We start from the raw sequence: 72,089 nt of genomic DNA, 5'->3' as shown, positions 1-72,089 counted from the left end.
ATAGCTGAGTAATGGAGTAAAATTCCACATTCACTTAACCATCCTTGGACAAGCACTACCTGCCTACTATGTACATGTCATCACGTCAGACATTTTGAGGAAAGAGATGATGGGGGAAAATGACATGGACTTTAATATGTGATAGCAGTAAAGGCTGATGTTTTAATTTATTAAGCCCAAATAATACGTGTTATTATGTTTTATGTTAATAAAAGGACAGTGCATCTAGAATAAGCTATGAGATAACAATTCGCTTTTCCCTTAAAATCCTGTGTAATAGAATTATAGCAAAAGTTGAAGCCCAAGGTGATTTCCTGAAGCCCCAGGGAATCCAAACTTGTTCCAGATGATGAAAGAATAGAATATTATACCAAATACATGGAGATATTTATAAACGTTTCCAAACTAATGTAGCTCCGACATATAATAATTATCAATAGAATGTTATTTGGCCAGATAACCGGTTCCACTACAGTACTTGAATCTGAATATTTTCAGTAGAAATTTGTTTCAGTTCTAAGGAGAACTCCAAAATTCAGGATATGATAGCTATCTGAGTTTACTATAGTAGAGCTCAGCTAAGCAGAGTTCTGTTCATCCCCTTATCCTCAGAGCCGGAAATTAGTCTCTGTAACTCTTCTTCCTTATCCAGATTGATTGGGGAGACAGCAACACAGAATTTTCATCCCTTTAACCGATATTGACTGTATAGGTTCTTCCTTTTGCCTTCACTGAATCCCACATGACTTCTCATAGGGGATGCAGTCTACTTTCTCCCATTTTAATTGTGTGCTAGGATACCATTGCCACTACTGTACCAATGGCCAAATTAGTAGAGATGTAGACAAGATGAAAGCCAATTTCTGTCTCAGGCAACAGCTGTCTGAACACAAGCAGACAATGGTTCTATGTGGTTTCTCTGCCATCCTCTCATGGTCTAAGGTGGCTATTAAAGTTTTTGCTACCATATTTATATTCCAGCCAGCAGGAAGGGTCTGCCTTTAATATGAATGGCATGATTCAAAAATTACATACATCACTTCCATTCACATCTCATTGACCATAATATTATATGGCCAACATCTAGCTGCAAGGGATGCTGAAAATGTGCTCTTTAGTTGGGTGGACATATGCCCAACTAAATCCTCCTCTATCTTAGAAGACAGCTGACCCTTTACCTTGGAAGTTTCTTTCACCTTGAAGAATAGTTGGCTTAATGCATTTTACCTCAGTGACCAGGAGCTAAATGTATAGAGAAACAGAATCAATCACATCAGGTGCCCTCATTCTCAATTAATGAAAATTACATTTATCTATGACTGTAGTAATTGTAGTAGCTTGCTGTGCTTAAAGTTATTATTCTCTTTGGATTATTCCATTCCTGACTTTTGGGTTTTTTCTTTTTTCTTTTTTTTTTGGAAGCAGCAATAGGCCACAGAGTACTTTGTGGGTTGACTTCTTGGTTCCATCTTCTTTGGTCACTTAGAGCCCTAAATCTTGACTATAAAGTTCCAAGGTACTTCTCATTGAATTGGTGCTGTCTATGCAGACCTAACCATGATATAATGATGTAACACACTCAGAGATTCTCAATGGGCCGTGACTTAGATGACAACTCTTAAAGTGGTTCATTTTGGCTAAGTTAAAATTTTCCTCTGGTAAGAAAAATTCTCCAGTGCCAAAAGAAGCTAAAGATCAGTGTGCAAAAAAGGGACACCTCTGTTTGTTTTCTTCCCACAGATGCCTCTCAACTCTGAAATAAAGCAGCTCTATGTGTGGTTAATTCTGAGTTCACCAGTTCCTTTCTTATCTGTTGTTTATCCAGTACTTCCACCCAGCTGCTCTAGTTTCCCCCTTTACTCAATAGAGAAATATAGAAGGCCCAGGGGGCCTCCATTACTTTCTTAGTTACCCTTCCATTCAATAACACTGCTATCCTTCAAGGCTGTTTATCACTCTCCATTTCCTTCTGGCCAAATAAAATCATGTATTAAAGTTACACTTCCTTAGACTTGAGGACAAGTTTACCTGTCTCCTAAATTTTACTGAGAAAGACAAGTTGGCACAGCCATACTCTACTCATGGGCAGCTTTTAATCCCAAACATCTCCATCTGCTTGCATATTCTCTGCAGCTTTCAGAGGTCATGGCACTTGCTTGGGTCATTTAGACTTGGCATGATCTGCACTTGGCGTGGACTGTTATGCTGAGTTGAACTAATACTTCTTTCAACCCACTCTCTTGTCAGTAGCCCCAGTGAGAATTTGCAGGAGAGTCTGGAATTTGAATTTTATGGCATCTTCTCATGTCACCTATCTCCCTAAATCCCTGCCTTTGTTTCCATCATCATTTTCTAATTCCCTTTCAATAATCCACTTTGAATCTGCCATTAATTTACTGAAATTCTCCAATCCATTTTGCATTTACTGTTGGCCTGTGTATCTTCTTGGAGCTAACATGTTTAGTGTTAAATACATTAGTCTGTCTTAATTCATTCTCCAAAATATCTCCTACAAATGATAAAGAAAGCCCTCTAGTTATAACATTGTGGGATTTGGGGAAGTAAGTTCACCCCAGTTTTCACAACACGATATTTAGATGATACAAAGGCAGGAAGACAAAGCTACCAAGTCATCCCCAGAAAATGTCAAGACACATATTTTTTAACATTTGCATTCTTGTTTACATAAACTTATAAGCTCCATTCAAAAGGCGCTGACTCCAGTTATGTAAAACAAAACAGGAAACTTTTCTTGGTCTGAGAGTGGATATTCACACATTCCAGGCTTGCTTGCTGCCCAGAGTGATTTCAAGGGCTTCTCCCTAGAAAAGAAGGAAGTTTCCCTCCTTTAATTCCTGCCCTCTAATCATAACCACTAATGAAAAGAGTTATCATTTAGTGGTAAGACTGGAGTTGGCGCCAAAATATTCCTTCTTCTATTGTGAGCTCACATGGGAATCCTCTGTTTTATAATTGATATTTTCTCAACACTTTTCCTCCCCCTTGTAGCAAGGAAACACTGGTCTTTGGTTCAGCTTGGGGCACCCTAATCTGGGTGGTAGAAACTGTCCCTGGGTCCACCTTGCAGCCTTTTAACCAACAGAAAGTTTCTTGTCAGCGAAGAAGAGAGTTTGGATTCTGGGCAGATTAAACATAGGTTTTAATTATCCGCCCCCAAATGCTGCCTTCCATTGACCTCTGTAATTAAAGCTTGACTTTCTCACAATTTGGCATCATTCCCCCCTCCCTTACACCCCCAGGTGGATGGATCAGAGAGCTGATTGTAAAAATGAATTCATTAGAATATTTCACAGAACAAGTGCTTAGCCAAAGCCAGAGCTACGGGGAGAAAAGAAAGAGTATCCTTTGGGAGCAGCACCTCTCACCCCAGGACAGTCCTGGTGTCACTGTACAGATAGACAACCACCTGCTCATTCAGCTCTGTGGGTGGGGAAACCTGAGGAACATGACTCAAAATATTATCGAACCAAGAATGGTCATGTTGTTGTTGTTTAGTTGCTAAATCATGTCCAACTCTTTGCAACTCCATGGACTAGAGCCCACCAGGCTCCTCTGTTCATGGGATTTCCCAGGCAAGAATACTGGAGTAGATTGTCATTCCCTTCTCCAGGGGATCTTCCTGACCCAGGGATCAAACCCATGTCTCCTGCATCAAGAATCTCCCAGTGGATTCTTTACCAATGAGCCATCTGTGAAACCCAAGAATGGTCACACTGCCCTTGACTTCCTTCGGCTCTCTGACAAGCATTTACCAAAGGCACTCTCTACCATTTCTACATTGCTGTTAGTGTTTCTAATCAGGTCTAGAAAAACACAACAAGTAAACTCAGGACTGACTATTATATTGACGTGAAATTTAGTCAAAAGAGTCTCTCCAGGGCTCACGGACTTCTGAACTCAACCTTTGAAATGGCTTCTTTCCATCCCCACAAAGTGGTGGTCTATTTGGAACCTACATAAATAAAGTCAAAGGAAGTAGGGCTGGAAGGGACCCAGGCAGGGACAAAGCAGTGAAACGGAGCTGCTGCCAACACATTTTGTGATGTTCAGGGAGTGGTTTGTTTGTTTGTTGTTTTAATCTTTGGGCCAAAGGATACTCCTCTTACTTGGAACTGAAGTCAGCAGAGGGGAAGTGCAGACCCTAGTGAACATGAAGTACAGGAAAGTCAGTCCCAAGAAGCTTGGGTCATTCCCCTGCTACGCCGGCAAAACGTCAACCGTGCTGAGAGCACGGGTAAGAGACTTCCTGTTCCACTGGGAGGTCGCACTCCAAAGACAGCTGTCTTGGCAGGGCTCACCGCCAAGGCAGAATTACCAGGAATTGCTGGGAAAAAAATAGATTCATTTCCTTTTAAAAACTACAAAAGCTCCAGCTCTGCCCACATATGCAGAAGTTGGAGAGAAAAGACCTATTGAAAGAACTTTTGTTTGTTTTTGACTTGTCCAGACAGTGACTATGGTTCGTCCTAGTGGTTAGATTGTGTGTGGTCTGGAGATGCACCAATAACTGTTTGCAAAGGACAGGAAGGTGACTGTCATCCCAGGTAGATCGGTGCCTGGCAGTTGTCCTTGGCATTCTTGCCAAAGTGTCGAGAATGGTGTCCCTCCCTACGTATAACACCACCCAGCTCCCACTTGTTGAAATAAGCAAATTGAGAATGTGTTTCCTCTAAGTTTATCATGTGTATAGTGTTTCATTTATTCATTCGTTCATTTGCATTTGTTGAGTACTTGCATATACAGTAAACGAAATAGGTTTAAAAAATCCTTGTTCTCACGAATGTTTATTAAATTAATTCTGATGACAGTCCCATGAGGCAGGTACTGGTATGAAACCTTCTTTACATTTGATTTGCTCAAAGTCACAGAGCTGGTGACCCCAGGCATCCTGACTCTAAAAACCCACCTCTTGACTCTTAAGAACCTAGCTCTACACTCCCTGGTGGGACCGATGGGTGTGATTTCAGATTCAGAACAGTAGCAGTTCAGGCAAATACTGTAATTTCTCTTCTGGAGCCAAAGTCTTTCATTCTACAAGATAGTGTAAATAACAAATATGTTTGGGAGAGTGAGTGTGGTGGTTGGATTTCACAATAATAAGATGTTGAAGAGGATCAGATTTTGCCACCCCAAAATATGCCACTTTTCGCATAAGTTAGTTAGTTAGTTCAGTCACTCAGTCGTGTCCGACTCTTTGCGACCCCATGAATCGCAGCACGCCAGGCCTCCCTGTCCATCACCAACTCCCGGAGTTTACTCAAACTCATGTCCATCGAGTTGGTGATGCCATCCAGCCATCTCATCCTCTGTTGTCCCCTTCTCCTCCTGCCCCCAATCCCTCCCAGCATCAGGGTCTTTTCCAATGAGTCAACTCTTCGCATGAGGTGGCCAAAGTATTGGAGTTTCAGCTTCAGCATCAGTCCTTCCAATGAACACTCAGGACTGATCTCCTTTAGGATGGATGGTTGGATCTCCTTGCAGTCCAAGGGACTCTCAAGAGTCTTCTCCAACACCACAGTTCAAAAGCATCAATTTTTCAGCACTCAGCTTTCTTCACAGTCCAACTCTCACATCCATACAAGACTACTGGAAAAACCATAGCCTTGACTAGACGGACCTTTGTTGGCAAGGTAATGTCTCTGCTTTTTAATATGCTATCTAGGTTGGTTGCATAAGGATTACTTTGAGTCAAAGGCAATTGAGAAATAGCAGGTGTAGGCAAAGCTCTCTGCCTTCTCTCTTTCTGTCTAAAAGTAGCATGTAAACTTTCCTTTGTAAAAGTAACATAAATTTGTAACAGTGTCTTGCTTTTTCATACCAGGAAGAAGATGACTTTTAATCACTCGAAAAAAAACTCTTAGTAATAGAAAGCCACCAACGTGAGTTAGTATAACACATCTTACCAAATAACTCTTAATTTTTCATTAATTTCCCCCCATATATTGACCAGATCACAATTTATGGCCCAGGGAAGCCCAAAACCCTTCACCTTTCTCTCATCACTTTTCCAGTTAATCTCTTTGTTAAAATGTTCCACAAGTCTCAAATACAGTTGCTTCCTTGGGTCTTCACTTCTTTTCTATGAAGTCCTCTTTATTCACTGTAATAAACCTTTTCTCCATTTACCTGTCTTTTTTTATTTTCTCAGTTTAATTTGTATTACCCCACGCACTAAGCTAAAAGAGATGAGGAAAAAGGTTTCCCTTCCCCTACAATGTAGATGACTAAAAGCCACCTCTTTCCTTCTAATGTGTTCCGATAGGCAATGGAAGGTGAGACGAAGAGCTGAGAAAGCGGGGCACTGAAGGGAGTTGGGGAGGACAGCATCAAGATCCACGTGAAGACCAGGGAATCTCAGATCAACATCACTTAGCTCAACATCTTGCCATGGACCAATGCCACGAGGGCCAACCAAACAGTTCAAAATCTGGACTTTTATCAGCCACTTTTATGAGATCAATTTGATTACGTCACCCAAATAGCTCAAGACAAAAAGAAAGAACAGCCAACAGGCTCAAATTAAACCGTTCAGCAAGAAATGAATTCATTCTTACTTTGCCAACCGGCTTCTCAAGCAGAGGGCTTGCAAAGCAGATAGGAGTTATGCTGCTGTACATCGAAGGTTTCCATTGCTGTTCCTATGAGAAAGGAAACAGAAAGAGAGAGGTTTCAGGGACTTGGCTGGCTCTCCTACTGCATGAAGCCATTCTCCTGCTTTTCACAACAGTGCCTCAAGCACTTAACCATAATGGTTGTCACTTGAAATAACTGAGTCGGCGTTTTTACACCGGCATCTTGAGCTTGCAGTCAGGGCAAACTCATTTAACCTTGTGCAGGGGGACATTACAAAACCTTTCATGACATTCTGAAGGAATATTGACAGAAGTGCAGAATATTTTCAGCCTAATCTGCTAAGGTATCTTGCAAAACACAGATTAGACTACGTGAATCTTTTTGTTGTTGTTGTTTAAAAAAAAAATAACACTACAAGTATCTCATCTTATTGCATAAAAACACTGACCACAGCTCATCTTCTGGTTTTCAAACTTCTGATTCTAAAGGAGTACAGTCCAAAATCCTCTACCTGCCTTTTAGAACACTCCAAAATGTGGCTCTTTTTCCCTTTTTTGCTTTAGTTCCAACTCTCCCCTATAATTTAACCTAAACCTCAAGCCACCTTTGGCCAAATGTGTTTTTTTTCAGTAGATTCCAGTCTATGTCTTTGTTTATACTGCCCCTAGTTTCTAAAAGATCCTTTCTTCACTATCTGTCTATGACTTCCCACCTGTCCTAAAAAGCACAGCTCAGATTCCCTAAGAAACATTTCGCTATATTCCTCCACTCTGGCTAGAATCAAAATATAACTTCTCCCAATCACAGGATTCATATATTATTATTAGGGTACTTGTCACTATCTGCTGGGAAGTGGCTTACTGAAGACAGGACTCCTGTCTTTGTTATCTTTGTATCCTTTACAATCTAACGCAGGTCTCATGCATAGCTCTGGTCTGAATGTTTGTGTCCCCCCAGAATTCATATGTTGAAATCCTAAAGCCCCTAGGGGCTTCCCTGTTGGTTCAGGGGTTGGGACCTCATCTTCCAATGCAGGGTGTTAGTTTGATCCCTGGTCAGTGAGCTGAGGTCCCGTATGCCTTGCAGCCAATAAAATCAAAACATAAAAAGCAGAGATGTTATTGCAACAAATTCAGTGGAGACTTTAAGGATGGTTCACATAAAAAAAAAAAAAAAAACCCTAAAAAAATCCTAAGCCCCAAATGGTGATGCGATTAGGAGGTGGGGGCTTTAGACAGTGATTTGGGAAATGATTGGGATTAATGTTTTTGTAAATGACATCCCAGGGTGCTGGCTGGCCTCTTTCCCATGTGAGGATACAAGGATAAGTCTGTGCCCTGGAAGAAGACCCTCACTGAACTGTGCTGACACTCTGATCTTAGACCTGGAGTCACCAGAAATCTAAGAAATAAATGTCTGCTGCTTATAAGCTGCCAATCTGTGGCATTTTGTTAGAGCAGCCTGAATGGACTAAGACACAGATATAGGTGCTTTCCATGACAGTACTCTTGCCTTTTGTCAGCTGAATCTTTTCTTTATGTACAAACACCCGAGCTGATCCAGTTCTCTCCGGCCCGCAGCTCTCATACTCGCTAAGCACATTTTTCAGTCTCATTAGAGAAAATATCAAGATACTTGTTATTGAAAAAAAAATCTTAACCATAGGTACCAACAACCCCATAAAATAAAAATGACCTTTAAAACTGAATCAAGCAAGTATTGACCCATCCCCGCCTCCTGCTGTCCATTAATTGGCCATGTCTCTTGAGTGAAAGAAAGGTTTTTTTCAGTGGTCTTAGCAAAGGAATGGAGTACGACCCTCTGGAATCTCTACCCCTGCTGTTACTAATTCTCTTACTCTGGGCAAATTACTCGTTCTTTCAACCAGGGTGGCCCTGCCTATAAATGTGGTTCGCGTTATTTACACATATCTCGCAGGGCATTTTGAGACGAATTGTGGAGCTATCTGTGGCCCAGGAAGGCAAAGCTTGATTCCTAGGGAAGAGGTCCCTGCAGTCTACCCCCAGGAGAAGCCATTCAAACCTCTGACTTTCTTCCTGTGGTCTAGAAACAGGGGTGATGATCAAATTCCAAGGCATATGGGTTTCTGTTCATTAGGAGTGAAGCCGAGACCCACAACTCATTTCACAGGTCATGTTCCAGCCATCAAAGTTTAATTACTACCAAACCCATTGGCCCAGGTCCCAACCACGTTAGGGCATGCATGAAAGTTCTAAAGGATCCAGCTACTAAATCCCACCTTTCAGAGATAAAAAGACATTCATTGTGTGGCACCAGAGAAAAAGCTGAAATACATCAACTGAGACTGTGACTTTTTTTTTCCTTAATGAAAATAACAGTTCAGTGTTGATGATCAGGACACATGACTCAGTTTCAAGGAAGTCAATCTGCAGACGTAGTAGATGAATTTGAGGAACTCTGCCCTTCCCTCTAAGGCTGGTCCAGTTGCTATGGCAACAGGTAACTAGTTTTCTTAGGTGGATGTGCAGCTTGATTTTCTTTGGACTAAAGAGTCCCTTGATATGATTGCACTGGGTATATTTAAGACTGAAACAACCTAAGCGTCCCAAAGCACCGATCTCTTACCTAGAAATTATTTGTGGGGTGGGAAAATATGTGATGATTCTGGGCCATATATAAAAGGATATTTCTGAAATAATGGGTTCACATACAAAACAGAGCAGTCAGGGGCATGTTGTTATGACTAAATAGTTGTCATTCAGTCTCTAAGTCATGTCTGACTCTGAGACTCCATGGACTGCAGCACACTGGGCTTCCCTATCCTTCACTATCTCCCGAAGCTTGCTCAAACTTTCATTGAGTTTCACTGAGTTTCATCAACTTTCATTGATGCCACCCAACCATCTCATCCTCTTGACATCCAACCTATGTCACCTCCTTCTCCTCCTGCCCCCCTAAATAGTATTTCCCTTTCCCTCTCTCCTTTGGTCATTTTAGGTTTTCCAACACAGGGTTGGTTGTTGCTATTATTTGGGTAGTTGAGTGGTTGGGTGGCTGGTATTGGGAGCTGTTCCCCATCTACCCTACTGTTTGGTCTATGTGGGGACAGGGACTCTGAGGATGGCCTTAAAGTGGAATAAGAGAAACTTTGGGAAAAGTCAAAGCCTCAGGCAAATCTGGCCATCCTCTCCAGCTCTCTGCAAGATAAGGGTGAAACTGCCCCTTTATCTTCTTCCCAAAATAACTTCAGAGCATTCCTGAGAAGCTACAGAACTGCTGAGAGCTCTCTGCAATGACAGGTACCTGGGGTTACCTAAAAGGAGACCAAAGAAGTGGTTAAGACCATGAACTGTAATTACAACCTTCAGTGTTTACCCTGGAGTCTGGAATATAAGGGCAATTCCTGGTGCCGAAGGACAGAAATAATCCAGAATTTTGAGGAGGAAGGAAACAGGGATCACCTGGCAGCTCAGCTCATTGATCGAGCAGTGGGATCAGTGCAGGTGGCATCTGCCCAAGAGGGCGTCACTGGGCAGCTCAAACAACCCTAATAACTCTGAAGAAAAGAATGTGTCTTTGCTCAGAAATCTCAATTTTTTTAAATTAATTTTTATTGGAGAGTAGTTGCTTTACAGGGGCTTTCCCAGTGGCTTAGATGGTAAGAATCTGCCTTCTATGGGGGAGACCTCGGTTCGACCCCTGGGTAGGGAAGATCTCCTGGAGAAGGGAATGGCAACCCACTCCAGTATTCTTGCCTGGAGAATTCCAAGGGCAAAGGAGCCTGGTGGGCTACAGTCCATGGGGTCTTAAAGAGTCAGACACAAATGAGTGACTAACACACACACACACACACATACACAGTGGCTTTAAAATATTGTGTTAGCTTCTACGGTACAGCAAAGTGAATCAGATATATGTGTACATGTTGTGTTAGTCCCACAGTTGTGTCTGACTCTTTGCAATCCCATGGACTGTAGCCCTCTAGGCTCCTTTGTCCGTGGAATTCTCCTGGCAAAAATACTGGAGTGGGTAGCCATTCTCTTCTCCAGGAGATCTTCCTGACCCAGGGATCAAACCTGGGTCTCCCACATTGCAGGCAGATTCTTTATCATCTGAGCCACCAGGGAAGCCCGATATGTATACATATACCCACTCTTCTTTGGATTTGTATCCCATAGAAAACACGGACGTGGATGTCAATCAACTGCCTGTACCTCCTCCCCACACCTCAGGGCTGTAAACAATGTGTTCTGTTTTGAGATACAAGCAGGTTCTACTTCCAAGACAGCCACCCTTCTATCCATCCTCAACTTGTCACCCATTCTTTATCCAGATTAAAGATGACCGCACCTTCCATCTACAGAGAGTTCCCAAAGGACTGAGGACAATTTTACCCCAAAGGATCATGAGACACTTCTATATTTCACCTTTGGAGGAAATATCAAGTTACTTTTCCCTGTAATTAACACCTATGAAAACACACTCTTTTCTTATTTTTGGTCTTTTGAATCATTCCTTCAGAATATTTTTCCAGGAGTAGGGTTCCTATGCCAAAGATATGGACATTTTTATGGCTCTTGTGATTTACTATCTATACTGCTTTTCAAAAGGATTGGGCTGGTTCACACAGCTACCATATGTCATATGTGTATCACATATGTGTATGTATTGCACATATGTATACACACTTTTTTCAACACAGCAAACTTATGAGCAGTACTTTCAAAAGCTGCTTCTAGGACTCAGGACATTGAGGGGATTGTAATATTTCAAACATTCAGTGGGAACCAGGGAAGGGAAAGTTCCTAAACGGGATGTGATACAGATACATAGAGAGGAGCGGCCAGGCCCCATTGCTCTGGCCCCTCTACCCTCTGTCCCCCCAACCTAAGAGTTGGGACCAATCAACAGGAATCTGGGTTCACCCCACCCAGGCCAGCCGGAGTTCCTTCTTAGCAAAGGTCAAGCACTCAGACACAGAGGTGAGGTGGCCTTGGGAAGGGAGGAGAGCTGGGTGGAGGGCCATTAAATGTTGACTCACTCAGGCTTGACCAGACTTCCTCCCTTTTTCCACACTCCAGTACAATTTTGGTGAACTTAAGTAAACTGCACCCGCTGCTAAGTGTTCCCACTTCCTTTGGGTTATTATCACAGACCCACACCAGCTCCGGTATATGAAAATCCCCTCCCTCAAAACTTGTGAGCAGAGAGAGGCTCATGGGGAAGAACAGACTCGCAGGCATTCCAGTTTTTAAGTTTCTGGGCAGAATCCTGAGAGAACCTGACCTGCTTAAATATTCTTCAGTGGTTCCCTCAATACCCATTTCCCTTAAATGCTCCACTGAATCTCTGCATGTCAATTTCTAATTCTTAGATATTTTACATGTTGATTTTTAAATGTCCCTTGTGCTTTTGCCTTCCTTTCCTATGTTTTATGCATCTTCAGTACCACCTGTACTTAACCACAAGGCTGCCATTACAAAACACATTAAAACAAGTGCCTTCAAAATGCTCAACAACATTAATGAGACTTTTGAAAGAAAATGGCACATCCCCATCACCACAGTCTCCTCTCTCTGAGTTTCCTGCCAGCCTTTATCCAAATGAATGTATATTTAGCTATAACATCACTTTGCTTTACTCTGAACATCACATTACGTATATTCTGTGTTGTTATGTAGTTTTAGGGCTTACAATATTTAGTGATTACATCATGTTCCATCAACAGGATGGAGTATAATGTCATTTACTATCCTGATACATGTTTTATTTCTATTTTTTCGCTCTAATTTTTTTTGAAGTTTTCAAAACAGTTCTATTGATACAATTCACATGCCATTTGCTTCACCCATTTAAGGTGCACAATTCAATGTTTCTAAAAAAAAAAAAGAACACCTCACAAGGCTGTGCAGCCATTATTGCTGTTCAGTCACTCAGCCACGTCTGACTCTTTGCAAACCCCAAGGCCTGCAGCACACCAGGCTTCCCTGTCCATCACCGTCTCCTGGAGTTTGTTCAAACTCAAGTCCATGGAGACAGTGATGCCATCCAACCGTCTCATCCTTTGTCATCCCCTTCTCCTCCCGCCTTCAGTCTTTCCCAGCATCAGGGTCATTTCCATTGAGTCAGCTCTTTGCATCAAGTGGCCAAAGTATTGGAGCTTCAGCTTCAGCATCAGCCCTTCCAATGAATATTCAGGGTTGATTCCCTTTAGGATTGACTGGTTTGATCTCCTTGCAGTCCAAGGGACTCTCAAGAGTTTTCTCTAGCACCATAGTTCAAAAGCATCAGTTCTTCAGTGCTCAGCCTTCTTTATGGTCCAACTCTCATGTACATACATGACTACTGGAAAAACTACAGCTTTAACTATACGGACCTTTGTTAGCAAAGTAATGTTTCTGCTTTTTAATATGTTGTCTAGGTTTGTGCAGCCATTACCACAATGTAATTTTAAAGTATCTGTGTCCCCTGCCAAAAGAAACCCTTTACCTGTTAGTAACTCTGCACCATTCCCCCGTCCCCTCCCCCTAGTCCTAGGCAACCACTAGTCAACTTTCTATTTGTATTTTTGCCCATTCTAAACATGTTATATAAATGAAATCACACAATATGCTGTCTTCTGTGAGTTTCATCTAGTGTAATGTTCTCAAAGATTATCCATGTTGTAGGATATATCATCACGTCATCATTTTTTGTTGTCCAAAAAAATTCCTTTGAATGGATATACCACATTTTATTGATCTATTTATTCATATGAGTTGTTTTTACTTTGGGGCTATTATGAATGAGGCATTTACGAACATTCATGTACAAATTTTCATTTCTCTTGGTTATACACCTAGGTATGGAAATGTCAGATCATAAGACATTTCTATATTTCACATTTTGAGGAACTATCAAACTATTTTCCCCTGCAATTAATACCTATGAAAATACACTTTTTTTTTTTTTGGTTTTTTAAATCATTTCTTTAGAATATTTTTCCAGGAGTAGGGTACCTGTGCCAAAATTATGGACATTTTTATGGCCCTTGCTATTTACTATCTATACTGCTTTTTGAAAGGATTAGACTTGTAATTATAAGAAAAACACAATATCTAAATAAGTTTACACAACTACCATATATTATATGTGTATCATGTATATATACACACACTTTTTTCAACACAGCAAACTTTTGAGGAAGATGCCACAATTAATCTCATATTTATAGATGAAGATACCAAGGGTCATAGAGATTGGAAACTCAAGTGTTAGATGACCAACCAAAGCAAAGCAATGCCTCTTTTATGGGCTTCACTGGCTTCAAGTGTCTGAATCCAACATGTCACTGGTTTCAATGAGTAATTGCTGACTACGTGTCTCTCCTGTAATTTCTTCAGCTTGTGTCACAATGAAACAAACATGGGGATGGAGTCAGAGGCATGGGATCCAATTCCAGCCCCATAACATGCTAGCATGGAGATCTAGAGTAGGTTGCTGAATCACTAAGCATCAGTTTCCACAAACATACAACATGATGATACCTATGTCATAGGCTTATCTGGAGGATTTAAATTAAAATTCAAGTCATCAAAGAAACTTGCATAATAATGCTCAGCTCATTTTTCATGTTAATGACAAATGGCTTATTGTTATTCTTCCTTGGTGCCCTCTTCAAAGTGAAATATTAGGTATCTTCAATTCTCTATTATAATTTAATACATTTTCTCCTCTACTGTCAATCAGAAAACTATCCTCTGAGTTACTGTAACTTAGATCTGTACTAAATTTATGACTTTTATATAAAATATTGATTACATAAGCAATATCAAGGTTTATAAAAATGTTTCAATAAAATTTATAGCAATTATAGATTTTAAAAAATTATAAAAGGCACAAGTAAGTTATTTAGAAATGTATCAATTATGTTTAAATGGTATATTTACTTTTAAATTAAAAATATTCATAACTTTTAAATTATAATTAAAAATTTTTTAATTTTAAGTAAAACACAAAGTCTAAAATAGAAATATTTTAAATATTAAAAAATAATCAATCATGAGTTAATAAAATAAGCATTGGCTCATAAACATAAATGCTTATTTTTAAAAGTAGAAGTCTGGCTCTAAGGACCTTGTAAACAAGGTAATAACGATAAAGCAAAAATAGCTGTGGTTCCTCATTCTGAAGTCTTGGATTTCAGAATAGCTTTGACACTCGCTTGGTATATGACCTCTTTGCAGTTCCACATTTCTTTATCAATAAAAAGTATAGTATATAATTTGCTTTTTTTTTAAAAAAAATATCCAATAAGGCAGTGCTTCTGAAAACAATCAACAACACATAACAAATGTACAGCTTTTTTGATACATCAAAACCCAGGTGTGATAGTTACACCACATAATTTGTCCATTCACTTGTATGATAAGAACACTTAATTATCTAGGAGTTCAGAAAAAATAGGAAGGAAAATAAAAGTGCAAAGTCATCATCTATCCAAACGTGAGAAAATATCACATCAAAGAAGAAACAGTTCTCTCCCTTGTATTGACCTTCCATGTATCACTGGAGGTCGATATCATATGCAAAATTATTCGGGAAGTACAGGCTCATAAAATAATCATATGGAACTTTTACAGAAGGGAGGGAAGGATGCTGTAACTTGCATCTTTGCAGATGGGATCTGCTTGGTGACCAGTGGCAAATTTAGAGGAAAGTACCCATAGGTAAGCGGCAAGTTATAAGCTTATTTCAAAATCATACATTGCAATCCTAACTCCCAGCACCTCAGCATATGACTGTATTTAGAGGTAGGGTGTTTAAAGAGGTGATTAAGTTAAAATGAGATCATCAGCATGGGCCCCAATCCAAATAACTGCAGCCCTTATAAGAAGAGGCAATGTATACACAGATGCACATGGAAGGTCATATGAAGACACAAGGAGAACACGGCCATCTGTGAGCCAAGGAGGGAAGTCTCAAACCAACTCTGGAGACACCTTCATCTCAGAATTTTAGTCTCACAGAACCGTGAGAAAATAAATTTCTGTTGTTTCAGTCACTCAATTTGGAAACTCTAGAAAATGAATAGAAGGCTTCCCAGCAAAAATAAACAAAACAACAAACACATTCAATATCAGGAGAAAGGACTTTTAGCAGAGAAGCTTTTGGGGACTCTGAGGCAGTTAGGTGGATCTAGTGGTAAAGAACCCATCTGCCAATGCAGGAGACATAAGAGATGTGAATACTGGGTGTGAAATCACTGGGTCAGGAAGATCCCCTGGAGGAGGGAATGGCTACCCACTCCAGTATTCTTGCCTGGGAAATCCCTTGGACAGAGGAGCCTGGTGGGCTACAGTCCTTAGGGTCACAAAGAGTCAGACATGACTGAAGCGACTTAACCACAGGCAGTGGGTGTAGGAAAGGTTTCCAAAGGAATTGGGTGTTGCCTTGACTGGTAACAAGACAGATGCAGATGTCTGCATGGACAGGATTTTCTACATCAGTACTGAGCAGGCCCTGGGGATGCCCAGGTGACTACGACGCTGTCTTACTCTCAGGGAGCTCTCCCAGTCTAGCGGGAGAGAGAGGTGAACAAATAATATTCAAAGGAGGGTGCACATTCAGGACATAGATATACAGAAGATGCAGTAGGAGCAAAGGAGGAGCAGCTAGCCCAGCCGGGAGACGGGTTCCTGTGACCAGAAGGTTCCTGGAGGAAGATGGTACAGGGGCTGAGGACAGGAGGACAAAGTTAGGTAGTCAGAGAAGTGGTATGGGGCAGGGTGGATGCGGGGTGGTGGGTTGCTGGGGATAGAGAAAGAGACTTATGGTGTCAAAAGAGGAGAAAATGTCATGAGTGCAAGAGGTATGCAATATAAAGAAGTGTTGAGTTTTTATGTCTGACTCTCTGGGACCCCATGGATGATAGCCCACTATAGCCTCCTCTGTCCATGGAATTTTCCAGGCAAGGATACTGGAATGGAAAACCCTACCCAAGGGTTTTTATAAGAATCACAGATAATTTGGGGTTGTTAGATCTTAAAGAGTGAGATAGAGGTAGAGCGAGATGACTCTGGAGAAGTAGGTAAGAGGCCCACGATTCTTTTACAACAATATGTGAATGGATTTGCTGGGCAGCAGACAGGAGCATGCATTTGAGACAAGGAGAGATTAGGAGCTTGGCAAATATTTGGGCCACCCTGGTCACAAACCAGAAGAGACAGAGGTATAGAGAGTGAGGGAGTGGAGACAAGGGGCACAGACGATAGACTCCAGGAGAAGGAAAGGATGTGATGAGGGTACAGCTGAGGGGGAGTTTGTTTGCCTCAGGGTCCGCCCTGGGCACCAAAAGGTGCAAAGAGCACTCCCCACGGTGAAGCCCTGATTTTAAATGTCTTCTTCATTGATGTAAAATTTGTACTACATTTTGGCCTTACCCTGCCTTCTTGCCTCAGTTCGAACTTTTTGCTGCCACCAAATATTTTTGCTTTCTCCCACGCACACACCCTGCTGCACAGAGTGTCAGCCATTCTGCTAAGTATGACATACATATGTGCACAAGCTCCTAAGCATTAATTGTACAATTTCAGGAAGGCAGCAGGTAAGTTCAATGCTCTTAAACTGACATCGTACAATACAGATATAAATTATAAAATTCTTACTAATAATTTGATTTAATATTTAATATTTGGCAGACCACAAATGGAGCCATAGCTATGGGCATAATTCTCCCAAAGAGCAAATAGGTGGTACAATTTCAAGTGCAGAGGTTAGGAAGCCCATCTTCAGATTATTTGCACTTGAAATTTCTTTTCTAGAGAAAAGATATTCATTCTGTAATTAACAGCAAAAATTTTAATGTGTGAAATTCCCTGGGAGAGATGGCATGTTGGATTTAATTCACAGTAAGAGAGAATGGGAATACATGTAAATCCATGGCTGATTCATGTCAATGTATGACAAAAACCACTATAATATTGTAAAGTAATTAGCCTCCAACTAATAAAAATAAATGAAAAAAAAAAAAAAAAAAAAAGAGAGAGAGAGAGAATGGAGCTTCCCTGGTGGCTCAGAGGTAAAGAATTCGCCTGCCAATGCAGGAGACTCAAGAGATGAGGGCTCGATACCTGGGTCAGGAAGATCCCCTGAAAATTCCAGGCAAGTTTTCTTGCCTGGAAAAATTCCATGATCAGAGGAGCCTGGCCAGCACCACACAGAGGTGGTTGTTATTGTTTGGTTGTTAAATCGTGTCCGACTCTTTTGCGACCCCATGGACTGTAAACCACCAGGCTCCTTTGTCCACGGGATTCTCCAGCAAGAATACAGGAGTGGGTTGCCAGTTCCTCCTCCAGAAGATCTTCCCGACCCAGGGATCGAACCCACATCTCCTGCATTGGCAGGTAGAGTCTTTACCACCTAGCCACCAGGGAAGCCCCACACAAAGATTAGTTTCTCTCAAACAAACCAAAGAAATGGAATTTACAGTGATAGTGGAGAGGACACACACCAGGGACATTTAATCTGAAATTTTATTATGAAAGGTAAAACTGTAAAACAGATATATTATAGGGCATTGTATATGGCAACAGTTCATTTTCCTTCACTGCCGTGTTTATCATTCTGTGACTATATCACATTTCTTTTTCTGTTTCTACTAGCCAGAGCTGGTTCCTGTTGCTTGCAAATAAGAACTTCATGAGCCATGAGGAAAAATCCGGAGAGGAATGTTATAGGTTAAGAGTAGCAGGGAGAGAGGCCCCGATGCCATTATGTAACCACCTTGTATTGATTACTTTCTAATCAGATATTGTAACTAAGTGTTCACACACATATACACTCCCCTAGATGGAGTTAAATAGTCAGAGATAACCCCAGTTAATCATTCTCACTCAACAGTGATATGCCAGGCATTGAATTAGGCAAAATCCTATGAAGTATGATTAGTATCTTTGCAAACTGGGAAACGGACATTTAATAAACTGAAATAAATGACTTAAGATCACCTATGTAATGACAAAGCAAGAATTTGAACCCAACACTGTCTGCCTCCAAAATCTATGCCGCTCATCAACATACCATACTGATAATTTCTCTTTCTGAAGCTAAGAAAAGAGCTGATTAATTTATGAAGGACATGTAAAGCAGATCCTGTTAACTCTAAATGATATCAAGTAGCACCAGCAATCTTTCAGGATTCCTTATTTTCCCCAGTGTCTGTGTAGAATATCCAAGGCAAGGTGGTAGATGTGATTCAGAGAGGATGAACATTCCATGGAGTGGTGAGCCTGACAAACTGCTTGCCAATATTCTTCAGTTACTGGAAGACACTGATGCTACAGTCCAGCTCTGCTAGTCTTAGGTAATAATGGTAATTCATATTCATAAAATATTTTACAGTCTTCCTAAAGCATTATAGAACACTGCTGGGTCATAAACAGTAATCTATTTCTTCACCACCTACACTGGTCTTTCTTTGAAAGATGCCATTTTTTTTTTTTTTTTCAGAATGAGTACAGAGTAGAGAAGGAATATAATTGTTTCTGTTATGCTTCTTCTTTTTTTTTTTTACAGATAAATACTAAATCTGACTCAGTTCAAAACTGATTTAACCTGCAAGAATTTTACAGATTATGAGACTGATGTGTTTGGTTTGTTGGTTGGTTGCTGTTGTTCTGTTGGTGGTAGTTTCTGTTGTTTGATTGGCACAAAGTGTTATTGGTTTAGGCACATTTATTAACATAAAGAGGATTCCCTGCTTCGGTGGAATTTCTCTTAAGTTTCTATCTGAAACACAGATGACATTAAAAGAAACAACTGAAATTGAATAGATTTGGCATGTGTGCTATGCTTAGTTGCTCAGTCGTCTGACTCTTTTCCACCCCATAGACTATAGCTCGCCAGGCTCCTCTGTCCATGGGGATTCGGCAGGCAAAAATGCTGGTGTCGGTTGCCATGCCTTCGTCTAGGAGATCTTCCCAACCCAGGTCTCCTGCACTGCAGGCGGATTCTTTACCAGCTGAGCTACCCGAGAAACCCACTAAGGGCATTTCTGGGCTTCCTTGGTGGCTCTGCATTGTGCCTGTGATACAGAAAACACAGGTTCGATCCCTGAGTCAGGAAGATCCCCTGGAGGAGGGCAGGGCAACCAAATCCAGTATTTTTGCCTGGAGAATCCCAGGGACAGAGAAACCTGGTGGACTGCAGTCCATAGGGTTGCAAAGAGCCAGACACTACTAAAGGGAGTAAGAATGCACACAAGCACGCACGCAGGCAGGCACAAGGGCATTTCTATACACCATGCAACTGCAGCTACGGAATCATGGCTAAAGGCAATACTGGAATCCATTTAGAAATTGGTAGTAACAATCAACCCCTAGGAAAAAACTCTTAGCCGAATAGACAAGGGCAGAGTAGGGCTATAAGAACAGTTGAAGTATTTTCTCTTGGCTGCTTATTTAATTACATTGTTTCCTAAACCAATTTTATTTTTGAACACTCCTCTCTAAAAATTATCATCCACTAGATAGTTACAGTATCATCTGCTGCCTGCTGCTTATAATTGACAAGTGATTGCAGGTACAAATCATGTCATTAATCAGCCTTGAAGAGAAGTGAAAACTGTGCCCTCCATCCAAACACAAAGCTAGTTTTTGGTGTTGGTACTATCTACTTTTGCAGTGTGGGCTGATGTGAGCACATAAACATCAGCTGCTACTCCTGGGGGAGCAGAGGGGCACTTCAGCTTACAGAATGTGGGTAGCTGACTCCTTCATACATTATGCCAGGTGAGCCTGAATACCTTCATGGACTTCATCCCCAGTCATATTTGTGGGCAGGGAAACACCTTCCCATTGTTGGGGAAAGGGAGCTTCCTTTGGAAAAGGGCAGACACAACAAATGCAAGGCCCACCTGTGCAACAACAGGAAAACAGAAAACCCAGTAGTCATACTCAAGTAACACTTTCCTTCTGATCCTCAATATTCCAAAAGAATAGTTTATTCTTCCTGAGTGTCTCTTCCATCTAATTTATAATCATAAATAAAATTACTTTTGCATTATAAAAGTGTACTTGATGGTTAAAGACAGATTGAAGTATTAGACAAACTCTTAATGGAGAAAAATCCATTTAGGTTTTGAATTGCTTTAAAAAAAAAAAAAAAATCTAAGAAACACAGAAGATGAGCCATCACTGCAGGTTTGGAACCTGGTATTCAGGTGCTTTATTTGCCAAACTGGTGTTTAGTTTGACTGAGTCACTCTCCTAATTCTTTATTTCCCAATGTATGATGCTAATGTATTTACTTAAAGTTTTAGGGAACGTTAAACATACAAATTGAACATGGCAATACAGCCACTATATTCTTAACCTTCTCTTTTTAATTTTAGGATTTACCTTTTAGTATCAGTGTATGTATACAAATAGCAAAAGAAAAGAGAGACAGAGGTTGATCTACCTTAATTTATTGTTACAGTTGGTCTATTCCTGGACTCACCTTGACCTTGCATGATAAGAACTAAGGAATTTCTGTACCTAATCACCAAATAGATGAGAGAGTAAGGGAAAGCATGACGGAATTCATAGAGGAAGAAAGAGTTGTTTCACTAATGTTTGCCCAGGAGAGTCCTCCTGCTCTTTAGCTGAATTTGAACTCTATTCTCTATGAAATCTATTTGTTTTGGCTGAAATTTGGAATTTATCTAAAGTCAGTGTTAGTCTTAACATTATCTAGGAATTCAGCTTAATATTAAACCTTGCAATGGATTAAGTGGATTTATTTGCTTGGTTACTTTTTAAAAGATTCCATCCACACATTTGAAATGTAGCTCTGAATTGTGTTAATTTAATGAAAATCATGGAGGAGATGCAGGTATTTATTTGCTTTTTGTAATCTAATGTCAGGCCAGCGCAGGTGTCCTGATTTTGAGGGTCGAAGAATTCTCATACAATCTGAAAATGAACTTGATTTGAAAATAGCCTACACTCAAAGCAGCTATAAACTGCAGCCATGCCCATTTGCTTCAGCCTCCTGAAGAGTGTGTGTGTGTGCAAATAAAAATGAAAATGACTAGAAAGAACCTACAGTGATCAAGACATAGTACTGGCAAAAGAATGGGGAAAAAAATCAATGGAACAGAATACAGAACCCAGAAACAGACCGGCATAACTATATTCAACTCATATTTGACAAAGGAGCCAAGGGGCAACACAATGGAGCAAAGATAGTCTTTTCAACAAATGGTGTTGTAACAACTAGACACCCACAGGGAAAACAAAAAGTGAATCTAGACACAGACCTAACACCTTTCACAAAAATAAACTCAAATGGACCTAAATGTGAAAAGCAACACTACAACATTCCTAGGATACAACATAGGAGAACAACTAGATGACCTTGGGTATGTATGTCAATAACTTTTTTAGATATAGCATCAGAGGTACTACCTATGAGAGAAATAATTGATAAGCTGGACTTCTTTAAAATGAAAAACTTTTGTGTTGCAAAGGGCAGTGTCAATGGACTGAGGAGACAAGCCACAGATTGGGAAAATACATGTGCAAAGAACATACTTGATAAAGAATTGTTATCCAAAATATACAAAAAATTCTGAAAACTCAACAATAAGAAAACAAAAAATGGGCCAAAGATCTTAACAGACACCTCACCAAAGAAGATATACAGAATACAGATGGCAAATAAGCATATGAAAAGATGCTTCACATCATACATTATCAGAGAAATGCAAATTAAAATGAGATACCACACACATATTAGAACGACCAAAATCCAGAACACTGACTTCAAATGTTGGTGGGGGTGTGAAGCAACAGGGGAATGGAAAGTGGTACAACACCTTTGGAAGACAGTTTGGCAATTCTTAACAAAACTAAATATACCCTGACCATACAATCCAGCAGTCACGTTTCCTGGTATGTACCCAAGGGAGTTAAAAAACTTATGTTCACACAAAAACCCTGTACACAGATGTTAATAGCAGATTTATGCATAACTGCCAAAACTTGAAAGCAACCAAAATGTTCTTCAGTAGGTGAATGGATAGACAAATTGTGGTACTAAACAATGGAATACCATTCAGTGCTAAAAAGAAATGAGCTTATAAAACCATGAAAAGACCTGAAGAAAATTTAAATGCATATTACTATTGAAAGAAGCCAATCTGCAAAAGCTACATGCTGTATGATTCCAACTCTGTGACATTCCAGAAAAGGCTAAGTGGTTTCCAACCACTGATCTTTTTATTGCCTCCATAGCTTTACCTTTTCCAGAATGTCATAGAGTTGGAATCATACAGTATGTAGCTTTCTCAGATTGGTTTCTTTAGATGTTCATTGCCAGATAAATGGAGAAAGAGGTTGTGGTACATATATACAATGGAATATTCGGTTCAGTTCAGTTCAGTCGCTCAGTCATGTCCGACTCTTTGTGAGCCCATGAATCGTAGCACGCCAGGCCTCCCTGTCCATCACCAACTCCTGGAGTCTACTCAAACTCATGTCCATCGAGTCGGTGATGCCATCCAGCCATCTCATCCTCTGTCGTCCCCTTCTCCTCCTGCCCCCAATCTCTCCCAGCATCAGAGTCTTTTCCAATGAGTCAACTCTTCATATGAGGTGGCCAAAGTATTGGAGTTTCAGCTTCAGCATCAGTCCTTCCAATGAACACCCAGGACTGATCTCCAATGGAATATTACTCAGCCACAAAAAGGAACACACTTGACTCAGTTTTAATGAGGTGGATGAACCTAGAGCCTATTATACAGAGTGAAGTAAGTCAGAAAAAGCAAAACAAATATCATGTATTAATGCATATATATGGAATCTAGGGAGCTTCCCAGGTGGTGCTAGTGGTAAAGAACCAGCCTGCCAATGCAGGAGACATAAGAGACCTGGGTTCAATCCCTGGATCAGGAAGATCCCCTGGAAGAGGGCATGGCAACCCACTCTTGCCTGGAGAATCCCACGGATAGAGGAGCCCAGTGGGCTACAGTCCACAGGGTAGTAAAGAGTCAGACACGACCGAAGAGACTTAGCATGCTCGCATGCATGGAATCTAGAAAAATTGTACGGATGAACCTATTTGCAGGGCAGCAATGGAGATGCAGGCATAGAGAACAGACTTGTGAACACGGGAGTGAGGAGGGAGATGGTGAGACAAATGGAGAGAGTAGCACTGAAACATATACACTTCTGCTGCTGCTGCTGCTGCTAAGTCACTTCAGTCGTGTCCGACTCTGTGCGACCCCGAAGACGGCAGCCCACCAGGCTCCCCCGTCCCCGGGATTCTCCAGGCAAGAATACTACTATATGTAAAACAGACAGCTAGTGGCAATTTTTTTCTGTGTGACCTGGGGAACTCAAACCGGGGCTCTGTGACAACCTAGAGGGGTGGAAAGGGGTAGGAGGTGGGAGGGAGGTTCAAGGGGGAGGGGACATATGTATATCTATGGCCGATGCATATGGCAGAAACCAATAATACTGTAAAGCAATTATCCTTCAACTAAAAATAAATTTTAAAAAATCAGTGGTTTCCAGGAAGTAGAGGAAGGAATGAATAAGCAAACCACAGAGGACTTTTAGGGTAGTGAAACTACTTCGGGGTGATACTATACGTTGATGGATATATGTCATCATGTTATTATACACCAAGAATGAGCCCTAAGGTAAACTGTGGACTTTGGGTGATTGTGATGTATCAATATAAGTTCATCAATTGCCTGTTCATACAGTTGCTCTCTGCAAACATTTCCCATGAGGAGCAGGGTGAATTTATGATAACTGGACTTGTTGAGACTATGCACAACTCGTCCTGCCAAGCCCGAGAGCTCAAGGTCAGTGACTGAGCTGGTATGACGGAATTTCCTTCATAATAAGATAAAAAACCAGAATCTGTTGTCTTCAGAAGATAGTAAGCACTTGCTTTTCATGTTTAATGGGGCCTTGGAGGTCAGGCCGAAATAGACATCTCTACTCAGAAAGATGGATTCTGCTGAAGCAATTCTACATTAATAAGAGATTAAAAACAACAACAATAACAACAACAAATTCCAACTCAATGAGGGTAAAGGAAATGAGTGCTGAGAGATCTGGTTTAGATCCAAATTTTTCCAACAAGCCAGAGAGTCTTGATCCAATTACTCAAGTGGGTCAGTGACTACATGTTGACATCCTTCTGTGATGTTTTCCTTTAATTTCCTCAAAAAATTTTGCTTGAAGTGTTTTTTTGCAAAAACATTTATGTAATTATCATTACTTAGTTCTAGCCCTAAATTTCAAATCTTGTTAAACCAAACAACTTGACCCAAAAAGTCAATTCTGTGTTCTCCAAGGACCTTTTTAAAATTTATCTTTATTGGAGTATAGCTGCTTTACAATGTTGTATTCATTTTTATTGCACAACACAATGAATCAGCCATATATAAACATATATCCCCTCCCTTTTGGACTTTCTTTCCAACTCAGGTCTTAGAGTGCAATAAGTAGAATTCCCTGTACCTATGTTCTCATTAGTTATCTACTCTATACATAAGGGCTTCCCAGGTGGTGTTAGTGGTAAAGAACCTGCCGGCTGATACAGAAGATGCAAGAGACTCAGGTTCGATCCCTGGGCCGGGAAGATTCCCTGAAGGAGGGCATGGAAACCCACTCCAGTATTCTTGCCTGAAGAATCCTATGGACAGAGGAGCCTGGAAGGCCACAGTCAATAAGGCTGCAAAAAGTCCGACTGAAGCAATTTAGCATGCTGGCTGTACATAGTGTCAATAGTATATTTGTGTCAGTCCCAATCTTCCAGTTCCTCCCACCACCACTCCTTTCTTCTCCAAGGGCTTTTATGTTAAACATTAGTGATCCTTCCACAGTATGGGTCACTGGCTGTGTGCTTCCTATAACTGCTTTTCTCTTCCTCCTGAATGGGAATCCCTCCTAATCTCCCCTGAGGTCATGTTGGAAAAAGACATGGTCCTATTAGAGAAAGGAGCAAGGTCTGAGCAAACATAAAGAGAGTACATTGCCTTGTTCTCTTTTTTCTTGCAGCAGCAAACTGAAGTTTTGAGGTGCTGGTGTCAAAGGATGCTGGAAACATTGTTAGCCTGGGTTCCTGAGTAGCTCTATGGAGCAGAGCTTTCTGCTATCCAGTGTTCCATATGTTGTGTTGAGTTAAGCTAAATCGTGGGCTTATTTGTCATCACAGCATAATATAGCCTATGCTGATTAGTATACTGGTAAACATGTTCAGACATATTCTTACTCAATAAGAGGGGGAAATCCTCCCTTATTAATCCAGAAATGTATACACACCTCATCTATGTTTTCCAGGGAACTCTTGTATAGTTTCTGACTTATGACTATGATCTCTCTTATTTTCTGTGCAAGTAACACAGATAAATGATGAAATGGGCTTCCCTGGTGGCTCAGATGGTAAAGAATCTGCATGTAATGCAGGAGACCCAGGTTTGATCACTGGGTTGGGAAGATCCCCTGGAGAAGGGAATGGCAACCCACTCCAGTACTCTTTCCTGGAGAATTCCATGGACAGAGGAGCCTGGCGGGCTACAGTCCATGGGATTTCAAAGAGTTGGACATGACTGATCAACTAACACTAGAAGTGGGAATGCTCTCTTCTAACACCACTCCCACCAACCTCCCTCATCTTTCTCACAACCAGTGCCAGCTACTTATCCCCAAGTAACCAAGTAAATGATGGAATTCATTAATTTATTCAGCCAGTTATTTTTGAGAAAGGTACTTTCTGGATGTTCCAAATATAAAACTGAAAAAAAAAAGATACAGACCATCCCTGTTCTCACAGAGCTTAGACCCCATGGATCTTAGATTACAGGAGAGGAATAAAAAATAAAGAAGTAAGATCACCAGCCCAGGCTGGATGCATGAGACAAGTGCTCGGGCCTGGTGCACTGGGAAGACCCAGAGGAATCGGGTGGAGAGGGAGGTGGGAGGGGGGATCGGGATGGGGAATACATGTAAATCCATGGCTGATTCATGTCAATGTATGACAAAAACCACTACAATATTGTGAAGTAATTAGCCTCCAACTAATAAAAATAAATGAAAAAAATAAAAAATAAAAAAAAATAAAGAAGTAAGTGAAATGGCAGCTTTTTTAGAAATGTAAAAGTGCTATTAACAAAAATAAACCAGGGAGGGGGATTATGGAGTGTCAAGAGTGAGGAAGAGTTGCCATAGTCCCAGTATTTATGACAATGCTTGGTACCAAGTTAAGTCTTCAATGAATGCATGCCATTGGTGCATACTAATGATACTTACAGGAACTCTCAGCTTTTATTTTGGATCAGCCCAATACATCTCTCTGTATGTGTATAGGCTTGAGGACTTGCCCTGTTTCTCCTGTTGCCCAATAAAGTAGAAATGGCAGGTGCTAACTTGGAAAACAAAGATCAGCTGTCATTAGACATGCTCCTTAGACTCCTCAGATTGCTCACTGCCTTCTGTTCACAATTCGACTTTGCTTAATATTGGTTTCACTTTTCCCTCACAAGCCTCCTCTTGACTCTCAGTATTTAGTGATGATATTTAAATGCTTGAGTTAACGTTCAATCCCCCCTCAAGGACTCATCTCACTGCCGGAATCAGAGATATCAATTGGGTACTTCCCTGATGGCCCAGTGGCTAAGACTCCATGCTCCCAAAGCAGGGGACCTGAGTTCGATCCCTGGTCAGGGAACTAGATCCCACATGCTGCAACTAAAGATTCCCCCAAGTGGCAACTAAGGCCCAGCACAGCCAAAGATATATACATTTTTTTTTTTTTTTAAGAAATGTCAATTGATGTCTGCTAACCTACATCTTCTTTGGAGGAAATTTTTCCCACCCTCAGACCCCTAGTATCTAAGCCATTACATTATAGGTACATGATCCCTTTTCTTTATTTCTCTTCCCCAATCATACAGGCTTCAGCTACTTAAGCTAAATGGTGAGCACCTGAACTAACCTAAGCCTTTGGCTTGCTGGTGTTGAAAAAGATGAGCTGGGATGACTAAGTTCTCTGCCTCCTAAGTTTGAGTTAAGTCATGCAGAGTGTACCAGCTGGTGATATGAAATGAAGCTGAAAAAAGCCATGAAACAGACTTGGGTTCATGGCAAGCCAAAGGAACATGCAATCCAAAATTATGAGGCAGTATTAATAGAAACTATGAGTAAGCAAAAAGAAAAAAAAAAAGCTTTATAGCAAAACAAGCAAGCCCTTGGAGATGGGTCCACAAAGAGGAGAGAAAGAAAGGCGGCGACTGCGTGTCCTCTACCGTCCCCTAGAGTTGCACCATGAGAACTGTCCCGTTTTGGTTCTAAAGAGAATACTGAATCAATGTACATCATTACAACAAACAATTTTCCCCAAGTCACCTTGAGGAGGTCATTCAGAGAAGTGAAGTCAACAGCCAGACCCTATTGGTCCTGGCAGGCTTCATGCTTCACCCCACCCCGTTTGGCAACTTGACCATTGTTGGAAGAGGTCATAGAAAGCACCCGACCGATGACTGACCTATGAGCTGCACCCCAGTAATCAGGGGCTCCCCGCCCCCACTCCTGTCTGTGGAATGTTCTGTCCAGTATTCCCACAGCCAAAGCTACTCCAAGGACACAGCCTCAAGACAGCAATGTGTTGTTGAGACCATCTGGACTGGGCACATGATGGAACCCTGTTATGATGGGCCTCTGCGCAAACTTTAAGATACTGATGGGTGGGCACAGAGGCTGACTTGTCCTGCAGCTGCTGGAGACACATATCTGTGGTTAGTTCTCTTGCTGTTAAAATGACCACCTATCAATGTGGAGCAGTCTGCTTTTACCTTCAGCCGATCCCTGCCCTCCCTGGCTGGGGCCAGTTTCTGATTTCATGCAGGAAGCTCTCAGGTTGAGAACCAATAATTATGTGGAGGATATTGAAGACAACTGTGTTGGAAACCAGGAGCAGAAGGGAGATCTTTACTGATTCTCACCTCCAGGAGACCAGGAAACAGACCTGTAAACCATCATTTTCAACAAAATCAGATACATGGCAATAGAGCTTCACAAAGTGAGTACTGAGGATGGAAACTCACATCACACAGCCAGGGATCAGCCCACTGTCCCCAAGTTCCTTACTGTCAGTGTATTGGATTTGTCCCTATAGCTAGGCTTCCAGCCTCAGTCTCCCTGTCTTAGTCCTTGGTGTTTGGTCAGAACTCTCCACTAGGAATCACAAGCTGGAATCAAGACTGCCAGGAGAAATATCAACAACCTCAGATATGCAAATGATACCAATACCACTCTAATGGCAGAAAGTAAAGAGAAACTAAAGAGCCTCTTGCTGAGGGTGAAAGAGCAAAGTGAAAAAGCTGGCTTAAAACTCAATATTCAAAAAACTAAGATCATGGCATCAGTCCCATCACTTCATGGCAAAGAGAAGATGGAAAAGTGGAAGCAGTGACAGATTTTATTTTTTTGGGCTCCAAAATCACTGTTGACGGTAACTGCAGCCATGAAATTAAAAGATGTTTGCTCCTTGGCAGGAAAGCTATGATAAACCTAGACAGCATATTAAAAAGCAAAGGCATCATTTTGCTGAAAGAAGTCTGTATAATCAAAGTTATGGATTTTCCAGTAGTCATGTGTGGATGCAAGGGTTGGGCCATAAAGAAGGCTGAGCACCAAAGAATTGATGCTTTCAAATTGTGGTGCTTGAGAAGACTCTTGAGAGTCCCTTGGACTGCAAGGAGATCAAACCAGCCAATCCTACAGGAAATTATTCCTGGATATTCATTGGAAGGACTGAAGCTGAAGCTCCAACACTCTGGCCACCTGATGCGAAGAGCTGATTCATTGGAAGACCCTGATGCTGGGAAAGATTGAAAGCAGGAGGAGAAGAGGGCAGCAGACAAGGAGATGGTTAGATAGCATCACTGACTCAATGGACATGAGTTTGAGCGAACTCGGGGAGGGAGATAGTGAAGGATGGGGAAGCCTGGCATGCTGCAGTTCATGGGGTTGCAAGGAGTCGGACGTGACCTAGAGACTGAACAAAAACAATGCCATGCTAAGGAGCATGGGCTTTATGAAATAGGTAAAATGAATGGCCACTGAAAAGCTTTAAGCATATATTTGGACTTTGTGATCCTAAGGTAGTTCCACTGTGTACACATATCCTCTCTCAGTTATTGAATGAAACACTAATTTTCCAGACGTGATTAAGGTCCCAAGTCATTTGACTTGAAGATAAAGAGATTATCCTAGGTGAGCCTGACCTAGTCAGTTCAGTTCAGTTCCGTTCAGTCGCTCAGTCGTGTCTGACTCTTTGCGACCCCATCAGGTAAGCCCTTAAGACGGACTGAGCTCATCAGAGCAACAGAGATTCAAAGCAGGAGATAAATTCGACATGACGGATATTCTCCACTGCTGGAGGGGCCATGTGAGAAGGAGTGGGAACGGTGCACAGTAGTTGAGAGTGGTCCCTGACTTGGCAGGCAGCAGGCACACGGGAATTTCAGTCCTGCAACAGAAAGGAACTGAAATCTATCAGCCACCTGAAGGGGCTTGGAACGGGATCTTGAGTTCCTGCTGAAAACACAGTCAACCAACCCCTTGATTTCAGCCCGGTGAGGTATGGAGCAGAGAATCCAGCTACCCTATCCCTCCAGCAATGTGAGGTCACAGAGGGCATGGTTTTACAGCACCCCATCCCTGGAGATTTGCTCTGCAGCAGCGGAAAACCAACACAGGCTTCTGCTGGACTGTGCGGGAAACAGTTTCGTGAGGATTAAGACCAGAGACGGGGAGGTAGGGAGGGGGTTGCCGCAGTTATGCAGACGTGGGCTGAGTGCCCAGAACCACAAGGAGGCCTTCCCTGCCGAGTTCAGCTCACCACTACCTCTAAACTTGGTGCTGTAAAACACCCAGCCACTTGGGAGGCGGTTACTTTCCACGGCTGGCTGGCTCCCCCAGCTTCTCCTTTTCCCTGCCAATATGGGGTATAGGGTCCCCACCAGTTTCCTGTTGGAGCCCTTCCGAGTTGTGAAAATTAGTCATACTTCTTACCAGTAGCTCCCTTCTGGAGGCAGAGATATACAGCAGCAGTTCTCAACCCTGACAGCTTATGGCAATGATCTAAGGAGCTTTTAAAAATAATGATAGCCAGTGTAGCCCTTCAGAGCCTCTCATTTTACTGTCTGTTTTTTTTTTTTGCTTTTTTTCTTAACTTTTCCAGTGATTCTAATGCACAGTCATGGTTGAAAACAGCTGAAATAAAACAGACCTCCATCTGAAAGTGTAGGACTTAAAGAATAATAATAAAATATCATCCTCTCCTCTGTCTCTATAATAGCATGATAAACTCTGCTTCCTCCTCTTCCTTCTTTGTTCAGCTCTACCAATAAGGAAGCTATCCTCCTCCTCATCATCATAAAAGCAATGATGATGATGTGAAGTTTGATTTGTTAATTTAACACTTTATTATGTAAATAATTTCAGGTAGTTAATGAGGAAACAAGGGCTTCCCACGTGGCTTAGAGGTAAAGAATCTGCCTGCAACGCCGGAGACGCAGGAGACATGGGTTCAATCCCTGGGTGGGGAAGATCCCCTGGAGGAGGAAATGGCAACCCACTCCAGTATTCTTGCCTGGGAAATCCCATGGACTGAGGAGCCTGGTGGGCTACAGTCCATGGGATCGCAAAGAGTTAGACACAACTGAATGACTGAGCACACAACATGAGGAAACAAAGGCTTAAAAAACTTAAACAAACTGCTTTAAAATTATAGTTATCATGGGCTCCACACAACCTCAAACCCAACTCCATGTCCCAAAGCCTTTGTTTTCCACAAAAACACTATTCCATAAGAATTGTAAAGAACACATTTACCACTCTTTACATCAGCCACCATCCGCGGATCACTCCCTATGTTCTAGACCATCAAGTATGTTTCTGATTTCATTTGATCCTTATACTGATGCTATATGGTGGGAATAAATGCCTCCACGGTGATAAAACTAAGGTTCAGAATGGTTAAAGAACTAGCCCAGGTTCAGACAACAAACAAGAGATGAATTTAGAAGCAGTACCAATCTTCTGATTCCAAGTCCAGTATTTTCAACTGTACTCACTTGGTCCTAAGTGACAGAAGCCTCTGGCAAAGGAAGAATATCCTTGAAAAATATTGGAAAACTTGAGTCTGAATAAAGTAAAAAAAAGCCAAGCCCAGGGCTTCCCTGGTGGCTCAGGGGTAAAGAATCCACCAACCAATGCAAGAGATGTGGGTTCAAAGCCTGGTCTGGGGAGACCCCCCATGCCTCAGAGCAGCTAAGCCCACGTGCCACAACAAGAGAAGCCATTGCAATGGGAGGCCCGTGCTCCCAAACGCTCGCACGGCAGCAAAGACCCAGCGCCACCAAAAATAAAAAAATAGGTAAATAAAATTATAAAAACCCCAAACGATCACTGCTCTTCCCGCAGGTTTCTCTTCCACCACTTGGAGTACTCACATAAAGTCTTCAAACAATTCCAAGCCCTCATCTGCCACCTTAACAAGTAGGGGCAGACTGCCCTTGACGACGATTCTTGCTAATGGCAATACTGCAGTTCTTCCCAGAGCAGCGATCCTGACCAGAGACCCACACGAAAATACAGACACACATTTCCACCTGTGTGAATACGAGGGACAAACACAAGACATCACGTCCCAGAAAATTCATCGTGATTATTCTGGGAGGTAAGTGACCTTTTTAAATCTTCTTCTTTCTTATTGCCTATTTCTTTTTTCTAATTTTATGCAATAACCAAGGTTAATGAATGATGTGAAGAGAGAAGATAATGGTCTCAGAAATTCCTTTTCTCCCCCTGCCTTTTCAACCCCACTGTTATGTGTCAGTATCCAAACCCTCTCCTCCAAAGTTTGCTTCATGTTGGGCCCAAATAAACTCCCTCCTTACTATTGCTGTATTCATTCATTCACGCAGTTACACACTTCTACTGAGAGCCTGTGGGCTTCCAGGCGGTGCCAGTGGTAAAGATCCCGCCTGCCAATGCAGGAGATGTAAGAGATGCAGTTTTGGCCCCTGGGTCAGGAATATCTCCTGGAGGAAGACATGGCAACCCACTCCAGTATTCTTGCCTGGAGAATTCCATGGACAGAAAGCCTTGCAGGCTGCAGTCCCTGGGGTCACAGAGTGGACATGACTGAAGCCGCTTAGCACGCATGCACTGAATGCCTTAAATGCTCCTGGCAATAGATAAGTAATATTCTCTCTCTGTCTTCAGGAAATTCGCATCTAAGGTACAAAAGGAATTCACGGGCTTTTTCATACACCTGAAGCATTACAATGTAAGGAAGAAGCAACTCCATTCTCTACTTTTCCTCTTCAGGATCATATCTTCCTGGCTCCACATACCTTAGCCTGAAAGAGTCTATACCTGGCAGCTGCTACATTATGGGAAAGAGGCAAATCTGTCTACAGACGGCATGTAATATTTATGGAAAGAAATAAACATAAGGTCAGCGGTGGGAGACTAGACTTAGATTTGTGGGCTTTAAGTAGGGTGACCTTCACATTTATTGCTCAAGCCTTTTAGATACTTTCGAGAATGAAAAGAGGTGGCATTAATCATTATCCTAAGACAATAGACATAAACCCTAAACCTCCCCCCAAAACAGAGACCTATGTTCACTCTCATAAGGGATTAAGGAAGGGAGTCATGACTTTTTTCTATTGAGATGACTTCTGAGAAAGTCAAGGGTATCTACTTAGATCTGTCTTGGTCGGTTTCGCAACAAGGCTGAAATAATTTCCACACGTGTGGTTTGCACCATTCCACATATGGACCAACCATCGATCTATGTGATGAATTTGCCACAATGACACCAAGACGTTTCCACCGGCTCTGCCTGTCAGTTTCTCACCGGCATGCGTGCCTGCCAGGTCACTCTAGTCGTGTCCGACTCTGCGACCCCATGGACTGTAGCCCGCCAGGCTCCTCTGTCCATGGGGTTCTCCAGGCAAGAAAGTTGGAGTGGGTTGCCATGCCCTCCTCCAGGGAATCTTCCCCACCCAGGGATCGAACCTGCATCTCTTGGGTCTCCTGCATTGGGTAGGCGGGTTCTTCACCACTAGTACCACCTGGGAAGCCCCTTCTCATGTTGGCCCAGAGGTTTGTGCCTCTGAGTCCTTTTTCTCTGCAGTTTCCCATAGTACAGCTGTTGGGCTTCCCTCAGCCTCTACCATGTGATGGCAGAGGCAGGCCTAGCCGCAGCTGCAGAAACATAGGTAAAGCGCTCCCTGGAGCTGCCTGGTGGGGAAAGAGTAGTGGCTCAGGCTTCGCTGCTGCTCTGGATCCCTCCTGGTTGCTACGGAAAATGATTTAGGGGCATAATGAGGGCGCCCTGTCGTGTTTACCGCGTGCAGGCTTCTTCGGGGCAGAATTTCGCTCAGCAGATGAACATAGACAGATGCACGTTTCCTCCTCCGATGAAATATTAAACATGACAGGTGCGTTACCCATCAGGAAAGCAGCATACAAAACGCTTGTGTAACCCATGAGGTCCTCCCCTCTCCGCCTCCCCTGCTTGGCTGGGCTCTGGGAGGTGATATTCCTCCTGCAACACTGTTCAGGTATTCAATTCCAAAAGTTACGGCCGGCGGTATCCTTGGGAAGATAATTTAAAGGCTTTTGGCTTTAAATTAAGAATCCATTAAGATAATAAAATGTTTTCTTCGAGTTTATTGTTATTCTGCCTAAGGGATCCGCGGGGGAACACAGGATAAAAACTATGAGGAGAAAGATTCCCGTCACTATGGAAACAGATTCATTTATTTTTATGGGCTGATTTCTAATTCCTCTCCCTCGGCAAAGCTCCCACTAACTTCTGATGCTAGGAGATTATGCTCACTCTGAGGACATTTTGCTGCTTCGGGTGGTATTTCTTCTTTATTTGGGGAGGTGGGGTGTAGAGAAGAGGGGCTTGATAAAGAGCCAAAATGCATAAAAATATCTTTCCAAAGGGTTGACTCCAAGCAGAATAGTCAACTGATTGGACTGAGGAGGCTGTATTCAGAATTCACAATGAGTAGATGGAAATACAGCCCCCTAACAGGGACCAGCTTGACATCAGTTCTTAAAAATGCAGAGCACACACACACACACACACACACACAGAGGGGGGTTCAAGAAGCATACCTCCTGCATGAAATTCTATCTACTGGCTGTGTTCAGTCTGGAACTTATTGATATATCATAACTATGTATAGATCTCATCACAATGGGTAGCATTCTTAAGAAACCCCAATTTGTTTCATATCAATTAATGTTAACTTCTTGGGCCTCACTATTGGCAGAGGTGAGGTCCTTTAATAGAATGCTGATTCTATGTCTTATGAGTTATTCTCTGTCCCCCTCTTAGTAAAATGGCAAAGGGGATAAACAGCAACTTCCAGGAACAAAGGAGTATTATGACTGATATTTGCGATTATGCTGAACTCTCAGGCTGAAAAACATTGGGGATATAAATAGTATGCTATGATTTCACTCAATCTGCTCTCAGAGATCCCGTATTCTTGTTTATTTGCTTGCCTGGTCATTCAAAGTGCTGTGAGATCCCACACACTGGGAGGATGGTCAATCACAGATCTTTGTATTAGAAGCTGTTCAAGTCCTGAAAGGCAGACAGGAATAGTACATGCAGAACTGGTGGAAAGATCAGTGGGGCAATTCACCTATCAAGTCTGACTATACATTTACCACTCCCTTCTCAGGCCACTCAGAAGTGAACCATCAGCCCTGGAAAGCCACTGGAACTGAGCCAGAAAAATCATGATTCAGCAAGTGGGGGTTCAGGTAAAGTTCGATGCAGCGTGGGTGTGGGTGTGGGTGTGGGTGTATAAAGGTGTGGGTGTACTGACAGCTTCCCTGGGGTGTGGCAAAACGTTCCCTATGTACTATTTTAAGAACTTGTTCTAAAATGTCTGAATGCCATGGTTTCAAATGGCCAGAGCTTTGACACCAGGAGACACCTGGATGTTTGGACTGGTTTCTTCATCATTATGTTTGACACATGTGGCGTTCATTCTCTGCTTATTTCAGTGCAAATCTGCAAACAGTCCTTCGGGGGCTGTTTATCCCATTTACCTGCCTCCCATCCAGGGAACTCTAAATGATACTGAAAGCAGGATGCAGAGCTGAGTAAAAATATGTATAAAAGGAGATCAAATAAGTGAACCTGGGACGGGAGAGTACATGACGTAATATTCTATATTCCAAGGGCCAATTTTCTAGAGCAGGGGTGGGGGAAGGGGATGTGTATTAAAAGGTTTTGGTGAAAACACTGGTACCACTCTGAATTAGAAGAAAGCTTAGATATATAAGAGAATAGAAATATGGCACAACGACACTAACATCTTCATTTCATGTCAATAACCATATACTGAACAATATATGTGAGGTGCCATGCAGAAGGGCCTTGCTTACAATGACTCTATAGTCTAGTGGAGGATGGGAATGTAAGAACAATGACTCATTGGAAAGAGGAAGGGGGACGGAGGTGCCTAAGGTGATGCTAAGATTCTTACTTGAGGGACTAGCAAGAAATACAGGAGGATGAGCAATTAAATATTTTTCCAATTACTATAAAAACAATATATGCTCTGTTTTCCTGGGCATTGCCCCACCCAGGGAAACAATCCTAACAGTCTGCCGAATGTCTATTGCTTACCTCATATCCATTCAAGCACAAAGAGACACGTGTACACATATGCTTTTCTAGATTGACTTTATACAATAATTAGATAATACTGTCTGATATACTAGATACTACTGTACATATTACTTTCCGAGTTGCTTTTTGACTTCAGAATACGCCATGGACTTCTTTTCACATCAAATAGCTAAATAATGGCTATAATTCGCTGTCATCTATTCTCCCCCGATGGGCATTCTGTTTGTTTCAAGTTCTCACCATGACACAAAATAAACATCCTTACTTATATATGCTCATACAGAGATGTGCTTTGACTTCAATAAGAGAAACATAAGTGAGATTGCTGGGTTAAAGAATATACATACTTTTCATTGTCACTGAGTCTTCCAGATTTCTTGTCAAAGATGGTGAAGCAATTTTTGATCCACCAACAATAAAAGGAAATTCTTAGTGATGATGAGCAATTGTGAGGGGTGGGGGCCTGGGTGGTCCAGGGGAAAGAAGGGACTATAGTTTAGCTTGACTGTTGACTAATTAAGTCTAAAATGCCTACTTGATGTTTGCCTGGTGGTACCCAGCAGGCAGTGAGACGCTGAGCGCGGACAGGGAAGGATCTCAGTGTGAGCGAGGACGCGGGAATGGATGGAATCATTCTGGGGAAGACTGCGGAGCAGCAGGGGTGGGGTGGGGGTGGGGGGTTGACTACAGATCCTGAGGCAGTTCCCTCACCACAGCACTGAGTGGAAAAAATCAGGAATTAGTGAAGGACGCTAAGGATATGTCAAGCAGGAGCAGAGAAGCCAAGAGAGTGCAGGTTAAGGGAAATAAGAGGAAGAGACTGTTTTAAGAAGCAGGGTGTGGACTATGGCACTAAAGGCTGGATGAGACCTTTCATCAAGTGACCTGGACATTTTCTTTCTTTTTTTAAAAAATATCTGTTTATTGCGGTAAAAGTCACATAATATAAAATGTACCATTTTGACCATATTTTGCTATACAGGTCAGTGGCACGAAGTGCATTCACACTGTTGTGCAGCTCTCACCATCATCCATCTCCTGGGTGTTTCACTTTCCTAAACTGACACTCTGTCCCCATTGTACACCAACCCCCCATTCTCCTTTCCCATCCCACCCCGCCTCCCACCCCTGGGTGCTCTGTTGCTCAGGCATGTCTGACTCTTTGCAACCCCACAGACTATAGCCTGCTGGATTTCTTCAGTCCATGGGATTTCCCAGGCAAGAATACCGCAGTGGGTTGCCATTTCCTTCTCCAGGAGATCTTCCCGACCCAGGGATCAAACACACAAACACGTGTCTCTTGCATCTCCTGCATTGGCAGGCAGATTCTTTACCACCAAGCCACTGGGAAGCCCTCCTGCCCATGGCATTTACCAATGTACTTCTGACTCTATGAATCTGACGATTCTAGGTACTGCATATAAGTGGAATCAAACAGTATTTGTCTGCACCTAATGTCTGTATGCATGCCAAGTCACTCAGTCATGTCCGACTCTTTGCGACCCTATGGACTGTAGTCTGCCAGGCTCTTCTGTCCATGGGATTCTCCAGGCAAGAATACTGGAATGGGTTGCCATGTCTTCTCCAGGGGATCTTCCTAACCCAGGGATCAAATCTGCATCTCTTATGTTTCTGCATTGGCACACAGGTTCTTTACCACAAGCACCACCTGGGAAGCCCCACACCTAATGTCTACTGTAATACATTTTTGTGAACATTCTCTTCTGATACCTTATGGTTGGGGCTACAGAAATGGGAGTTCCAACTTCCTAGTTTCCTTAAAAAAAAAAAAACTCATCTGCGTCAACTTTAAGGAACAGAGTAATGCATATATATTAAATATCCTTCATTCTAAAACCATTGTAGGGCATCGCCACTATTGGCCGAGCTGCCGAGTTGGAAAATGGATGTGTTTGATCTTGATTCCCCTCCCTCTGCACTCCTTGGGAAAGAAGGGCTGGCAATCACAGGATAAAAGGCCCTAAATCATTCCCTGAGCAGAAAAACAGCCTCTCAACTATCAAAAGCTGACCAAGTCAGCGCTAACAGACACAAGCTATGAGGCCGAAACCTTCCTCTCATCAGTTTCTCTCTCTGGACCCTGGAAACACAGTGCTCTCCTGCCTGTCATCCATGGTTGTCCTGGTGACAAGCTCTCCGTGTGTCTGTGCAGCACGTAGTGTAATTATTCAGGTCACACACCTCCTGGGATGGTCCCGTGTTCGCAGGGGGGAATCTAGGACAGAAAGGGACTCGACAGAAATGGACCCACTTATGTACACACGGAGCTATCTGACCAGTTATTTGGGGACAGCTAGGCTAACGGGCCTGACTTTCATGGCTCTATCTGACTCTGGGAATCCCAGAGCCTTTTATACAAAAGTAGGTAAAATAAACAGTGAACAAAAAGAAAAAGCCTCCTAAACTCTTCCCTAAAAGCAAAGTTTGTTGACTGGATCCTTATGGAAACTAAAGTTAAAGGAATAGGAGTTGGCAGAATTTAGATAAAGGGCCCTGGGGGCTCAAACGGTAAAGAATCTGCTTGCATACGTGGGAGAACCGGGTTTGATCCCTGGGTTGGGAAGATCCCCTGGAGAAGGGAATGGCAACCCACTCCAGTATTCTTGCCTGGAGAATCCTATGGACAGAGGAGTCTGGCGGGCTACAATGCATGGGGTCACGGTGTTGGACATGATTGAAACAACTGAGCATGTCACCTCCACTCACTCATTTCCTGTATTAAGTGATGACTGAGCCCATTCAGGGAGCCGCCTATGTGAGGGACTCCAGACAAGAGCAGCCCTCTCATGATACAAGAAGCCCAATCTGTGCTGGTGCCATGAAAATGCGTGCAAAGGAAAGCGAGCTTTTCACCTCTGACCTCATGGAGTCAGGTGACGCCAAGGTATCACATGCCGCTCTAGACAGGTTTTCAGGAGGACACGGTGTTTGCACAACAGTGATAAAGGCTCCCCTGGGAATTGCAAATTTGATTCGACTTACAGCAGTCATGCTTGCCTCTGGAGACTGGGAGGATTTGAGCTACAGGAAAAAATAAAAAATAAAAAGCCATGCATCTCTTTGCAGGGCCTGGAAATGAGTGTGAATTGACAGAATGAATCCACTCTGGAGACTGGCAGGTGGACGATAATTACAGCTAGGTGGCCAGAGCTGGTCGAGCCCCGAGGAGGAAATATCATTTGATTATGTTCAGGAGGATCTGTTTATGGTCAGGTTTCCTGGCTGAGTCAGACTGAACACGGTTCCAGGTTTAAAAAACAAACTTTGCATAAGAATAAACAAAGTTAGGAAAATTCTTTGATCTGGAGCATTATCCATCCTTTCTGCTAAATGAAGAGTGGTCTGCAAGGAAAAGAAAGACTTCTCATTTCTATCACAGATCACTTCCGCCTGCAGCTTGGCAGAGGTTTTATCCCAGCTTTTGGCATAGAAAGGCCAGATTTCCTCGTCTTCACACACCCACCCCTGTCACGCCTGAGTCTCCCTTTGCTCATTCTTTTTTGGGCAGGTGCTCACCCCAGGTGACAGAGGACACTGTCTCTGCAAAGAATGAGGAAGCGAAAGTGCCATGGGAGGAGGTGCTGGTGCGTAAGGAGAGAGGTGATGCTTTTGCTTGAGGCCACTGGCAACTCGTCAGACTGTATTCAGACAGACCTGAGTTCAAATTCCTTCTCAGCCACTTGACAAGGTACATGACCTTGAGTGAATTACATAACCTTGTGTAAAATGGGGGAAACCATACCCAAGTCTTAGGATTGTGGCAAACATTCACGAGAAAAGGAAAGAAAGAAATGAAGCCACATATACGTGTCTAATGCCCTTAGCACACAGTAGGTACCATCGCCAGGTCATAATTATGTTGTGGATCTATATAATCCTATAAAAATGTGCCTGAGTTGCTGACTTCTGAGTAATGAACTGGTTTTCTTTCATGTTAAATGCCAACAGCATTATTCAAGAATTGTTTCTTCTCTGTTGTTTTCCTCATGAAACCAGAGCTTTTTTTCCCTATCAAGTCACGGAGCTTTTGGGGGGGGGGTAGCTATCCCACTGGATCCAGTTTGGGTCTTACTTTAATTGCAACAAGTTTAGAGGATGGGCTTCTCTAGTGGTCCCATGGTTAAGAATCCACCTGCCAATGCAGGGGATGCGGGTTCAGTCCCTACTCCGCGAAGATTCCACACGCGGAGGGGCAATGAAGCCCATGTACCACAGCTGCTGAGCCAGAGCTCTAGAGCCCATGCTCTGCAACGAGAAACCATTGCAAAAAAAAAAAAAAAACAGAGAGAGAGAGAGAAACCACTGCAGGGAGAAACTCACACACCAAAACTAGAGAGTAGCCCCCTACTCTCCACAACCAGAGAAAGCCCATGTGCAGCAATGAAGACCCAGCACAGCCCAAAATAGATGAGTAAAGAAATTAATAAATATTAAAAAAAATAAGTTGAGAGGAAATCAGTGGATCTGGAAGCCATTTCTACTTCCTTACGTGGCCCAGGAAGTCCACATTATGGCACTTTGTCCCATTTGTGCCATAGGTCCTGCTATAGGACCACAGATTCTGGGCCACCTCTCTCATGAAGACCCTTGTCTCCATAGCCATCAGCGCAAGTCTCCCCAACTGAGCTCTGCTCATGCTCCCCACTTAGAGCTGGCCTGGGAGCGAGTCCCCATCATGAAGGTGAGATGTGATCAGTGGGCTGGAGTTAGGGGGTCATGCCCACCAGAACCACTCTTTAAGCACTAGAGGGGTGAACCCACTGCACATCCCACAAACGTCTGTGTGGCACCCGGTCTGTGCCAAGGCCGAGCAAGGCTTCAAGGACAGCATCAAACAAACCATAAGTCCTTTAGAGGCTAGAGAGGTGTGTGGATATGTGAACTGCAACTATAGCAAGGTCATCATTACCCACAATTGGGGAAATCGAGGGTGCACACAGATGAGGTCCCCTAACCCAAAGTGGGGAAAGTCACGAAGGCTTCCTAAGAAAGTGAGACCGGGAACTGGCAGTCAGCTGGGCAAAGGAGGCTGGGGTAAGGATGAGGAAGGAGGAAGTTTCCTCGCAGAGAGGGCAACATGTAGAGAGGGGGAGCCAGTGGGGAGCCAAGGCAGGGCCTGTCGCTGAGAGACCAGGGCTGGGGAAGCCCATAGCAGAGCAGGTCCTGGGACACAGCTTTGTGAGTGTCCAGGCAAGGGAACAAATTCCAACTCTGAAAACTGCTCTGTTCTCTTTGTATGACTGTAAGCAAATTCTTTAAACCCTCAAAATCTTTCCGTGAAGGATATTATAAGTTCATCCTCTTGGGATTACTGCAGTAACAAAATAAAATAGTGTATGAAATAGTATCCAGCATCTTCCCTGATATCAAGAAAGCACTGAGTAAATGCTAGTCGTTGTTAACATCCTGCTTTAGATGGCAGGAATGAGCCATGGAGGGAAGATGGTTTAGCGGAGTCTAGATCACAGGGGATGCGGGAAGGGGAAAAAGACTGCGGATCCAAGTGATGCTGTAACTGCATCAGATGGGTAGTTGTCAGCCCCGGATGTGGAGACAAGAATGCATCAATCCACTCAAAAGCAGAGAGATGACACTCAGGCTCAAGTGAGTGGATCAGCTTCTGAGTGTGGGGAAGGGGGAAGCTCTGTTTACCTTCTGGGCAGGGTGGGGGGTACGGAATTCTTTGTTGTGCCGGACTGTCCTCCACACAGCTAGACAGATGTCTAGCATCTCTTGCCTGATCCATTCCATTCCAGTAGTCCCCTCAGCCTCCATGACAATATTTTCTAAACACCCTAGGGTAGATGTTTCTAAACATCTAGGTTAGATGTCCACCACTGGCAACCAGCTCTTTAACTATGATGATCTTGAACTTGAAAGCATCTCAACCAAGGAAGATTGAAATATCTTAACCTAGAAAAGGTCTAGGTTAGATATAGAAAAGGGATCTAGAATTCCAAAGTTAACAGGCTCAACTGAATGTAAGTGCTTCAGAAGACAACATGTTACAAATTAAACTGATAAATACATAGTTCTTCAAAGGAAAATCCAAATTAAATAAATGATATCCATGCTACTTGTACCTTTCTATCCTCACTTCACCTACAAAGAAGAAATAAGCTAAGTAAGGGTAGTAAGTTCTCCTTCCTAGTGCAGAGTAGACCAATCCTACGTGCCTGGTGAGCACCAACAAAGAACAAAGCAGAAGCTGGCATAAATTATGTGACTGAAATAATTGTCTCTCTTTCAGAATTGTCAACAAATTCATTTCTCAGGCTATTTGAAAGGGTTATCCAGGCACTAGCTTCAGAGAAAACAAAACCAAGCATTCATTCCTTACATTATCTCACAAAAATGACTCAAGGCTGATCAGATATTGTCTTGTCTACTATTCCTGGGTGCATGAAACTTGTTGCTCAGTCATGTTCGAATCTTTGCCACCCCATGGACTGTAGCCCACCAGGCTTCTTTGTCCATGGGGTTCTCCAGGCAAGATTACTGGAGTGGGTTACCATGCCCTCCTCCAGGGGATCTTCCTGATGCAGGGATCGAGCCTGGGTCTCCTGTATTGCAGGCGGGTTCTTTACCAGGAGCTACCAGGAAAGCCCCTGCATTACACTTAGGGTGAGATAAAACACCCTAGCATGTGTCACTGAGGAGATAATCCCGAAGAGTCTAGGCCAGGGGAAAGACTGGTAGATACCAAGTTCCATTCCAAGATCACTTTCTACCCTCCATCCTGGGTCCAAATCACCTTTTGTTGTGTTAGTCTGGCGTCTCGAGACCACAACTGGGACAGCTTGAAGACTTAGACATCATCTGTGCCCTTGTGGGTATGGATTAACTCTCAAGGCCTGCTGGGGCTTCCCTGGTGGCTCAGAGGGTGAAGAATCCACCTGCAATGCAGGAGACCCGGGTTCGATCCTTGGGTTGGGAAAATTCCCCAGAGGAGGGCATGGCAACCCACTCCAGTATTCTTGTTGGAGAATCCCCATGAACAGAGGAGCCTGGAGGCTACAGTCTATGGGGTGGCAAAGAGTCGGACACAGCTGAGCAGCTAAGCACACGGCACACAAGGCCTGCTGCCACCGTCCGCCTCTCACGGACTCCGCAGGCAGAACTGCCCCTGGGAGGCTGCCCCACATGCTGCCTTCCCGTCAGTAGAGCACAGCTCTGCCCCGCCAGCCTGGCCGCCCCTTTTCAGCTCTGTTCCCCACCCTTTGGCTGAACCGATGAGGACAAGACCCAGAGGGAAGACAGTCAGTCCTTCTGTCCCTGAACTGCTAGCCATGTGAGCTCTGCTGTTAACCAAGGTTGCTGTGTTTTACCTTCAGGGCAGAGAAACAATGCACATTTTCAGAAAGGATTTTCGAGATATTTGGGATAAACAAGACTGCCAGAGGTCTACTGAAAATCCACAGTGATGAACAAAAAGAGAGAATTAAGCATGGTTCCCTGGCCACAGAACCTACTGCTGGTCCAGCTGGGTTAAGCATTAAAGAAAGAATGCCGAGAGAGAGATGTTTAGGAAAACGTGTGACAGTAAGCATGTGTGCACCACGCCTGTGAGCTCAAGCCAAATCTCCATGCTTTTTTCTTTTTTGGAAAATTGAAAAAAAAAAAAAAAAGTCCTGGTAATAATTTTCTCACTAATTTTTTTTTTAGAGTTTTATAGTTTTTAATACACAAAATTATCATCTGATCCACACAAAACCACAACAGAGAGTACATAAGAGACATCATCAAATGCCTTACAGAATATACAGCCATTGAAGTGAAGTGAAGTCAGTCGTGTCTGACTCTGCGACCCCATGGACTGTAGCCTACAGGCTCCTCTGTCCATGGGATTTTCCAGGCCAGAATACTGGAGTGGGTTGCCATTGCCTTCTCCATTTTCTCACTAATTTTTATGTGACATATAGAATAAAGTCTAAATTAGATCAAATGTTTAAAAGGTCTGGTAGATCATTTAAAATGTTTCAATGGCCTAAATCTAACAAAGGAGAGTCATAGCAGCAAGTCCTATAATATTTCTCAAACTTGGATTATTTTCTCATCCAAAAGATAAGGCAGCCTAAGACTAGACATACACATTTTTGACAAGGGTGCCAAAACAATGTCATAGGGAAAGAATGGTCTTTTCTTTTCAACAAAGGGTGCATATCCATTTGCAAAAGCATGAAGCTGGACTCCTTTCTCGCACTATAGATAAAAATTAACTCTAAGTGGATCACAGACCTAACTGTAAAAACTGAAACTATTAGAACTCTTAGAAGAAGCACAGGTGTTAATCTTCATGACCTTGGGTTAAGCAAGATAACATATCCGAAGAAGAAAAGTAAAAATAGGTAAACTGAAAAATTTTGTGCTTCAAATGATACCATCAGGAAAAGTGAAAAAATGAGCCACAGAATGGGAGAAAATATTTGCCTATTATACCTGCAATAAGGAATTTGTATCCAGAATATATAAAGAACTTGAACAACTCAACACTAAAGAGACAAATAACCCAATTTAAAAACAGGCATGGGGTTTAAATACCAGTCAGTTCTCCAGAGAAGATTTACAAATGGTTGATAAAGACATGAAAAGATGCTCAATATTCTAGCTATTAGAAAAATATTAGGTTGGTGCAAAATATTAATACCTAATATGATACCACTTCACATCCACTAGCAAGGCTATAACAAAAAAAAATCACAAATAATAAGTACTGGTAAGGATATGGGGAAACTGAGAGCCTTATACAGTGATGGTAGTGATGTAAAACAATACAAGTGCTGTGGAAAACAAAACGTTAAACAGAGTTACCACATGATCTAGCAATTCCACTCCTAGGTATAGACCCAAGATAAATGAAAACATATATTCCACACAAAAATTTGTACACAAGTACCCATAGCAGCATTATTCATAGAAGTCCCAAAGTAACAACCCACGTGTCCATCCACTGAGAAATGGATAAATAAAATGAAGCACATTCATTCAATGGACTACTATTACGCGACCAATGGGGCTTCCCTGGTGGCTCAGATGATAACGAATCTGCCTGCAATGCAGGAGACCTGGGTTCAATCCCTGGGGCGGGAAGATACCCTGAAGAAGGGAATGGTTATCCACTCCAGAATTCTTGCTTGGAGAAGTCCATGGACAGAGGAACCCGAAGGTTACAGTCCATGGGGCCACAAAGAGTCGGACATGACTAAGCAACTAACACACATAGAAAGGAAGTAAGTTCTGATCTCACAAATGGGAAAAATTTAAGTTTAGAGAGAATGCATCCTTTATCCAAAGTCATTCCATCTTCAAGGGGCTAAGCTAGCTTTAGATCAGTGGTCTATTTCCAATGTAGGATACTCTTAATCAGTCAGCTTTCTTATTCCCTATTGGAAAGATACCATTGATTGCACTTACTAAACTTGCCCTATGCCAGGTACTTGACATACGTTATCTCACTGCTCTTCACCATGCCTCTGCTGGGTAAGTACTATTCCTATCTCTAAAGCAGAGAAATGATCCAAAGGAGGAGTTAAAGGCTTTGCCCAGGTCATAATGCTAGCAATTGGGCAGAGCTTCAATTTGAATCTGGGTCTAGAATCACCATTTTTTTATTGCTAAATATTGCTATCCCTGTCATCAGGTTTCTGAGATAACTCTTTAATGTGTCTTTGAGGTCTACCCTGTGCCTTCCTTCCCCATAGGCACAATGCTGACCTGATGCTCAGATAGATATTCACTCCAGGATTTCTCCATGAATTTTGGTACACTAGAGTCACTGCAAAATGGCTTTGCAAAATCCTGCTGCTCAAGACATGTTCCACATCTATTAAGTCAGAATTCCTGGGCATCAGATCCAGACACCAATATTTTAAAAATCTCCCTAGGTGATTCCAGTGTGCAGTCAAGATGGAGAGGCACTGAAACAAACCAAGAGATCTGCAGCTGAAGCCCACCTCCATATTGATAGGCTAATCTATGTTTTGTCCTGAATCTCTATCACCTCTGTTCCCATAGTCCTACTTACTGGCTCAGGGCGAATGCCTTCTCCTCTCTCCTCTGATAAATCAAGTCCTCATTTCCACCCACTCCAGGAAGACTTCCCTGAATACGCTGACCTCTGAATAACCTTGAAAGAAATATGCACTTAACCTCCAGAGAATTGAGTTGAGAACAACATAACACAATACTCTTCTTGCTCTCTAACTACTTTACAGGTAAGTGTCTATAGTCATTCCCATTGTGTAAAATACTAGTGCCAAGAACTTTCCGTGTATACTTTTTTATTCCACACATGTTCCCTTTTCTGCTTTCTCAGTACCCTGCATCTTTGAAGACCTAACTAGTGTGTTTATTCCCACCCTCTAAAGTCTTCTCTACCCACCCTGGTCCTATTGCCCCAACTTTAGAGTCACTGTTCATCTTTCCATCAACAGACCTGCCATTTTCACTCCTCCATGCTCTGGCCTCTGCCCACAATTTCTTACTCTCCAATCCAACAAAATTCTACTTTATTCATTTTGAAGGTTTCCTTCCCTTTCAACCTGTCTAGGAGTCTTGCCTTGTCAGACAGAACTAACAATACCTTATGTATTGGTGCTTTACAACATTGTTCCTGTGGCACTTCACTTACACCAGTCATTGGCACTGATCACAGTGTATTATAGTTCATAGGCTGCTGAAGATTTTAAATAAGAAAGCATGGCAAATGTGCATGTCTCAAAAGCTGGATGGTTCCAGCATAAAGCCAAACTTCTGATGCTGTATTTTCCTTATGAGCCTGACAACAAACTTCTGTTGACTTGAAAGACTATTTCCAAGGCCCAACTGGGGTGGCCGTTGGAAGGTCCTGGCCCAGAACACCTGGTATTTTGTGCGCACGTTCCATGTGTAGGTGTAAGCTGGCTTTCTTTCAATAGAAGCTGCAAAGAAAGGAAGTGTGGGAAGGCCAGATGTCCAAGATGTGTCCTTCTATTTGAAGACCAGCACTGATCAGAGATAAAGAGACCTTTGCACAGACAGAGGGGAGCATGCTTGAAAGCACAATGCCTTAAACAGGCCCACGTAGTTTCTTTTTTTTCAACATTCAGATTCAAATAATCTTGCAATAGTCCATTTAAAAAAGTCACTAAGAGAAGCTGTGACAAATATGAATTCCAGACCCAGGACGGTCTTATAATAAGGGACCCCAGACCCTCCAATGAGGAACAGACTCTTTTAGGGCTGAGAAGCTAATTACACATTTCAAAATCCAGTTGTGGCATGGTTGCTGCTATAAAAGTCTATGCTGCTGTTGTTGTTCAGCCGTTAAGTCATGTCTGACTCTTTGCAAGCCCATGAACTGCAGCACACCAGGCTTCCCTGTCCTTCAACATCTCCCTGAGTTTGCTTAAAATCATGTCCATTGAGTCAGTGATGCCATCCAACCATCTCCTCCTCTTTGTTCCCTTCTCCTGCCCTCAATCTTTCCCAGCACCAGGGGCTTTTCCAATAAGTTGACTTTTTGCATCAGGTGGCCAAAGTATTGGAGCTTCAGCTTCAACCTCAGTCCTTCCAATGAATATTCAGGGTTGATTTCCTTTCAGATGAGCTGAGTTTTTGAAATTGCCATTTCCCCCATCTCCATACTAATACATTCTAACAAGGTAACAGGTACAGAGAATCAGGAATTCAACAGTAAATAAAGCGGTGCCCAACCAATTCTCCTTGGGTAACTAAAACTCATTCTTCAGTTTCTTGTTCTAAAGTCCCCTTTAAAGATGCCAGATTGAATTCTAAGTTCCTCTCGAGTTCTCACTTCAACACGATGAACTAACACCCAGATTTTATAAGAGATTTCAAATCACATTCCCATCTGACTTTCCCTCCTTCAGCCACAGTTCAAACCCAGGTTTTGTTTAAACAATGATTCACACTATGTGATGTCATGACTTGTTTATCATATTTCTTCAGCTCTAATCAAGGTATTCCCAAGCATACAAGCCTTCGGTGATAAGGACGCATGCCTGTGAACTGAGGCAGGGTTCCATGGAAGTGCACAGGGAAGATGAGAAAAGGTGCAGGAATAGGATTCCTGGGAAAGTGGGCTTTGGATATACTTTCCCTGAAAATGAGTGTCTTTTGGATATCTGGAGAGGCAAAGGGTATTCCATAAAATAAGGATGGAACAAACAAAGTCTAATGAAGAGGTAAAAAGGAATCTGTCACCGGCAATATGACAGGGATAGCTGCTTGTCTTCTGTCATGAGTGAATTCTGTCCCCCTCAAAATACACATGTTGAAGCTCTAACCACCGCCCCCTCAGCCCCCAGTATTTCAGAATGTGACTGTATTTGAAAATAGGCCCTTGGCTGAGTCCCTTCGCTGTTCACTGAAAACTATCACAACATTGTTAACTGGCTGTCCCCCAGTCTGGTGACTCCGATGGTAAAGAATCTGCCTAGAATGCAGGAGACCTGGGTTTGATCTCTGGGTCAGGAAGAGCCCCTAGAAAAGGGAATGGCTACCCACTCTAATGGGTATTCCCATGGAATACCTTGCCTGGGAATTTCCATGGACAGAGGAGCCTGGTTGGCTACAGTCCATGGGATCACAAAGTCCATGGGGTCACAAAGACTTGGACATGACTGAGGCGACTTAGCATACACCCAATACAAAATAGGCCCTTGGCTGAGTCCCTTCAATGTTCACCTGAAACTATCATAACATTGTTAACTGGCTGTCCCCCAGTACAAAATGGGCTTCCCTGGTGGCTCAGTCTGTAAAGAATCCACCTGCAATGCGGGAGACCTGGGTTCAATCCCTGGGTTGGGAAGATCTCCTGGAGGAGGGCATGGCAACCCACTCCAGTAATCCTGCCTGGAGAATCCCCATGGACAGAGGAGCCTGGCGGGCTACAGTCCATGGGAAGTCCATGAGGTCACAAGGAGTCAGACAAGACTGAGCAGCAAAGTACACAGGACAATACAAAATTTTAAAAAGTGCCAATTAAGTTAAATGAGGCCATTGAGGTGGGCTCTAATTCAACTGACTGGGGTCCTTATACAAAGTGGAGATTATTTTTTTTAGCTTAATATAATAGCTTTATTTCTTCTTCACTAGAATACAAAGTCCATTGTAGGACATATGGCCTTCCTTCATCTCATGGCTACTCCACCAGAAATGGATGGCCTCCAAGATGGCCATGGAGAGGGGAGAGAGAGAAAGAGGGAGGGAGACACACAGACTCGACTGCCTTGACATGATACCTTTTACTTTCAACTACTGTCCTTTGCTCCAAACTGGTCACATGGTCCCATCCAAGAGCCAGGAGGCTGAGAAATTTAGCTGAGTGTGGAATTAAGGGAGCTCTAGCTCTGCCATGATGCTTCAGTGGCATCTACACAAAGAGGAGATTTGCACAGATAGGGAGGCACCAGGGGTGCACACAGAGATGAAAGACCACGTGAGCACAGAGAAGGAGATGGCCAACCCCAAGCCAATGAGAGAGGTCTCAGAGGAAACCAATCCTGTCAGCACATCCGCCATGAACTTTTAGCCTCCACGAAGGTGAAAAAGCAAGCTTGAGGTGTATAAGACAGCCAAGCCAGTCTGTAGTATTTTGTGATGACAATACTAGTCAACTACCAACCACCACTCCTCACTCTTGTCTGTTACCTGGCAGAGCCCACCTCCACCACGGAGTCTCCCAACTGCCCTGAGTGCTAAGCCATGGACAACTTCAACCATCCTGGTGCAGAAGGGCAAGGCACTCTGGGAAATGGCTTCTTCTCTCATAGACAAGAAGAGACAGGTGGGGGAAAGTCCTTCCCAGGACACAGTCCTTCAAGGACATAATCCCCGGGACCGTGGTGACCATCTAGTACTGTGAGATGAACACACACAAAAATATTACAGAGAGGCTGCTCCAGCACCCTTGATGATCAACTCTGTAACTGCTTTCCTTAGGTTTCTTGTCATATGAGACAATGACTCTTCCCGTCTAAGCCCATTTTAATTGGATTTATTACTTGCTGGGTCCAGTGAAGAGAATGACATGGTTAATGAAGGAGATCACATCTGTGAAACCAAGGAGACCCCAGTTTTGGAAAAGGGCCTTTGAAAGTTTTATAGAAAGTAAAATAGAAATGTGGGAAAGAGAAAGAAGAATTAGAAATAAATTCCGAGTCTCTAGACTGGGAACCCATAAGAATGGGATGACCTATAAGGGATATAGGTTACTTTCTCCTCTGGGAGAAATTATTAGTTTTCTAAGGCCATCTCTCTGAGTCTGGGGTTCAGTGAGGGGTCATCCAGCCAGAAGAAGAAATTGTTTTCTAAAACTGCTGAGAGTGGACCTGTGTCTTGGGCAGCAACTTAAAGAGATTGAAAGGGAATACTGTCAGCAGGATAAGTGGATGCTAAGTCCTGCTGTTAAAGTAAGTTTACCCACTGCTTATGCTAAAGAAACTGCCTGCTAATGCAGGAGACCTGAGTTCGATCCCAGGGTCGGGAAGATCCCTGGAAAAGATCATGGCAACCCACTCCAGTATTCTTACCTGGAGAATTACATGGACAGAGGCTACAGTCCATGGGGTCGCAAAGAGTCAGACATGACTGAATAACTAACACACCACCCACTGCTCACATCAGACCTTGAATGAAGCATAGAAACCTGTGCTTCAAGTACATTCCCACAAACACTTGCTATCTGTTGCCAGTTTTGTAATAATTCAAGTAACATTATTTTGAGCTGTAAAAACCCTGTGATCTGTGTGAGTCTTTACAGGTTCTGCAGTGAGAGTTTGGAGACCTCACTGGACCTAAATCTACCACTAACTGAATGATCTCAAACAAGTCACTACCTCTCTGGACCTCAAAGGCTTTAGCAACAGAACAAGGGGATTTGATGAAACCGTGGTCTTTCTTTAAGTAGTGGAACTCTCTTGAGATATCACATTCAAATTCCCAATACCTATTCATAATAAAAGTGGCACTACTCACAATTCACAATTATTACACACTTAGACTCTGTCTGGCTTTGTACTCAGCACTCCAGGTAGACGACCTCATTTAAGTTCTAACTCTTAACACTAAGAACTAGAGAGTTTGTCATTCCTGTTCTATGTGTGAGGAAACTGAGGCACAGAGAAGTTGAGATACTTGTCCAGGGTTACCCAGCTGGTAGAGAGCAGACAGTCTGACTCTCCAGTCTTTGCTCTAAATCTCCAGCTAAATGGAAGCCCTGTTTGGTGTGTGTGTGTATGTGTGTGTGTGTATGTTTACGCGCACACACACTTATGTTATTGGGGAAGGGGGCATGTGAGACTGTTAATACAATACAGTCCAAAACACTTTACTTTTTCACTGGTCCCTGAAGTTGCCCTGTGGCACCCTCCAGAGACCCGGGGAATCACAGAATAAAAACCCACCAATCCATATGATCGCCAAAACAATAGCATGCTAACACAGTAGGCAGAGGGAAGTTATCTGTACGGGTTTTGTGGGGCAAGGCAAGATGAGACACAAGCAGCATGTTATCCCACTGTTTTTTATTTGGTTTTAGTTACAGTTGTGAGTTTAAGTTGCAGTTCACACCAATGATCATATGACGATCACAAACTCATATACATAAAGGAGCAAGGGCTATAAAAAGTTTGAGAGCCACTGATCAGACAGCTCTTCAGATCTACGAATTTTAATTTCCTTGGTTCTGCCACCTGCTTAGTTTCTGCTCATTCTCACCACTCCTTGTTCAATTTCCTAATCCTATGTCAGGTAAGGCAGGTCACATACCTTAAATTCGATGGACACCCATGTGACAGGCCAACCACTGGCTCCTTGGCTAGGATAATAATCATTATGAGAGCTAACACCTATTGTATCCTTATTATGTTCCAGACACCACAATAAAGATTTGAATTGATACATGCATAAACTCATCCAGTCTTCACACAATCCCAAGCATCTACTATGTGCTAAACAGAAGAATCCCTTCCAGAAGCCTTTTCTAACCTCCTGGCCCAAGAGAAGTGCCCTGCTGTGATTTCTTGTTATGCCTGGCACAGGGCTCTGACAAAGCACATCACTAATTATATCAATGCATGTGACTCAAACCTGCCTTCCTGGAATAGACTACAAGCTCCTGGATGGAAGAAACTTTGTCTTGTACATTCTGTGTCTGTAACACTAGGCACAGAATTGGCATACAGTAGGCACTCAATAAATGTCTGCTCAATACTAGCAGACACTTTCACTGAGCTACCCCAAGTGTTTCTTAGGCCATACCTCCTTGGTGACCTTCATTCTGGAGACTGAAAAGGCTAGGTAACTTTCCAGGTTTTCATAATGATTTTGGGAAAGATATTTCTCTTCCTGACACTACAAAAGTGGCTGACAAGAGAGCTCTGTGAGAAGAGATGTTTAGAGCTACTGCTAATGAGGGAAAGACCAAGAGAATCACAGGAAGCCAGACTCAGACGCTTGATGTCTCTGAGCCATTGAAGCTTTCATAGAATCACCTTTCTCCAAGACTACCTGCTATGTAAGAAAGATAAACTCTGCTTGTTAAAAACTCCAAGACTTTCTATTTAGGCTTAATGCTTAAAGAGTTCGTTTAGGCTTAAAGCATTTCTTTTTAACACATGAACATTCTGCGATCAACAAAAACTGGTGGCTAACCTTAAAAAAGACCCCTAGAAATGGTCACCAGAGTAAACATAGGACACCAAGTTAAATATACGACTTGTTAAAAACAAATTTTTCCATATTAGTATGTCCATTCAATATTTAGGACTCTTTATATTAAACATTACTTGTGGTTTATTAGAAATTCAAATTTAACTGTGTATCCTGTATTTTCATTCACTGTATCTAGCAGATCTTTATGGACAGTAGTAAACAGCTTCTAAGAGAAGTAGAAGAGATACTTAAATCAGGGCTTCTGATTCAGCAAACAAAACCACTCCCTTGATGAGATAATAGCAATAATAACAATGTACATTACAGGATCCATCACAATTTTTGGAGAACCTTCATAGACATGACTCATTCAGTAACTAGTTGCTGTTTACATTTTATAAAAATACTCTATCCTAGTGGGTTATTCGCCCAGAGTGGCACAGATCATAAGTAAAGGAGTCAAGATCTGATCTGATCTGATCTCTCTGGATTTCTGGTTCCATTTAACATTCATCAGAATCACTTGGAGGGTTTGTTAAAACAGCAATTGTCACACCTTCACCCAGTAGTAGGTCTGGGGTTGTTGCTTAGTCACTAAGTGGTGTTCGACTCTGTGACCCCATGGACTGTAGCCCGCCAGGCTCTTCTGTCCATAGGATTTTCCAAGCAAGAATACTGGAGTGGGTTGCCGTTTTCTTCTCCACGTGCTCTTCCTGACCCAGGGGTCGAACCTGCATCTCCTACAAAGGCAGGCAGATTCTTCACCACTGAGCCACCAGGGAAGCCCAGGTCGGGGGTAGGGCCCAAGAATTTGCATTTCTAACAAGTTTCCATTGACACTGTTGCTGCTAGTACTGGGACCATACTTTGTGGAAACCACTACGTTATACTATACCGTGGCAGCTCTTTTTCTAGAAGGAAAGAATCAACAAATATCCACCCTGTTTCCAAGAAGAGAAAACCCTGGATGGTCTGTCCAAGCCAAATGATAACGCATGAATTGCAAAGGACCATGAGCCCTCGTTTTCCCTGATATGTATCAGTTGGAGCTTTCAAGTTAAATGCATGTGTAGGGAAGCACCTGAAAATGAACAAGATGCCTTATATTCTACGCTCTGGGGCAGTGTTTTTTATTTATGGGGGTAGAGGTTGCCCAAACAAGCTGGAGGTTTTGGTTAAGTGTGAGTGGTGGGAGTGAGGATTGAGTGTATGTTTGCGCATCACTGTGTGCTGACAGGCTACAAGAAACTTAAGGATCACTACAAAACCGCTCAGTGGGAACTTCCCTGGTGGTCCAATGATTGAGACTCTGCCTTCCAGTGCAGAGGACTCGGGTTCGATCCCTGACTGGGGAACTAAGATCCCATATGTCATGGGACAGCTCAGCCCATGTGCCACAACTACTGAGCACACAAACTCTGAAGCTTGCGGGTTGCAACTGGAGAAGCCTGGGTGCTGCAACAAAGATCCCACATATCGAAGCTAAGACCCAAAGCAGTCAAATAATTAAATTCTGTTGTTATTCAGTTGCTATGTCATGTCCGACTCTTTGCGACTCCATGAACTGCAGCACGCCAGCCTTCCTTGTCCTACGCTATCTCCTGGAGTTTGCTCAAACTCATGTCCATTGAGTTGATGATGCTATCTAACCATCTCATCCTCAGCCACTTCCTTCTCCTTTTGCCTGCAATCTTCCCCAGCATCAGGGTCTTTTCAAATGAGTCAGCTCTTCTCATCAGGTAGCCAAAGTACTGGAGCTTCAGCTTCAGTATCAGTCCTTCCAACGAATATTCAGGACTGATTTCCTTTAGGATTGACTGGTTTGATCTTCTTGCTGTCCAGTGGATTCTCAAGAGTCTTCTCCAGCACAGTTCGAAAGCATCAATTCTTTGGCACTCAGCCTTCTTTATGGTCCAACTCTTACATCCATACATGACTACTAGAAAAAACATAGCTTTGACTATACAGACTTTTGTTGGCAAAGTGATGCTTTTGAATATGCTGTCGAGGTTTGTCATAGCTTTCCTTCCAAGGAGCAAGCATCTTTTAATTTCATGGTTGCAGTCACCGTCCACAGTGATTTTGGAGTCCAAGAACATAAAATCTGTCACTGTTTTCACTTTTTCCCCTTAAATAGATAATAATAATAATAACAAACTGCTCAGGGGTCTGAAAGTGAGAATCTCTGGTGTCCTCACTCCTAAAATCATGTGAGGTCAGGGCACAAAGCTTGACCCTTTGAATGATAAACCAAGAGATGTCCTCTCTTTATCCAGAGTCGACTCCACTCTCCCTCTTTGGTTTCTCTTTTCCTTGTTTCCTTCATCCTTCCTCTGCAGCCACCTACCAGACAGAAAGATAAAAGAGAAAGGAGGGGCAGCCAATTGTAAGGCCATCAAGTGTGGCTGCCAAACCACAGGCGAGTGGGGGGTAAGAAGGGGGAGCACGCAAGAGAAGAAAGAGACCTATTTATCCTCTGAGTCTCTGAGTGGTAATCTCACCGTCTACATAAACAGTAGCTGAGAGCATTAAAAACAAACACAATCATACTATTGATACAAACACAGTTCATATTCTCAGGGGCTCCCTCCATGGGAGTCTTTTGGGGACTTGCAACACTCCACAGCCAACTTCGAACCCCGCAGAAGGTAAACCGGGACCCCCCAGTGCACTCCAGGTTAGACATGACCACCCTTTTCTGTCTGGACAGTTTCTGAGGCAACGAGGAGTAATCGGTGCCATATATTAATTTTCAAAACATTAATGTTGTATAAAACTACAAAGAATAATGTGACAAACACTCACAGTCTTACACGCAGATTTAACAGCTGTTACATTTGGTTGTATCTCTTCCAGGTTTTATTATTTTATTTTTATGGAATTAAAAGATCTTTCTTTTTGTTTATGTATTTAGGCCATGCAGCATGTGGGATCTTAGTTCCCCAACTAGGGAACATGCCCCTTGCATTGGAAGTACGAAGTCTTAACCACTGGACCACCAGACAAGTCCCAGCTTTTATGGAATTAAATGACAGAGTCAAAGATCTTTAACCACTTATCCTTTTTCCATTATCCTTCTCAGGCAACAAATATCATGAGCTTTGATTCCTTCTGTTTCATTAAAAATTTACATATATAAACATGCATTGTAAAACAACATATAGTATTGTGTTTTGTTTTTATTAATAATATGTTATTGTGTACTTATCACTATTAATAAATTTGTTAAATAATATAATATTATTTTTGTTTCTTGTTTATATGAGTGATTCACATTGAATGTTTTGTTCTTCTCCTTCTTTTCACTACATATAAAGTTCTGGAGCTCTAACCAGTTGATTGAGATGGTTATTTTTGCCTGTTCATTCTCTTCCTATTCATTCTATTTGCCCATTTATTCCTCTATAGTGGACTGTGGATTGTTTCCAACTTCATTTACTCTTATAAGCAACGCTGCAATACCCACCCTATTACATGACCCTGTGCATATACACCAGAGTTTCTGTTGGGTATATACACAGAAGTGGAGTTACTGAGACCTAGGTATTAAATCTTGAATTTTGCTAGTGGCTGTCGGTATAACTTGAAAGTTGGTATATCACGTTATAGTCCCAAGACCAATGAGGAAGGATACCATTTCACCCACATGTTGACAACTGCTGAGACTTTCAGACTTCTGAGTTTTTGCTAATGTCCTGTCTACAGTAAAAGGTATCTGCTTCATGTTTGTTTTAATTCACAGCTCCTTGTAACTGAGTTTTTTTCTGATTGTTTCCTTTTCTGTCACTTGCCTGTACACATCCTTTGCCCATTTCTCTATGCAGTTATATTTGTCTTTTTTGTCTAATGATTTGTAGAAACTCTTTTGTTTTACACAATCAGAACAACAGCAATTTATATATTATATATAAATAATGCAAGTATATTCTCCCTGTCTTTGGCTTATGTGTTAACATTGTTTATGAGTACATTATTTAATAAAGAAGTCAAAAAAAGTGATCATAGAGGTCATTGACTTGGCACTGTCACAGCTAATCCTTTAGGGGGCTGGAGAGTAAAGAAGCGAAAGGGCTATACCTGGAGGAATCAAAATTTAAAGTCAGGTCTGAAAGCCACAAACTCAGTGCTCACTCCACCCCAAACCAACACGCTTGCTCATGTGTTCCCTCTTGCAGAAACATCATAAAATAAAGCCTTGTCATGGTTAAAATGGGCAATGAGACAATTTATGACATCAGAAGTATTTGGGGACATTTGTTAAAATGTCAGAGATTTTGATTCTGTAGGATTGTGTTAGTCCCAGAAACATGTGTTGCGAACAAGCTCCAGGAGACCAAGATACAGATTAGTGGGCTTGACAGAGCTGAGAAATCAAAGCATTTACCTGTGCCTCTCATGTTGACCTGTACCCTCTTCAAGGACAGGGACTTTCCTTTTCTATTTTTCCTCAGCATCCAGCATTGTGCCTAGCTCAATAAATAATTGTGGAATGAATTAAGACTCCAGGTATCACATATAGTAAGTGACCACACATGGCTAAGAAGAGTCTTAGGAAAGCCTTCACTTAGCCTCAAATTCTAAACTTTCTTCTGCTGCTGAAAGGGAGGTAGGCAACAACAATTCATTCCATATGCCAAGTGATCTTGATCTCAGTTCCTTCAGCGTTGATCATCAGCCCTGAGGGTTGTCACCTGAAAGTACATATTATGAAAATTCCTAATTATATGTGTCTATAAGTTCAGTTCAGTTCAGTTCAGTGGCTCAGTTGTTTCCGATTCTTTGCGACCCCATGAATTGCAGCATGCCAGGCCTCCCTGTCCATAAAAAGCCAATTCAGTGGAGAAGGAAATGTATCTAAATTCTTTACTAGGTCGAGATCAAACACCCAGATGTTTCTCTGAAAGCTCAGGCTCGATTCCTTCAATGTTAGGATTCCTTCAATACCCTCTCTCTGCTCCTTGTCCCAGTGCCACAAGGCAGAGCAAGTTCCCAAGTCCCTTGCCTCCTGCCATTTCTGTGAGGCAAGGATGATTCATGGGTCTGAGCTCTTAGTCCTGACAATTGCCTGCATCCGGTTAGGCCATCTCTGTCTTTGATCAAAACTGTCAGCATTTTCCTTTCTCTGTGCTTTAGTCATGCACTATTGAGATGATCAGTGGATCTGTCCTCCAAAGTAGGCCAGCCAACGACACCTTCTAGCTAGGCAAGAATTTTCTCTGTTAGAGCTGGGTGTGATGCAATGGTTCAGAGATGTCTGGCAGGGCAGAAAAAAAGGTAAGCATTTCTGAGAGCTCTGTCACCTCTACCTATTTCTGATTGCTCAAAGGGATAGGTATCTCTGAATATCCTCAAAAGATATGATGAAGAGAGGCCCTGAGAAGTATATTTGAACGAGAAATGCGACAGTCGCTCGGGAATGTGGTTCAGGGAGGTTCTTATTTCTCTTAGGTATTTCTAATTTTAGAAATAACATTAAAACTTTTTAAGAATGCCAAGATGTTCAAACTCCTTATATGTTTAATCAAGGAACCCATGGAGATGTTACTGGTTTGAAGCTAGAGACCATGAGGTTGTCCTCTCTACAGTTAGGGAAGATGACAGTCTTACCAAAGACTGTGGTGAAACCGATACACAGCTGACATATAGCAGAAGTGGGGAGAATATGTTCTCTGGAGAAGGGACTGGAAATCATTCTATCTTCCTCCCCCAGGCCAACAGCCAGGCTCAACATTCTTCTGATCTTCAGAGCAACTGCCTTCTTTTTATTTCTTCTCTGGAAGAACCAGACGGAAGGTGAGTCTGTAGAGAACTGCTGTCGAGGCTCTCACGCACCATAACGTGTGCATCACAAACAAACACAACGCAGATGGAGTATAGGAATTTGTCAGCTGGTTTTGTCAACTGACAGTAGAGTTTTCATAGCTCGGATGAATCGGATCCAAGGGGGTTTTGCCTATAAACTTATATATAGCCTCTGAAGATATTTTAAGCTATATAATTCTGACAAAGTAGCACTTGACTCATAAAAACATTTTTTCCTATGGGCCTAATATTGTGTGATAATTATTTTCTGATCTTTTTAAAGCTCTTGGCTTTGGAAACAGGAAGTGGGAAAGGAAACCAGAACATCAAAACATTCTAACTTAAGGCAAAATCTGAGCACTAGATCTAGCACGTGTGTGTGCTAAGTCACTTCAGTCATGTCCAACTCTTTGCAACCCCATGGACTGTAGCCCACCAGGCGCCTCTGTCCATAGAATTTCCCAGGCAAGAAAACTGGAGTGGGTTGCCATTTCCTCCTCCCAGGGATCTTCCCGACCCAAGGATTGAACCTGTCTACGTGGCTCCTGCATCGTATGTGAATTCTTTACCACTGAGCCACCCAGGAAGCCCTAGTTACGGCGCAACGGATTTATGATCCTGACATCATAAATCATATCAGTTCCACAACAGATGTGAAGAAAATAAAGACTAGATTTCAAACAAAACATCTGTCAGAGAAAAAAATTCTTATCCCAATTGTTTCCTTAACCTTTTTTTTTAATGTTTCAAATTCCTTTGAAGCCTTTTATTTACCTAAACAATTCATTCTAATTTTGCATTCTATTCCATAACATATTCATGTCTGCTGGAATGTTAAATAAAAGGCTTAAGAATACCTGTTTGGCTAAACTAATGCTCTAGGAAGGTGTACCATGTTTATCTTGCAAGTCCATGGATCTTAGGCACATTGCCAGATTACTGTAACCCAGAGTAAAAAGTAGAAAAAAATAAATACATTTCCATTACCAAAAACACAACTGAGAAGTCCCTTCCTACCAAAGAGTGCACCAATAGTATATTATTTGCACCTAAAAAGCAGCAGGTTACCAGTAATGATCACAAGGTAAAATTTAAATGGTTAGAAGACAAGCATGAGAATAATGATAAATAAGAACAATATAGTGCTAATTAATTAGAACAACAGAGTACAGAATTATTTCTGCCACCTAAACCAACCAGTTTTTAAAAATCTAGCACAGAGAATGAGTTGCATGCTAAATTCCTAACAGGACATATATATTGGATTGGCCAAAAATTTCACTCAGGCTTTTCCATAAACTATTATGGAAAAACCCAAATGAACTTTTTGACCAACCCAATAATATAAGATTCAGAAGCAGCATGGTAGAGCAAGAAAAGCTTTGGACTGGGGCGCAAGACCTGGGTTCTAGATTCAGCTCTGCTATCAAGTTTTGACAAGAGTTTTGATAGGTGCTTGGCTCCTGTGTTTATAGAGTGAGATGACTTCTGATACGCCAGTCACAAACACTCTATGCATCTATGGTACCTGACAAATGAATAGTGAACGGTGAGTGGAATACAGGCACTGGGATCAGACAGCTGAGCCTGAATCCCAGTGGAGACATTTAATAGCTTTGGGAGCTTCTACTTCTCTGTGTGTGAAATGAGATGGAACTCAAAGGGTCATTGAGAAGGTTAAATGAGAAAACATTTGTGAAACATCTACCATGGTGCCAAGACAGATAGTTGGCCCTCCATGATATTAGCTATTATTTTGATGATACTTGTTACATAGATAAGAAAGAGATGGAGCAGAAGCACTCAGATTGTTCTGCTGGAGTTGTCAATTTCACTATAAACAGTACAGCCTACTTTGTATTTGATACTCTTGTCACTCTCCACACCATGTAGTTTTTCTTCATAGATTTACTACAAATTATAACTATGTACTTAGTTCTGTGATTCTAAGATTATTTATCTGAAATCTTCCTTCTCATGCTGACTTAAGCCCCATGAGGGCAGGGACCACAACAGTTTTGCTCACATCAGTATTCTCAGAATCTAGGGTAATGCCTAAGACAAAGTGCCCAATAATTATCTGCCAAATGGATGACTGAATGAATGAGTAATGGAAAGTACTATGAAATCTTTGTCCTTATTAATATCTCATGGAAATCGTAAGGAAACCTACTTGTTCAGTCCCACTTGGATTATTGAATCTGACTGTTCTACATGGGTCATTTCAAGTACAATGTATAATGTTCAACTGTAGGCCATTCTGCTATTGATTCATACAGCTACCAATTTTTAGAACTTACACAGATTACCACCCATCACAGCTCAGATTCTGCCATTCACATCCACCTACATGGCTGCCCGATAAAGCCTATATCTTTATCAATTCACAGCAGTAATGAGGAATGCTCTATTTCACAATGGTAAAGAATCTGCCTGCCAATGCAGGAGACATGGGAGACAGATACCGGTTGGATCCCTGGGGCAGGAAGATCCCCTGGAGGAGGAAATGGCAACCCAGAGGAGCCTGGCCTGCTACAATCCATGGGTTCACAAAGAGGCAGACATGACTGAGCGACTAAGAATGCTATTTCCATGTGTTTGAAGAAAAACAACAGGTATTTCTCACATTTTGTTTCTTACCATTCTAAATTGATGATCCTTAGTCTCTAATGTATATCAATATCACCTGGGAACTTGCTAAATATGCAGATTCCTAGGTCCCACCCTCAGATATTCTGATTTGTAATATCCAGTATGAGGCGTAAGGATCTGCATTTTGAACAAGCTCTCCAAATAAGATGCAGGAAGACCGGTCCACATTTTGAGAAATAATGCATTAAAGACTGCTTTGAAAATATTTGCTGTATGTTTTCTTAACAATATTCATGCAGATAAAGATACTTAGAATCAATATTCTTGAAACGTAATTGGATATAAACTCTTTTGAATTTTTTGGGAGGGTCCTAAAGGGTTGACAAAGTTCTATAGTAAGCACATTCGGATAGAGAGTTATTCTTTTTGATCCTTTAAAAAAGTTGAATATAAATATTTTGGAACCTCCAGGTTTTAAATTACTGTCAGTTACAAAAGTTGCTATTTAATTCAACAAAGAGAGACAAGACCATGAACAAATGCCCAGAGCTCAAAACTGGCCATTTCCAGTGGCTAAGGACTGCAGGCATGAAATTAATAGACACTTGCTCGTTGGAAGAAAAGCTGACAAACCTAGATGGTGTATTCAAAAGCAGAGATATCACTGTGCTGACAAAGGCTTGTATAGTTAAAGCTATGGTCTTTCTAGTAGTCATGTATGGATGTGAGAGTTGGACCATAAAGAAGGCTGAGCACCAAAGAATTAACACTTTTTGAATTGTGCTGGAGAGGACTCTTGAGGGTCCCTTGGACTGCAAGAACATCAAACCAGTCAGTCCTAAAGGAAATCAACCCTGAATATTCATTGGAAGGACTGATGCTGAAGCCGAAGCTCCAACACTTTGGCCATCTGATGAAAAGAACTGACTCATAGGAAAAGACCCTGATGCTGAAACAGATTGAAGGCAAAAGCAGAAGAGGGCGGCAGAGGATGAGATGGTAGGATAGCATCATAGACTCAACGGACATGAGTTTGAGCCAACTTTGGGAGACCGTGGAGGACAGTGAAGCCTGGTGTACTGCAGTCCACGGGGTCACAAAGAGATATGACAGGGGCTGAACAACAATAATAAAAACTAAAAGAGAAAACCACAATACCAAAGTCTTGTTCGCTTTCTCTGGAAGCCTTTGAAGGAGTCATGAGAGTACCTGAGGTGCTCATACCTGATAGAAGTAATAAGATCAAGCAGAAGAAGTGCAGATAAGGACTAATAATCTCACCAATGCCAATAGGACAGTCCACATGCTACGATCACAAAGGCAGCAAAAGTTCTCACTGTTAACAGATGGTCATCAGTAGTGCCTAAATGACTTTGAGGGCAGTGAATAAAATCCATGTTTACTCTAGCAAGAGAAAAAGAGTGAATCTCTTCAAAGTGTAAGGCATCTCTGCCTATTAAAAATCATGCAAATAACCTATCTCCCAATGTAAAACAGCTCCAGTCTTACAGTGGCTAATGCTATTTTACTTCCAGACATCTCCCACACCTGAGAATAATGCAGCAAGCTCCATAATGTATTCCACCTCTAATTTAGAACCTGAATTTCACGTCTTTGGAGGTGTGTAAAAGGCCTACGTCAACCTTTAGCTTTCTGCAAAGATAATAATTTAGGCTATCACCAGACACTTGTCTAACCTGTAATTTTTCCTTACTCCATTTTATTCTGTCTCCATGATTATGCAGAGAGCAGTGTTTGCCAGAGTGCCGAAGAGTAATACAAAGGAGCGTGTGCTTAATTATTTGTGTAAAGACAGAAGTGACACACGTGCTCAAATGTGGTGAATCCCTCACATTGGAACTCATGGTCCTCCTTTATTTCACCCCAGGTAATTTCAGACCATCTATGATACTTGGTACAGTAAGCAAGGAGCTCCAGAAGGCAATTAAAGGAAGAGGGAAAAGGCTATTAACAGAATTGATGGGAGAATATCAGAGATGAGCATGAGGAATGGGCTTCCCTGATGGCTCAGCAGGTGAAGAATCTGTCTGCAAGGCAGGAGACATAGGAAACAAGGGTTCGATCCCTGGGTGGGGAAGATCCCCTGGAGGAGGAAAATGGCAGCACACTCCAGTATCCTTGCCTAAAAAATCCCATGGACAGAGGAGCCGGTGGGCTACAGTCCAAAGTGTCGCCAAGAATTGGACATTACTGAAGCACAGCACAACAATAACGGAATGAGGAAGGGCAACAAGAAGTACATTCGCTGAAGGAAAATTCACAATTGACTTTGTTCGATTCATTTATTCAGAGAGGGTAGTACCAGGGGGATTATCACCCAGTAATACAGGCGTTACTATGTGTCCTAAGCAATGGAAAGCCTCCTAGAACCCTTTGGGTTCCGTCTCCTTTGTGGGCATTGATTCATTTATTATACCCATTCAGAGAAAGCCTCTGTTGAGCACCCATCAGGATTTGCCCTGAGTACAAAGGATACAATAGCACGAGCCATATTTCCATCTGTAAGCAGTTTTAAGTCTCTTGGGAGAGACACACCAATAAACACGAAATGTCAACACATCGTGACTTCCAGCTAGGGCTGGAGGGTCAAGGAAGGCTTCTTGGAATTGATACCGGGGCGGCAGTTCCAAGAACAGCAGAAGTTGGGAGGAGACAGTGAGGGAGACAAGGCAAGAAGCAGATAAAGAGACTTCCAAGTAAACCCTTGGCAAGAGCACTGAAGGGAGAATCAACAGCACTTGGGGAGTGACGGAGTATGTTGCTTGGAGGCAGTTTCTGGAGGAAAAGAAGAAAGATCTGTAGCATAGAAGGCCATTTTCCTTTCTTCTCCCACCATTGCCAGACACAGTAGAATTCATATTCCCTCCTGGCACTGTGAGCTATGCTAATCAAGCAGACGAGCTTTGAAGACTGACTTACGCTGGCCTCAGATCCATTCACCTGCAGCCAAAGCAAATACAAATTATCCTTTCTTAATCTACCTACATACATCAAATCTAAGGCTCTATTTCCTTTTGGCCTGTCTTCTTTACTTCCTTCATTTCATACACAATGAACAATGATATCTACAGTATTGCCTACCCAGACAGATTTAATAGTATCTCTGTGTATTTATACTGTCTAGATTAAACTAACTTAAAAAAAAATCTATCTCTCCAGTTCTTCGAGTTTCATGTTCTGTTGTGTTTATATTCCTTTCAAAATTTTAAAGAGTCTTTTTGATGATTTTAGGAGGGGCCTCTCTGGCAAGTTGGGTCTCCCCACTCTTCACTGTTGATATGATCTATGCATTAAGAGCACAAATGCCAAGGCTTTGTTCTGGCACCAAATAAAGCATGTTAAGTGGATACATCCCTGCTCTTTAATTTACTTTGCTTAGGATAGGAGTTTCAAATCACTTCCATTTCCCTGCCCAGTTTTTCAAGCATTCCCAGGGAATTAACAAACTTGAGTCTCTAAGTAACTCATTTGTAATGGTGTGCTGGAACCAGTCCACACCAGCTCACAAGAACCGACTATTAAATTTTCAGGAAATTTGTGAACCGATTGTTAGAAACAGCTGTTATTAAAAATTAAATTACATGCACTATCAAATAAATTATGTTTCAAACAAGGGTAATATATACTAAAAACATCATTTCCTAATCCTGTTTTACTATTTATCTACATTCTCAAGTTCATTCACATTCATTGTTTCGGGGTGGTGGTAATACTATATATAGTGGTATCTACCGTGCATCTCTTCTCAACTCTGTGTCCTGTAATGACACATTGGTAACTCAAAAATAGCCATGCTGGGAGTATTCAGACCATACCATTGGCAAATGCTACAAATCATGATTCATTTTTTTCTTCACAGATCCAATTTTTAAGCCTTGACTCATGCACCACTGCTCATATCGAATAAACAATGGAAAGATTGTGGAGAAGGAGAAAAAAAATGAATATTGGCAGAAAAACAATCAGTTCTAATAATACGTAGAAAATCCAGTAACAGTATAGTTTAGCAGAGGACCAGTGAAATAAAATCATATTCTCTGAAGATGTATACACCTGTCCTCTTGAAGTTAACAGATTTTTAAGGACAACGAAGTCATGACATGTCAGTCTTGTTCCTTTTTGCCTTTAACAGAACAGGTGAATGTAAGAGAAGTGACAACAGGTGTCCGGAGTGTATAAAACCTGCTTAGGACATCTGCCAACACACCCTTATGACCTGGTAACAGCCTCTGTTGCTTAAGTTCTCCCAGACATTTGAGAAATCACCAAGTAGATGAACTTGTTTTATGGATTAAGGTAAAAATTACTAGTACTTCTTAGTCGAAATTATTTCTTCTGAGCCTCTGCATTTTCTGGGTGTGGTAAATGGCATGTAAATGGCCTCTCTGTGCTCAAGAGAACATGCAGGACTATTTATTCATTGAAAGATTTTTGATGTGGACCATTTTTAAAGTCTCTATTGAACTTGTTATAACACTGCTTCTATTTTATGTTTTGGTTTTCTGGCCCAAAGGCCTGCAGGATCTTAGTTCCCCGACTAGGAATCGAACCTGCACCCCCTGCATCGGAAGGTGAAGTCTTAACCACCGGACCTCCAGGGAAGTCCAATGCAGGGCTATTTAAGATGAAGGCACAGGGTAAGTTACAAGTTCACCAACGACAGCTACCGCAATGGCATGAGTGCTCTCACCAGAGGGCCTCTGTGGACCTCCTGGGACTTCTTTGATGCCTCAAATATCTATGAGGTACAATCAGGGGCAAAAGCAAACATCTAATTGTTTGGAGAGGGATGCTTCAACAATCTTCCTAAAACTAGGAGCAGATCCAGTAAAAAGACAAATAGGACCAGAAGCCCCAAACTCTGACTCTTAGTCAAATATAAAATCCACAGCCAAAGGGTAATGAACTCTGATTTCAAGGTCTCAGCTTTAATTCAAGCAAATTGCTCTAATGGATAAATAAACAGTGGTCCGAATTTTCAAATTTCTGAGATTTTTTAGGAAGTAGCAAAACTTTCATTAAATAAACAAACTAACAAAAGACAGACTTGTGTATTTGAAGCTACTCAGGGCACTTGGCATGAATTTCAAAGTGTGGAAGTCAACATTACAATTAGATGGCAAAATTTCTCCTAAAGATGTTGTAGACTTAAATAATTTTATGATTTCAGCCTGATTTAAAGACTTCTCAAAGTTGATCCCATCAAATGAAGATTATATAAAATCTAGTTTACAGCTAGCTCTAAGCACTTTTTAATAGCATATCGTGAGTTCATTGACCGGTAAGCAAAGTAAACATTTCAAATTCTGTCTAATCAGTGTGAGTGAGGAAGGAATTTCTGGGTGCTTCCATCCATTCCCCAGGCAGGGTGCATCATCTGGCCATTTGTTCCAACTAATTATTAATAGTCAGAAGGAAAATATGAGATACTGGGCCAAGGAATTGGAAAGAATTGCTTCTGAACATTTATTCAAGAGAATTTTCTACTTCTGATTCTAAACATTATAAAATAATCTTGCTGCTTCTGAAATGTGTTCTACCTCTCTTAAATAGAGATGAAATGCATCTTAGACAGCATTTCTAGCTGGGCTTAACACATGCAAGGCATTCCTGCCATTACCTGTACAGGACAGATGCAGCAAATCTATTAGTATAAGCCTGAGCCTGAATCAATAAATAAGGGTATTCATTCCCACTGTGTCTGGATACAGTCTTACAAATGTTCTCAACATTCTCCAGCATTCTACTGCTGATGAATCTGAATTAGCACTTGAGATAAGTCCAGATCTGATCCAACATTTGGGTTTCATTAAAAGTGAGGTCCAGAAAGATTAAATAACTTGTTTAAAGTCACAAAACTACTTAGTGGCAACAGTAGAATTTGAAGCTTATTTTCTAGTGCTCTTTCCTCTGTGATGTACTACCTTACTTAGACCACAGAGGGTTTTGAGCTGATGTCACCTGAATTCCCACCCAGAAGGGTAAGAATTTTGTTGATGGAAACCATCAGGGGAGACTCTTTCAGAAAGGCATCTGCAGACATTTGATAGATGGAGCTGTTTTGAGTTGCTGCTCAGCAAAAAGCATTAGTCCTTTTCCTTCCATAAATGAATTATCAGTGTTTATGGTGTTAAAGGGCTTCCTAGGTGGCTCTAGTGGTAAAGAACCCACCTGCCAATGCAGGAGAAATGAGAGATGTGGATTCTGTCCCTGGGTTGGGAAGATCCCCCAGAGGAAGGCATGGCAAATCACTCCAGTATTCTTTCTCGGAGAATCCCATGGACAGAGGGGCCTGGCAGGCTACAGTCCATGGGGTTGTAAAGAGTCAGACACAACTGAAGCAACTTAGCACACACACACATATGGTGTTAAAGTCAAGGGAAAAAATCAAACTGGCCAAAAATAGAGCTCTCAGATTAAGGAACTCTGCAATTATTTGTTAATTCATGTGCTTAAGCAGAGTTATGAGCTGAATTATGAATAAACAAATCATTTTCATCTTAACAGGCTTCATCCTTGCCTTATAAATTGTGGAGACATACAATAGAAGTATGGGAAATTTGGAGGTGAGAGAGAAATACGAACCAGTCAAAAGGGAAATCTGACCTAGATTTCCTTGGAAGTGCTCTGTCCGTTCATTTTTGGGTGGGTGTTATCAGTCAAAACCAAGTCTTTGTTTTTCTGATATTCTTAATCTACAACGCCAGTTTTGATCTTGCTATGTGAGTAAACATTTGCAGCATTCTCAAACAATTACTGGAAACACTTGATAAGACGTTTCCATTTCTGCTTCTCTTTAACCATGCTTTTTAACCCTTTCAGGTTGCTGATGACTGTGTCCAGCAAAACCAAGAGCAAGACTTGGTAGGTACCATCGTAAAGGGCTTGCAGCTCTCAGATGCATGTAGCTACACGGTGGGGACAGAGTAAAGCAGTGAACATTGCAGACACAGCATGTTTTGCTATCTCTTAGAGGACTCTGAACCTACCAGCTGCCCACACACATGAATAATATCCTGCCCTGGCCTCAAGAACACTGACATTTTTCTACCTCCACCCTTGGCAGCAAACCTTTCATGGATGTGCCACTTTGGCTTAAAATTTGCTTCAGCTGGTTAGTATGACTCAGGAAATTCATATTCCCAAAGTCCAGTTAAAATTCTGGCATTTAAGAAGAAGAAGAATCCCAAAGTATTGGGGTCTCTGGATGTTCTTCTCTTGTTGTATTGATAACGTGAATCTTCTTTGCCAAAAAGGTGACTTGCACAACTGCATCAATACATATAAGACTCCAGGTGAAAGCTGTCAGTGCATATAGTGGAACCTCATGGCCCCAGAATTTGATCTCATTGTCTAGAAGTATAGCAGAGTGTTGGTATTTTTATCAAAGGCATTCTTATAAATTTAACAAACCAATTACAGCTGTAATATTACTTAACAGGGCTCTTTACAGATGTTTGTCCCTTAAAAAAATGGACATATTATTTCGAGCTAAGAAAAATGAAAACACAAAAGATCAGTGAAGGAGATAGAGAATTGAGGTTTCTTCTGTGCTAAGTCACTCAGTCGTGTCCGACTCTTTGTGACCTCATGGACTGTAGCCATGCTCCTCTGTCCTTGGGGATTCTCCAGGCAAGAATACTGGAGTGGGTTGCCATGCCTGCCTCCAGGGAATCATCCCAACCCAGGGATCGAACACAGATCTCCCGCATCGCAGGTGGATTCTTTACCGTCTGAGCCACCAGGGAAGCCCAGGGGATTGAGGTTTAAACTAGGACATTTCCTCGGTGTGTTATTAGAACTTCTCTTCTTCCAGTCCTAAAACTGTCAGTGGTCCTGGGGGGTACATGTGAACAATGGTGAACTCATGTTTAAGAATATTTGGAAATGACTTTTGCAGCATGGAACATCATTTTGACTCAGGAAATAATGAGAGGACCAGTGAGGGTGGTCCACATTTTTCACAGTGAAGATAGAAAATGTTTATGAGAGATATAGGCAGACACTCTATTTTTATTGTAAGCTTTTCACAAATTCTCTTCCCCCAAGACTTTCTGTTTTAATTGGTAATGGCCCCACTTCTAATCACACAAAGTCCTTCCAAAGTTTTTCCCAAAGAAATTTCAGCTCTCATTTACTGTTTTATACTAATTTGCTGTTACTAGTTTCATAGCAAAAGAAATTAGTGTAAAGCCCGCAAAGGAAACCAATGCAAAGGAGGTATTAGGTCTTCAGTCTGAGGTTGGCAACCCACAAGCACAGTCAGTGGTGAAGCAAAGGCAGTGATTAAGAATGAAGGTCAAATACACAAAAATAAACTCAAAATGGATTAAAGATCTAAATGTAAGACCAGAAACTATAAAACTCCTAGAGGAGAACATAGGCAAAACACTCTCCGACATAAATCAAAGCAAGATCCTCTATGACCCACCTCCCAGAATATTGGAAATAAAAGCAAAACTAAACAAATGGGACCTAATGAAACTCAAAAGCTTTTGCACTACAAAGGAAACTATAAGTAAGGTGAAAAGACAGCCCTCAGATTGGGAGAAAATAATAGCAAATGAAGAAACAGACAAAGGATTAATCTCAAAAATATACAAGCAACTCCTGAAGCTCAATTCCAGAAAAATAAATGACCCAATCAAAAAATGGGCCAAAGAACTAAACAGACATTTCTCCAAAGAAGACATACAGATGGCTAACAAACACATGAAAAGATGCTCAACATCACTCATTATTAGAGAAATGCAAATCAAAACCACAATGAGGTACCATTACACACCAGTCAGGATGGCTGCTATCCAAAAGTCTACAAGCAGTAAATGCTGGAGAGGGTGTGGAGAAAAGGGAACCCTCTTACACTGTTGGTGGGAATGCAAACTAGCACAGCCGCTATGGAAAACAGTGTGGAGATTTCTTAAAAAACTGGAAATAGAACTGCCATATGACCCAGCAATCCCACTTCTGGGCATACACACTGAGGAAACCAGATCTGAAAGAGACACGTGCACCCCAATGTTCATCGCAGCACTGTTTATAATAGCCAGGACATGGAAGCAACCTAGATGCCCATCAGCAGATGAATGGATAAGGAAGCTATGGTACATATACACCATGGAATATTACTCAGCCATTAATAAGAATTCATTTGAACCAGTCCTAATGAGATGGATGAAGCTGGAGCCCCTTATACAGAGTGAAGTAAGCCAGAAAGATAAAGAACATTACAGCATACTGACACATGTATATGGAATTTAGAAAGGTGATAATGATAACCCTATATGCAGAACAGAAAAAGAGACACAGAAATACAGAACAGACTTTTGAACTTTGTGGGAGAATGTGAGGGTGGGATATTTCAAAAGAACAGCATGTATACTATCTATGGTGAAACAGATCACCAGCCCAGGTGGGATGCACGAGACAAGTGCTCGGGCCTGGTGCACTGGGAAGACCCAGAGGAATCGGGTGGAGAGGGAGGTGGGAGGGGGGATCGGGATTGGGAATACATGTAAATCCATGGCTGATTCATATCAATGTATGACAAAACCCACTGGAAAAAAAAAAAAAAAAAGAATGAAGGTCAAGACACAAAAGAAGAGGAGAGAGAATCCTAGGGTTCAGGCACACAGGATTAGAATAGAGCAGATTGGAAGCAGACAGGGAGGGAAGGAGGCCTTAAATACCTGGTACACCTACAGGTATTTCTACCAACCTTGGCTTTGCAAATCAACTCCTATGTTCCCAATTCCACATAAGGAATGTGATTTTGATTCCTGATTTCAGCTTCAACAGTGGGATAGCCCAGTTCAATGTTTCCCAAAGTTCAGTCTGAAAAGACCCTGATGCTGGGGAAGACTGAGGGCAGGAGAAGAAGGTGGCGACAGAGGACGAGATGATTGGATGTGATCAGGGACTCGACGGACATGAGTTTGCGCAAACTCCGGAAGATAGTGAAGGACAGGGAAGCCTGGTGCACTGCAGTCCATGGGGTTGCAAAGAGTCAGACATGACTGAGGAACTGAAGAACAACCACCACCACTAGTGTTACATAGGATGATTCTAAGTAAGACATATATTTTAAAATTTAGTGTTAGCTTTCATGGGTTTCTTTTTATATGCATCAGGAACTTAGAACATAAAACCTATAGTTTCTTGGATGCTATCGCTTAGGACAAAGCTACATTTTTTAAAGCGTGTTAATTTAAAGTAAAAAAAAAATCTATGAGCTAATAAGAGGAGTAATGTACAGATAAGGGAAAAAATCACGAACAGTTTTTGAAGAACTTAAGTTTGGGAAAACATGACCAAGCCTGGCTCACATAATAAAGGGCTATTTCTTGCTCCTCTTTGCGTCCCTAAAATGGGGTGATATGCTTGAGATCCCAACCTTATTTTATTTAAGACGCACTGTCACGAAGTTAAAAAAAAAAATGGAATACTAAAAACGATGGGAGGGAAAGGGTACCAAAGCAGTCTAAATTCATTCTTCCGACAGAGCAGAGCGAGAGTGTCAACATAACGAGATTTTACAAAGACTCTTCCCCAACAATTACAAAACAGTATTGTTTGTGGAGCCAGTTGTAGGTGCTTGAGTTGTAGTAAAGGAACATTCTATGCTGAGCAAGGGGAATGGTAGGCATCTTAGGATCAACACACTGCAATGAAGGTGCCCAAAGTGAACATCTAGATTTCCTGTT

General features: G+C 42.1%; 1 long non-coding RNA gene across 1 annotated transcript; it reads left to right on the top strand.

Annotated features, from left to right (window-relative positions):
- The first annotated feature begins 35,194 nt into the window (after window positions 1-35,194).
- Window positions 35,195-56,119, top strand: LOC133058760 (uncharacterized). Its single transcript, XR_009693374.1, has 3 exons — window positions 35,195-35,417; window positions 46,407-46,529; window positions 55,886-56,119. It is a non-coding gene; the product is annotated as an uncharacterized LOC133058760 (long non-coding RNA).
- The last annotated feature ends 15,970 nt before the right edge of the window (window positions 56,120-72,089 follow it).

The sequence above is a fragment of the Dama dama genome, chromosome 6, assembly GCF_033118175.1.
Source record: "Dama dama isolate Ldn47 chromosome 6, ASM3311817v1, whole genome shotgun sequence".
Lineage (NCBI taxonomy): Eukaryota > Metazoa > Chordata > Mammalia > Artiodactyla > Cervidae > Dama > Dama dama.
Note: the sequence above shows the minus strand (reverse complement) of the source record. Positions and strands in the feature narration are given on the sequence as shown.